The sequence below is a fragment of the Myotis myotis genome, unplaced genomic scaffold (genome assembly GCF_014108235.1).
Source record: "Myotis myotis isolate mMyoMyo1 unplaced genomic scaffold, mMyoMyo1.p scaffold_m19_p_2, whole genome shotgun sequence".
Classification (NCBI taxonomy): domain Eukaryota; kingdom Metazoa; phylum Chordata; class Mammalia; order Chiroptera; family Vespertilionidae; genus Myotis; species Myotis myotis.
Genome location: NW_023416324.1, coordinates 210273153 through 210329523, shown reverse-complemented (window position 1 = coordinate 210329523; position 56371 = coordinate 210273153). Strand labels below are relative to the sequence as shown.

General features: G+C 53.0%; 1 protein-coding gene across 1 annotated transcript; it reads left to right on the top strand.

Annotated features, from left to right (window-relative positions):
- The first annotated feature begins 11142 nt into the window (after positions 1-11142).
- Positions 11143-55897, top strand: SLC37A1 (solute carrier family 37 member 1). The gene is made up of 20 exons (XM_036351437.1): positions 11143-11270; positions 14562-14785; positions 22083-22164; positions 23718-23850; positions 24487-24565; positions 26811-26946; positions 29308-29384; positions 30396-30562; positions 35191-35228; positions 35333-35410; positions 37569-37700; positions 40332-40422; positions 41886-41948; positions 42449-42534; positions 43447-43495; positions 44591-44664; positions 46352-46430; positions 52847-52944; positions 54498-54562; positions 55065-55897. Exons 2-20 carry the CDS (start codon positions 14730-14732, stop codon positions 55078-55080), a joined length of 1599 nt encoding a protein of 532 aa, XP_036207330.1. The 5' UTR covers positions 11143-11270; positions 14562-14729; the 3' UTR covers positions 55081-55897.
- Positions 55898-56371: the final 474 nt, after the last annotated feature.

Here is a 56371-nt window from a genome sequence, read left to right as displayed (position 1 = left end):
TCCAAATAAGGCAAGACGGAATACACAACAGGATGCCGCTCAGCCCCCAGCAGCAGCCACTGGACAAAACCCAAACTCCTCCTTCCAGAAACAGGCTGCTCCCTGCGCAGGTCAGGCACAGCCGCACCTGCTCTCTTCCCTGGAGCCTGGGGAGTCCCGGGGAGAGCAGTTGATTTCTGGTACCCCACACCCCCCGACCCCCTATCCCCTGGGTGTCTCAGAAGTGCTGGGTGATCATCGAAGCAGCTCGTTCCAACGCTGGAGGCCTCAAAAGGCGCTTAACTCAGCTCCCTCCTCCCTAACGGGGAATGCGGGGCACATGCGGAAGGGCATCCTTTGCTACCTCTTAGAAACCTTGTCGGGGAGACACTTCCCATAATCCACCGGCAGGGGTCTCCCAGCCAATATTTCCCATCATTCACCAGGACGGGCTGGGCTTCCCATCATTCACCAGGATGGGCTTCCCATCATTCACTAGGACGGGCTTCCCATCATGCCCCACGAGGGATTTCCCATCATGCCCCACGAGGGATTTCCCATCATGCCCAGCAGGGCACTGGCACAGAGGCAGCCCTTCGTGGAGAAGGGCCGGTCCTGGCAGCAGGGCCTCAGGTGAGTGGAGAGGAAGCTGCCCGCGGTTCCTCCTCGGCGCTCCCTCTCCCGGGGAGAAGTTACCTTCCTGCCCTTCTCACACAGAAATGAGAGAAGCCGCCTCTCTCTACCGAGCTCCCCGCCAAGTCCGAAAGAAGAGTAAAGCAAGCCCGGTCCTGGCGGTCCTGGCGGGCCGTGGCCCTCCCCGCCGAGGCCCTGGTGAGCGGTCCTTCTGCTTCCGCATGGCACTGCCCCGGGGGAGACCCTGTCCTGGAAGCCTTCCCGGGTCCCCTTCCTCTGCCACACCTTCCTGACCCACTCCTGGCGGCCTGGCAGTTGCCATGACAACTGGCTGCCCAGGACAACCCAGAGAAAAGGCCTTAGGAACGGAGGGGAACCAGAAGAATGCAAACAGGGTGTTTTGTTTTTTATTTAAGCGTCTAGCTACCGCCCAGATAAAAAGCAGGGACTTTCAACAAAATGAATTCAGGCCCCTCTTAGCTATGGAAATGTGAGGCTATTAAAATATTTGTGTTGCAAGGTTGACTATTATGTACATGCACATATATAGACGTACACATATAGACATAGGTGTGTATATAGGTAGATATCAAAAAGACAGGAATCGCAACTTCTCTTTTTAAAATGTTCTTATGGCATTTGGTGGGTAGGCGTCAGACCTGGGGTCGTAACCCTAGCTGTTTGCTTCTTTCTGAAGCCAAGTCACCCATCGGTAACATGGAGACAGTAGCGAACTGCCCCCTTGGGGCTGCTGCGAGGTCTAAATAAGATGTTTATAATGAGCTTAGCACAGTGCCCAGCACACAGTAAAGCACTTAGCGGATGCTAGCTGTTATTTTACCAATTATACTGTTGTCACTCAGAGAGTAGGCTAAGCACCTTTTGTCTATCAGTCAGTCTTTGGGGGACTTTTGACTCATTTTCAATCATGATTCTTCCTGACCAGGATCACACTGCTAAAGATGGTTCCGTCAGTACCTGTTAATGTCCACCAGAAGCTAGTCCGTGGTGAACAGATTATGCTTACTGCATAAGCGTTAGCACCAATATACAGGAGGGTGGGGAGAGACTGGAGTTTCTAAAAAAATACATCAACGTTCAGATTCTTAAGTGCTAGTATTTCAAGTGTTTGAGGTTCTGTCTCTTGTAAAAATAGCAACCAACAAGGAGGAAATAAACAGATACATCTACACCTTGCGATATTGAAGATGCTGTCATCAAGAGAGGAACGCAAATTGTTTTCCGCCCAGAAAGCAGGATTATTCAGCAATGCACCGCAACCAGGGGGGCAGCCGGGTTAGTGGAGTCAGCCGGGGTGGAGATGGGCTGTCAGGAAATCCGCAGACTGGAAGTTCATGTTGGGCAGCAGCTCAAGGGTAGTGAGTCATGGCTGCTCCCCTCCCCCACCACGTAGCACAGTGCCCAGCATATAGTAAGTGCTCAATCCACATACGCTTCTCACATTGAATGTTAGATCTGTTTTGCCACACAGCTGTACTTTATCAACACTTGGGAAAGAAGGGGGGAAAAGCCAAGTACATCCGTTTTTAACTCTTTTTATTATCTTTTTTTTATTCTTCTTAAATCAGATTCCATTTTCCAGGGGCTCTCTCAATATAGCAGTTAAATAACTACAGCTGGATGTGCTGTGTCCCTAGGTCATAAGGGCATACTTGGGGGTGGAAGTGGGAGGAGGCTATGAGGAAATGAGAGAAAAAATTACAGACCCGTTTGTGGCAAATTCTGTTAAAAAAAGATTAGCCAAACCGTGATACCTTGTGGCTACATGTTAGTTCCTCATTCTAAAATGGATGCCCCTCTTCCCTACTAGTGGATGTGGAAGGTTGGATCTACTTTTTATATTATAGATGGCCTTGCTCTGGCCAGTGGTGGTGGTGGGAGACCCCATGGTACAAGGGGCTGCACCTTCCAGGGCCTAAGGATGGGTCAGGTTCTCCGGGGAAGGGACAGGAGGAGGCTGCAAGCTGAGGGACATGTACACTCTTCTCTCAGAATAAGGCCCCTGCCCACCCTGCAGCAAGGTCCTGAGGATCAAATAAGATAATGCGGGTAAAAAGGCTCTGGAAAAACCAGGTGCTCCATAACTGTAATGTGTATATTTAACTCGGGTTTTTAAGTCATTGATTATGTAATATTTGATGCATACAGAAGAATACACGTTCACTTCTGTCAGTAATGTAGCAAAGTAATGCGATGGAACACCTGTGCAAACCGCTCCCCAAATTAAGGAATGAATGAACAGAATCACTGTGGACATCTGAGGGCATAGGTCCCTGTCCACATCTCACATCCAGCTCTGGAGTTCAGTTATATACATTGAAGAATTACGGGGCCACTGGGGTGGAGCATTAAAACTAAATACATACTATCTACCCCATTGCCTCCTAGAATGGCCCAGCCCCAACTCTCTCCAGCACAGTGACCCCGCTGCTCCCTCGCCTGCTGTAAGTAACTTTTCTTCTTCGCTAATGTGATGGGCAGAGCAGCGTCTCATGGTGCCTTTACTTTCTCTTCCTTGGTCATTTGTGAGGGTAAGCCCCTTCCCCCAAAAGGTTATTTTTCATCTACATTAACTATTGTCAATTATTCAGATCCGTTTTCTACAGGATGCCCTCATCTGTCTGAGTGGTTGTCCCTTCTTCCTGAAATGTGATTCCCATGTTTCTCTACCTTCAGCTCTACTACCTTACCCAGATGTAACCTCCTTGGGGACACCTTTCCTTGTTGCCTCAAGCCCCTTCAGACCATTGCTGTGCTGCTTCTGCCCCTGCACAGCTGTGATATGTTTCCAGGTCGGTTCCCCCCCTCCCTCCCGTCCCGCCCGCAGGGCCTTGACCCTCCCACCCCCCACCCCCAGTCTAGCACAGAGCCTGACATAGTCCAGGCTCAGATTATTAAAATTACTAAATGCCGTTGGCAAATTGGGAAAGTACTGGTACAGTAAAAGATAAAGAAGAAAGTGGATCAATAGCCTCACCTCCCAGAGATGGCCACTGTGGGCCTTCTGGTGTGAATCCTTCTAAACCAGCGGTTCTCAACCTGTGGGTCGTGACCCCTTTGGGGGTCAAATGAGCCTTTCACAGGGGTCGCCTAAGACCATCGGAAAACACATATATAATTACATACTGTTTTTGTGATTAATCACTATGCTTTAATTATGTAACAGTGAAATTGGGGGTCACCACAACATGAGGAACTGTATTAAAGGGTCGTGGCATTAGGAAGGTTGAGAACCGCTGTTCTAAACATTTTAAATGCATACCTATTTGCATTTATTTGCCATGATCTCAGACCATTATGTGGTGAAGATGTCAAAACTTCTTCAAAAGTGTTTTACAAGACAAAAGTAATATTTCACTTTAAGGATAGTTGACTCAAGGTTCTACGAAAGGATGAATGGACATGTTTAATACAAGTGTGAAGGAGGAAGGGGTGGTACTTGAGCATATTGTGTGCCATTACTTTATTAAGAAAATACCGTTTCAGGTGTCTCTTCTGGGTACCTACTCTGGGACCATCGCCAGAAGCCCTTTGTCAGCCCTTGTCTGTCTGTCTTTCTCTCCTCCCCAGAAGGATCTGGCTCCTAGGCCAAGCCTCTGGGCAGTCATGGACCAAGTACGGTGGTCAGGGCTACTGGATGAATCATTTCCCTCCCCTCTCCCGAGGCGAGAGCCAGGCAGAGTTAAACCAGGCCAGCGGTGTCGGGTGTCCTAGGACTGGCCCGCGCCATCTGCACGCTGAGGCCTGGCACTGAGAAGGGCCGGGCCGGGACCCACTCTGGGCCACGCTAGGCCCCTGGCAACCGCCTCCGGGCAGAGTGGGAGCTCCTGGGCTTAGTGTTGTTTATTTAGGGCACTGGGCACAGGGTCTCCATGCAGGGGCCCTAAACGTGTCCTGTTGAACAAGAATGGAAATGTAAAAATATGCATTTATTAAATAAGCAGAATCAGTTAGGAGAAAGTAATCTCACTTCACTGGTTCATTCCTTGGATTTGTTCCCTTAGTACAGTCAAAAGGTCGTTTGATTCATAAAAATTACAGTATTCAATAAATGCATATTTTTTCCTAAAAGAGTTTTAAAATCATTGCCACCAGAAAATGGGTAGCATGTTCAATAAGGACTGGGGGATTTTTAGGTCCTGTGGCTTGAGGTTCTCTGTATCTTGTTCCGATTACATGGTGAGCTCCCTGAGAATGGGCCTGTCCTTTGTAGCAAGGACAGTGCCTCACAAAGCACTCGGTGGGCCTACAGTGAAGAGAAGCCGGCAGCCCCTGCAGCTGGGCTCTAGTTCCTCCCCAGGGCGCTGGGGCCTTTCGCAGCCACCGTGCCCCTTACCACGCATAGTGTGTCCCGGGGACACGCTCCTCACCTGGACAGTCCTCTTCCCTGGAGAGACTGAGCTCCTGGACAGAAGGTCTTTCTGAAAAGTCTTACTTCTCATCACAACCCCAGCTCCTAGCACGGGCCTCATTCTGCACATAAAATCATTCTCCTAGTGACTCTCAGGTGAAAGTCCAAACTTTCCAGTAGGTGTCAGAGTTGCCTCTTAAGCCCAGGAAAGGAGTGACTCCTCACTGCGGGTGGGGGATGGCAAACGCCCTCCCTTCAAATTGGGCCCATCCACCTGTTTGTCCTCTCTCAGCACTGGGCTCACTGACACCCTCGCACCGCCACACAGATGGGCACCCATAGCAATTAGCCATCTCCTTCCTTCCAGCCGTCCCTAGTCAGTGTTCTCACTTGTTACCCTAAATCCTCGGTTTTCCTCAAACACCAGAGGCCACCTCCTCTCTCCTCGCTTTCAGCCACTGACTTCACCTCCTGCAACAAAGGAAAAATAGATACGAACTCTCAGCTCTTGTCTTCCCACCTACAACGTGAGCTGCCTGCAGAGTGCTTCTCCAGCCTGGGGCTCATTCCTCCTCCCGTGTTTTGGATTCCTTTTCATTCTGCCTTTGAGGGGACTTGTGTCCTTGAGGGTGCGGCCTCCTTTCCTGTACATACCTGCTGGCGTCCTCTCTTCTGACTTCTTGAGGAGCCGGCCTCCTAGGAGAAATGGCAGATTCCAGGTCTGAGGCAGGAATTGTATGAAATGCGCTCAGAACATTTGTCACAGTAGAAAGCAAGGACACTATCATATACCGGGGTCATGTCAGACGGACTCAAGACAATTAGTAGAGGCCCCCACTGGCCAAAGACGGGCAAATGAGCTGCAGTCAGGAGCGTCACTGCAGTGGGTCAAAACGCACCAAATGTGACTCTGTCCCCTGGCGCATACCATAAAATGCCAAAGAAATGTATGGGTAACTTGAAGAATACTAGAAAACCAACTCATTTTGAAAAGTGGCAAAAGAGGGAGCTTGCATTTATCCTGCCTTTCCTATGCAAACTGTACCTCAGGGTCCACTAATTGATGTTAAACAATTGATGAGGAGTCCTCTTTACAGAAGTATGCTAGCAACGAGGGAAAGAAAGACTGAAAATAGCAGTTTCACCACTTCTGTGAATTCTGACTTCTGATGAATTAATGAACCTAGACAAGGAACATCTAAGACCAGAAAGCTGACCAGATGCCATGTGCTTGCATTGAATCTACCCAAGTCTGATTGAGCCTCTAGCTCTCATTGTCAATTTCAGGAAAAACATGTTAGACCGAATCATGAAGACAGCATCAGCACAAGCAGAGTGAGGGAGACTGCATGACGAGTGGCCTGGCCTCTATAACAATGACGGCAACACATTGCTGGGGTAGAGAGAGAGAGAGAGAGAGAGAGAGAGAGAGAGAGAGAGAGGGGTGCTGGGGAAATCTACAGAGGGGAGACCTAGGAGACACAAGCCATACACGTGTGGGTTGTTTGGATCCCCACTGAAAGACAAACAAAACTGCGGGCCAGTTTCAGGACAGTCAGGGAAGTGAGAACATGGGCTGGGTACTGGATGCCATTCTGGAACTGTTCTTGTTGGGGGAGCCCTGATGATGGTATTGTGGTTATGTTTAAAACCATATCTTTTAGAGATCCACATTGAAACTTTACAAATGAAATAGAATGTCTGGAATTTGCTGCAAAATATTCCTGGGGAGAAGGAAGTGGGTCGAAACAGAAAGGAAAGAAGGTTGGCTATGCATTGGTCATTGATGCAGCTGGGTATTGGGTACGTGGGCTTTACTGTAGTGTTCTCCCGACTTCTGTATATGCTCGCAAACATCCCTACATTTAAAAAATATCCTTCCTCCTCCCCCAGTCCCTCTCCAGCCTTGGGCCCTTCTCTCTCCTCCTCTCCTGAAACGCTGTCTGCTCCCTGCTGCCTCTTCTTCCCCACGCCCACTCAATCCCCACAGCAGCTGCCGCCCACCCTACCTTCATGGAAGCATCAGCCACGATCTTCTGGGTGAAGCCAGTAGACCTGGCTTCTTTGCAGCATCCCACTCTCTCTCATTCTGGAAACACTGCCTTCCTTGTGCTTCCTGGACATCACACTCTCCTGGCTTTTCCCACCTTCCATCCATAGTTCTGCCCCCCCACCTCCCTGCCTGGCCCTGAAATATTAGCCCCCCTGGGGATTCAGTCTAGTCTCATGCTGTCGGTTACTGTCAATACCAGGCCTCCCTTGCCAGCCTAGGCTTCTTCCAGAGACTCCAGACCCACAAATCCAACGCTGGTCACCATCTCCACTGAGAAATCCCCCAGGAACCAAATGCTCAATAAGTACAAGTAAACTCCTAGCCCAGTCTCACCCCAAGTCTGTGTATAATCTGTATGTTCCCTCTCTCCATGAAGACTCTACCACCCACTCAGCCGCCCAGGCCAGACATCTGAGTGTCATCCCGGCTCCTCTCTTTCCCTTGCCTCCTTTCTCTCACCTTCTAGACCTTTCTGGACTCCCAACAACCATAACTCAGGCCTGGATTGCCACAGGAGCTCTCCTCCCCTCTCCATATTATTTGCACCATCGCCGCTCCCCAAACCAGCTTGCAGCTTGCATTGTGCTCTTGGCCAACTCCTCCTCTGCTGCAGAGATGTGACCACCTGTGACCATTTAGTCTGGGTGAGGTGACCCCCTCTTGCACCCCGTGGTGTGTCCTCTATTATAATGTGTAGCAGTGTTGGGATTGCTGGTTGCCTGTCTACTGCCTTCATTTGAGGGGAGGGGCATCAGTGGGGCTCTTGGCCTCCATGCCTGGGTTGGTCGGTGGGAAGTAGGAGGAAAGGAGAGTGGGCTGTTTGTTCTTGCTTCTTCCCGGCTGGGCTGTACATTCACAGGGGCCGCATTCCCTCCCCAAGCCCCTCCTCTTGTCTAGCAGTTTCTTCTGCAGCCCCAGCTCTCTCCTTCTTCAGGCTTAGGGTGCTAACAGCTTCCTGATGTTGCCAGCCTGGGGATGCATTTTTCACTCATTTCCCCTTATGTAATAGCCCAGTGTTGGGTTAAATAGTGACCCCCCCCCTCCCCCCCAAAAAATGTCATTTCCTTCCTGGAACCTCAGAATGGGACCTTATGTGGAACTAGGGTAGTTGCAGATGTAACTAGTTCAGTTGAAGCTCTACCGGAGGAGGGTGGCCCCGAAATCCAATATGACTGGTGTCCTTAGGAGAGGAGACACACAGACACACAGACACACAGACACACAGAAGGAAGATGCTATGAGCAGACACACAGGAAGACACCCTGTGACGACAGAGGCGGACTGGAGTGATGCAGCTACAAGCTAAGAAACACCGGGAGAGCCAGCAACACCAGAGGCTAAGAGAAAGGGGCGGGCAGATTGTGGCCTGGAGCCTCTGGAGGGGTCATGGCCCTGCCAGCACTTTCTCTCAGATGTCTGGCTGGCCAGTGTGGGGTACTTGGTTAGGGCAGCCCTAGGGGATGAGTATAAACCCTTCCCTTCACCCTCACATCCGCCTCCCTGTTCTTGCCACCTGGGCTTTTGCTCTATGAACTCTGCAAAGGCAAAGACCCCTTGTTGACCTGAGGTCTCGGCGCTGGCACAGGGCTGGCCTCTTTGGGCACGCAATTAACCCCTGTTGGGTAAGAGTGAACAAACCTCTCATTTAGTGCTCCTCTCGTACTGAAATAAAATCAAAACAAATGCAAAGCAAGCATGAACGTTTGGGTTAAGGCAGGGCCCTGCCAAGGCAGTGTGCTCAGTTGGCACCCCGGAGTCTGGGCACCTGGAACCCTGGCCACCACAGTGTCAACAGCAGCCCGAGGGCAGCCCGCGGCTGGCCTGGCACACTTGGTCATGATTTTGAAATACTGGATCTGAAAAATCCAACTGGATTGGAAATTCAGTCGATTCTCACCAGAAATGTCAATATTATACATCAATGAAAGAAAAGGGAGAGTTGTCGATTCTTTAAATATCAGTTCAACTGTTGTAAAATTTGTGTGATTGTAAATAACGGCTTCAATGTTAGCTACCTGCAAGAAGAAACGTCTCAATAGTGATGTCCCAGCTGCCTGCTCTGTCCTGAGCTTGTGTGCAGCCATGTCAACATAAAGCCTGGATGTTCGTCAGACCAATCACAAGCTTTCATTTCAGAATGGGAACTTCTATGTGGGAGTCTCACACAAACTTACTGAATCCTCTAATGCATGTTTTAAGTATTTCTTATAATCCTATAAAAGATTAATATTTGCTAAATAACTAAGTCTTAATCTTTATAAAATTAGAAGATTAATCTTTCCAATTAGCAAATATGATCTGGACCATCCAGGCAGGTCCCCTCTGGTTTGCCCAGCGTGCCATACAGATATTTTCTATGTGAAAAACATCAGGATGCCCTGTACTGTCCACACTGCATTCATTCGTACAGTTTGCAAACATGGAACAGTGTCCTCCAAGTCAGTGCACAACCTGGGGAATCTCTCTGACCCCCAAGATAGATTTAGAAGGAACTAGTCCCGGCTCACGTGATAAGTGAGGATGAAGAGGGTCCACAGTGCCCGGAAGTGCAGTGAAGATGGCTGGAGAGAACAGAATGCTGACCTGCCTCAGAGTTCGTGCTCACTAGGAAAGGCTGGGGTGGGAAGGGCCAAGACAGAAACACCGACACGTGAGAAAGCACTTGTCTTGGAAACTGCAGAGCCATCCAGAAGGTTTGGGCAGGAGGCTGCAAACATGAGCTCAGGCCTTGCTTTCCAGGTACTAAAGAATGTGCTCTCCTTCCTGCAGGCGACAGGGATCCTGAAGGGTGTCCAGGAATGACAGAATCCGACCTGCTTCAGGACAGCAACTGGAGGCAGCTGGGAAAGCTCTGCCTGAGGGAGAGCTTGGAAGTGGGGAGGCTGATGCCCAGGTTCCGGGAGAGCGGAGGAGCCCTGAGCAGACTGTGGTGTGAGCCAGATGGAAGCAGACTGGGCTGGTTTGGGCATCCCCAGGAATAGAGCGTTAGGCGAAGGAGGAGAAGGAATTGGCCGAGAGAGGAATTCCACAGAAAGAGTCCTTGCCAAAGAGAGAGAGAGAAGTCCAGAGGCCCTGGGCTAGGGTAGGAGGCACCCTGTTGCTGTACCTTGGGGCCATAATGAGGCCGGCAGGTTTCCTTTCTGCATAAACACTTCTCAAAAGCATAAAGAAGGGGTGCATTTGACATGACCCAGCTCAACCAACAGGAAAAGGTATAAGGGTGCTCTGGAAAGGGGGGAGGGGCCTATAAGGCCTGGCAGGGAGGAGGCCTGCCTAAGGGGTGCTGGGCAGGGCAGTGTGCCTCGAGGTCGAGGGCACTGTTCATACAGACCTTTTGGAGCACTTACAGCCTGGCCTTGGTGGGTTCTAGCCTTAAGGATTGTTTTAATTAGGGGCAGTCTTTCAGGAATTTTGTGGCAAGGTGTTTTTCTGCCTCTCTTTGCCCTCCCTGGGAGCTGGGACCTGGCTGTGTTGGACGCAGTGTGTGCTGGGAGTGCTCTGTGGGAACCCCCAGGCTCATCTATGATCCAGACCTGCTCAGGGCTGCCCAAGGTCAATGTTTGGCAAGAAGCGAGAGTGGAATTCGGAAAGGTGTTCCTGGGCTGATACTGGGTTGACGTGGGAACTGTCTGTGAGGCCCCAGCAATGGTGGGTGTCAGTGCAAGTGACTGGGGCCAGGCTGGAGTCCAGAACAGCCGTGTGAGCTGCATGCCACGCGTGTACAGGTGTGATGGAAGATGGTTCAACACAGCCTGGCTGTGGCCCCATGTGCACTTAGTAGAGCGCCAGCTTCATGGTTCTGACCCCTGAGAAGGGGCAGCGGACGGAAAGGCTGGGAGGCCCAGGCGGCCCCCTTTGGCTGGTCCTGGCTTCGCGGCCATTAGGTCAGACCTACCTTACGGACACAGGGCCTTTGGGAAGCTCCCGGTGGCCAGTGGAGAAATGCCAGGTGCAAGGACACAGGAGGCCCCAAGAATCCGGAGCGTGAGGGGTGGGGATGGCCACAACCGGCCCGGGCACCCCCAGGGCTGTTTGGGATCCCGGGCCGCCCCGAGGCCTGGGGAGGACCAGGCAGGGACTGGAGGAAAGGGGAGGGGCCGAGCCGCTGCCACCGCCCGCCGCGCCCGCGGCCGCAGGAAAGCGAAAGGGCCGCAGGGCCTCGCACCGCCCCAGGAAGTCGCGAGCAGGAAGCTCCGGGAGCCGGCCGGCTGCGGAGCGGGCCCGGCGGCGCAGGTGAGGCGCGGGGGCTGCGATCGATCCACGCGGGGACCCTCCTCGCCGCCTGCACCTGCGGGGCCGCGGCCGCGCTGCACCTGCCGCCACGGGCGACAGGCGGGGACGCCGTGGGCAGGGGCGCCCGCTGCCCGCGCTGTGGGGGCGCCGCGCCCGTGGGACCCAGTCCCTGCGCCCGGCTCCCCCTCCGCCCGTCTTTGTGCTGGTCCGTGGCCGGGCCGGGCGATCTCGTTCTCCGAGGCCTTTGGAATAAGGGGTCCCGAGGCGCGGCGGCGCCCCTGCCGGCGTCCCGGGCTGCGCGGAGCCGGCATCCAGGCAAGTGGACGCGAGGGCGCCGGGCTGGGCCAGAGCCGCGCGCTGGTCCCCGGGCAGGAATGGCACGAGCTGTCGCCGGGTGCCTTCCCACCCGCCCCGGCCGTGATAACAGTCAACAGCCGGTGCCCTGGGATAGGGCCGGGGGAGGCCCGCGCATTGTCCGCCGCGCTGTGGGGACGTGGGCGTGCCCGCCGGGTCCACCTGCGCCGGGACCGGCACCGGAACGAGCCGCTCGGAAAGCCGCCTGGAGGCTCCGCGTCAGCACCCGGGCCTTCGGGTTGTTTGTTGAGCGGCTGGTTCCGAGCCCGTGAGTCTCCCAGCCAACACGGGCGACAGCGCCTTCTGTATTTGTAGGGCGCGAGGCGCCAGAAAGTGCCCAGCCGCCGGCCACCGCCGCGCGCCGGTTTCCTTTCTCCCAGCTTCAAGCTGCCTCAGCAGGCGACTGGAGACGCATTTGAATGGAGGACTCTGGAAAGTCTTCTAAAGGCTGAACCCTAAGCCTGTCTTTCCTTTATTCTGCGGGGCTCACTACCCGGAAAGCTCGCCTGACCTTGAACTTAAATTGTGTGAGGTGGTTTGCGTGGGCAACTAGCCCAGATTTACCCCCGTTGCTCGCTCCTTAAACTCCCTTAGATCCAGCTTGCCGGCTGCCCCAAGCCCTGGCTCCTCGCACCTGCTGGGCCTGCACTGGCCTTGGTCCTAGGGGAGGAGAGGGTGCGCTTTTGTATTTAAGCCTCAGGGAAGCGCTAGGGCCATTGTCATTCATAGTTCACCTGGAGCAGAGCCTTTAAAGCACAAACCACAGAAAGTGTTTTCTGGAAAGGAAGTTGTTCCTCTCTCAGAACACGTTTTGGGGGGACATGCAGTTCTCACCCACCTTTGCCTTAAAATAAGATCCACTGGAGAAAGTGTGTCTTTAATGGGCCCTTTCAAACACCCGTGGGCTGGTTTGAGTACCCACAGCCGCGCTGCAGCTCTGGGAAGACCTTCCACCTTACTCTGGCCTTTACTTTGGAGTCTCACTGTTTTCTTCTCCGGAGAGCACAGGGCTCTGCTCTGGCTGCACGGATCACCAAGGGGGAGTCTGCGGGTGCCCCCCCCCCCATGCTAACTTCCCTCGGGCCATTCCTAATGGTTGACTAGTTGGGCTGTTGGGAAGACAAGTAGAAAAACGTGTGTTTTGCACATTTTCATAAAGATGCTCTAATGGGTGTTTCCCAAGCTGCTCTCTGACCACAGAATGAAACCGATATTCTGACACTTTTCCCTGTTGTGGTGGTGAGGTCCAGGGGCGCCCAGTGAGAGCCATTTTTCAAAAAGCCCTCTGATGTGCTTGGGCCCTGTGCCCACAACAGGTCAAGTCAAATGATTCCCAGTTCTGCTGCCCTCTCCTTGAAGGGGCTGGGCCGCAGGAAGTGAGGTGGAGGGGGAGGGGACTGAGGGAAACTGGACTGACCAGATTTGGGCCCACTTGGTCTAGCAGCTGGCCTCATTGTTCCTCTGGGGTGAGCACAGGCTGCCTCTTCCTCGGAATGGCCGTGGGCTCACCTACGGAGGCCTCGAGGTCCCGCCTGCACTCAGTGGAATGATTTGCTGAGGGCACTGCTCGCGCTTTGGAGGAAGAGGACTCATGACACTGAGCTCTTTTTCTTTAATTGTTTAAAGAATTACATAGGTCTCCTTTTCCCCCATCGACCCCTCCCTGGAATGACACTGAGCTCTTAACACCCCACATGTAAACTCACCGTCTTCACGTGCCCTGATTGCACTTACCATGAAGGCTGTAGCACTTGCTCTCACCTGGTTTACAGGAGGAAGAGCCCGCACAATTTTAAAAGAAAGGAAGCTTTTCTTCCCACTGCTTTTCCAGCACCATCTGGATTGTTGCTGCTGTTACAGGTTTGACCAGAATTGAGTTGAGGTTGGTTGGTTGATTTAGTGATGGCCGGAATGAACGCAGGGAATGGGTCTAACTGAAAAGACAGGCACTTATGAATCTAAGTGTAAGTCCTCCAGATCTGAACTGTTTGCTGTTATTTGTCTGTTACCCCAAGGAAATGTTTTGAAGACATTAAATAAATATCAGCTTCTTTAAATCAAGATTAGTGTTTACTCAAAAGTAGCTTTCTTTTTAAAAATTATATAACCTGTGATTTTTCAGTGAGTGTAAGACAGAACGGCCCATGCTCTGTATACCCTGGGAATTGTGTTATTTAACACATTGGTCCAAAGGCTCCTTGTTTCCAAGTGTAAAAGAATGAAAACTGCGACAAGCCATGGCTCTGGGACAGGAGACCTGCCTGGTGTGCTGGGGCCCCTTTTCGGTTTGGGGGGCACCCCTACGCATTCCTTTCTGCCTTCAGCTCTGCCTTCAGAATGGGGTCATTTCCCATGGCCTCTGAGGTGGCCTCAGGAGAAACAGAGAGGCAGCTAAGAGGTGAAGTTCATTCCCTCAGCTTTAGATGCATTTTGATTCAGTTGCAAAGCCACAATTAAATGATTGGTTTGATGGCCTGCCATCCTGTCCAGGCCACATTCCCCTCTGTTATTGTGGCTTAGCTGTGGCCAGGTCCAGCGTGGGTGGAATGGAACACGTCCGGTTCCCTGGCCTGCTCTGTAACCACTGGGCGCATACTGGGTTCACGTGAATGTCAATATTCTGTAGAGTATTGTGATTAAGGTTGAATGGGTTGATCTCTAGATGCCTTCCAGATAGAGATGAACTCAGTGGTTCTTTTTATATCATCAGAACATCATGTGAAATTCAGTTCAGTGATCTCTGAACAAGCCCCGCCCCCTCCCGAGGCAGACGCTGTGCTGCCACCTAGTGGCCCTGGCGGTGGGCATTCCCATCACCCGGGAAGGCCAGCTTTGATCTGTGCTGGCTAACAACTGTATGGGGAGTTTCTCCTGCCCGGGACTCCAGGGTGCCATTGTCAGCACCCCTGACTTTTCAACTCCTCTTTCTCATTGTAGAGACCTAAGCCTCTGCATAAAGGAGGAGGGGGCTCAAGCCGAACAGGACATCTCCGCTTCCTTCCCAGCCTGTGCGAGTGCAGAGACGAGAGAGACTGGGAGCCAGGACTACTAACCTCTTTATGAAGCGTCTGATTTCGTGGCCAAAGCTCTGAGGTCCACGTGTAAATGGCTCGACTCCCTGCCGGCATTCGCTTCATCATCTCATTCTCCCGGGACCAGTGGTAAGTCCTGGCGGCTCTGGCCCCAGCATGGCCCTGAGTGTGGGCGAGGGCCACTGTGCAGCCGGCTCTCCCCGGGTTCATGATAAAATGCACAGGGATGCTGTCCTCCCTGTAACCATGGAGTCACTGAGCGGTGGTGGAAGCTGTGAGGAACGTTGCCATTGTCCTCCGTCTTTGGCTCTGGCGCTGACAGGTAGCATGTGGACTCCTTCATGGTCTTCAGTGGGTTCTGTAATAATCACAGCTCCCACAGAAAAATGACCGCCGACCACTGACAGGGTTATAACATGCCTGTGAGTGAAAGAAGTATATGAACTCTGAGCTCAATGAGTGGCCTAACTGGGGCAGAGCTCCCAGAGAGAAAGTGAAATCTTAACAAGTTAGATGCTGACCAGAAGGCAACTTTCTCTTCCGAGACACCCTGCTTGTGTGCTCTGAGAATCCTTTTCCGGGAAGGGCGGGAGTGGTCATGAATTCCGTGCCCCTTGGAGGAAGCCGATGGTGAGGGCAGAGTCTAGAGCTGGGCTCTCTGGCCTCTAACCCACAGTCTCAGTGGTGTCTCCCCTCCTGATCTTATTTGGGAAGGAAAAGTTTTCCTCTACCCTCTTTGGTTCCGTAATTGGGAGCATGCAAATAAAACTGACAAAAAGATTCACAAGAGAAAAGAAACAATCACATATATATAGGAGTTTATAGAAAAATGTGACTCCAAGAGGTATTAGAATTTGGGGCTAATATGCCACATTAATGGGGGGAGAGGAGGAGGACAGGGGCACTGATGGGAAAGCAGATGACTTTTTGGAAATGTACGTGGACCTTAGGAGAATAGACGGGAGAGATGATAATGTTGGTAGTGTCTGTGGGTGTGATGTGGACACTTCTCACTTTCAGAAATGAGTCGGTCTCCCCTGTGTCCTCCCAGGGAGGGACTTGGGACAGTTGAGTTCTTTCGGGGGCTCTGCTTTTAGACAGATAAGAGATTTCAGGACCGCAAATGCTTTCCCCTCAAAATACTTTTATGCCCTAGTGGCGTATTCTGGACCCCTTCATCTCATCACGACAACCCATCTGTGGCCTCCACACCCTTTGCATCTTCTCAGGCCTCTGCTGGGTGTCAGGTGGGACTTCAGACATGTCATTCTTTCCAGAGCAGTCCCCTCATTGACTCATTTCATGCCTACTGCAAATCTAGCCACAAGTGCTCCAACACTGACCTTTTGTTTGGGGGGAGTTTAGCTTCTTGGTTTTATAACTTTATTTTGATATAATTTTCAAACTCACAGAAGAAAATTAAAAGAATGTTACAAAGAACTCCTGTGTATTACAGATTCTTATTTTTTTTTTTATGGGTGAGCCCTACAAAGATAGAGCAGTGCTTCTCAAACTTTAGTGAGCATGTGAATCACCCAGAGAACTTGTTAAAATGCAGGTTCTGACTCATAGGTCCGGCGGGGGGGGGGGGGGGGGGGGGCCTGAGAGTCTGCATCTCCCAGGCGATGTGCCCTCAGTCCATTGGCCACACTTTGGGTAGCAAGGGTACAGAGTATTTGTCTCAGTTCTCTTCCATCTCTGCCTCCAACTTGCTCTTTGACCTTTAAAAGTTATTTTTAGCTGAGACTTAGCAACCCTAGAGAGACTGGCTTTAACATTCCTACGAAGGACATTTTCTATGTGTTTCTACCCAGCACACCTGCCCCTTTCTAGCTTCACTTTGACATCCCTCCTTTGTGTGCAGTTGGGATAGGCAGGTGAGTCTCAGGACTTTCCATCTTACGGAAACCAGTGAAGGCCCTCAAGGCCGAGGCCTTGTTCCCAGGACCTTCCTCGAACAGCGCACAGTGCAGGTGCAGCAGGAGGCAGGGCGGAATCAGGGGCAGGGGTGTGGAGTGGGACTACAGGTCTCTCTCCTGGGCTTTGAATCTCAAGTACAGCGACCTAGGGCAGCTTTGAGGCCTGGGCTCCACCTGCAAACAAATCCAAAGCACTGGTGTTTTTTGCTTCTACGTGCATGTGCGTGCGTGTGTGTGTGTGTGTGTGTGTGTGTGTGTGTAAAATGCCTTATGAACATTTGAGAGTAAGTTACAGACATTATGTTGTTTTATTTCTAAATACATCAGCAAGTATTTCCTCTAAACAAGACATTCTCATATAGCTACACACACAGATCAAAATCAGGAAATTTAACACCAATTAGGTTCTATCATCTAATCCATAGTCCATATTCAAAATCCTACCAGATGTCCAATAATGTCTTTATAGCTTTCTTCTTGGCCCAGGATGCAGTCCAGGGCTGCACACTGCATTTAGCTGTCCTGTAAGTTTAATCTCCTTTCATCTGGACTGTTTCTTGGCCTTTCTTTGTCTTTTATGACCTTGACATTTCTGAAAGGTACAAGCCTTTTTTTTAATAGACTGTCTTTTGTTTGGTATGTATCTAGTATTTCCTCCTGATTAGATTCAGATTTTGTCAAGAACACCACAGAAGGGAAACAGCTGCTCACTGATGGCGAAGGAGTTAAAAATATGGGCAGGGAGGGACTGAATGAATCGTGTGGTATTGGATAGGAATTAAGAGGAACTGGTGAGAAGGCAGGGGAGAACTAGATATGTATGCCTCTGTGTGTGTACGTGGTGTGTGTGTGTGTGTGTGTGTGTGTGTGTGTGTGTGTGTAAAATGTCCTATCCCTGCCCACCAAAGGCCCTGGGAACAGCAACACACTACAGCACTGAGCACCCCTGGTGCCAGATCTTGGTGTCTATGTGCCGTTTCCCATGGAAGGAGCTGGACATCTTCGGAAACTGGGCTATGTCAGCTCTGGGGCAGGGGAAGTAAGGGGAGCCAGGAATATCTCATGCCAGAAAATAAGGGTGTGCTTAAGAACAAAAGGGCTCTCGCTGCCAAGTCTGAGATGAGTTGATATTTAAAATAAATGATACTAGTAATGGATTATAGCCTTTGAATATCATTGGAATCCAGTGAGTCCACGCGGCTATAATTCAGTAAGTGGGTAAGCGGGAGGAAGGAAAGCCCTTCCCCACAGCAGAAGGGCAGCTCCTAAGGACTCGGGAGTGTCCGTAACCTGGACAGCCAGTCTGTCACCACTGGCAATGCTTCGTTTAGGCGAGCATCACCAAGGGACGCACAGTCTTGGGGGAAAGTTGGAGGAAGAGCTTATTTACTTAATCTCAAAGTGTGTTCCCACAAATTCCTTACTAGTTACTTAGAGAGAAAGGTTATAGCTTCCCTAAGGGGCGGGGGGGGGGAGGGGTGTCTGGCAGGCAGTCCCTTAACCAAGTGATCAGGGCTGACGTCACCGAAGTCATGTGCCTCCCTAGGATGCTGTGAAAAGGACTCGCATCACAGCTGTATGGTTTCATTGTTTCTAAATTAAGGGTGTCTTTGGGCTAATTTCGGTGCCAAGTCAGACTGCTCAGTGACTCTCATCTAAAGCATTTGTGTATTCCTTATTTGCATATGACTGAGATAAATACCACGCAAAGGAGGAAACACATTCCGCATTGAGTCTTACCATGGAGCAGGCTGCTCTTCAGCTGGGAGCATTTCTAAGGAAGCTTGGAAAGTGCACCTGTCCTGTGCCATCATTGTCAAGATGGGCTTTTTTTGCTAGAAACTTGGGATTAACCCAAACACTCTTCCTGCAGTATTGGTAGATGCAGAGAATGCTGGAGTCAGGCATTACTGCACAAAGTAAGTGAGACACTGATGAATGAAAGGATCCGATCATTCATTTTTAATTGTGTTTTCTTAATATTCACAAGCCTAAATGTAACACAGAACACAAAAGCAGAGGACTGTATTAGTGTCCTAGGGCTGCTGTAACAAAGTATCACACACTGGGTGGCTTAAAACAACAGACATGTATTCTCACCGTCCCGGAGGCCAGAAGTGTGAGATCGAGGTGTCAGTAGGGCCACTCCACTGCGGGCTCTGGGAGGAGTCCTTCCTGCCTCTTCCAGCCTCTGGCAGTGGCTGGCAGCCCTCTGCCCTCCTGTGCCATTGTCACAGGGTCTTCCTGTCTGTCCGTCTGTCTCTGTGTCTTCACGTGGCTTTTTAAGCATGTCAGTCACTGGACTTAGGATCTCATTGGATTTGAGGTCATACATGAGTTAAGTATGGCCTCAGCCTAACTAATTACATGTGCAAATAAAGTCGCATTCTGAGACTTTTAGGTGGACATGAATTTAGGGGGGCAGTGTGCAATCAGTACGAGATGGATAAAGAGAAACAAACATCACCCAGAATCCTTGCCTGGTGAATGATAAAGGAAGAAAGACAATGAAGGTAGAACCACAAAGTGGCAAAGGACTGAGGAGGGTTAGGACTTTAGCCCGTAACCCAAGATGATCCCGCAGAAATAAAAAGGGCCTCGGAGGGAACCTGGCAACCTGCTGGCTGAGTCATCAAGGTATTTCACTTCCACCCAAAACCGAACTGAACATTCAGTTCAGCTGGAAACGGATGCTGCTCTCCTCTGTGGCCACGTGTTCATGGAGGGTCCCTGGGCATGTGCTCTGCTCGGCATCCCTCAACGAGGCCCAGTCCTGGAACCACCTTTGTGCTGCCAGGCCCTGTTAGAGAAGGGGCAGGGGCCCAGGGATGGAGATGGAGGCCCAGGGAAGGGGGCAATGGCCCTAGGATTGCCACTACGTTTCGATACCCTAGACATCTTGACTACCTGAGAATGCAGGTGTATTCGGGTCCCAGGACTCTTTAGACATTGTCTGAACATATGGAGGAGCTCTTCAGTTCTGGGTTATTTGTTCTATTTTATAAATATGTGAATATGTTTAATAAAAATAGAATATTTATAAATAGAATACTCTATGTGGGTAGAGAGCATGAACCCACGGCCCATTTAAGTAGAGCTACTTTCTCAAAGTCCTTCATAGCTGGGTGGTTATGAACTTTAGATTCTCCTGGTAGGTCCCATACCTGTCACCAGACTCTTCCTTCATACTCGGATTTAGGGGCTGTGAAGGTAACCCAGTCTGAGGACTTTTTCAAAATACTCCTTGTGGAGATTGGAAAAGGGATCCCTGTACCCAAATGGGGGCAGGTCAGGGTCCCCATAAGGCTGCACTCACCCTTGTAATTTACATCTAGTGTGGACAGAAGTAGCCAGCGAATCTGTCTGTGGGCTGGAAATTTGGGTATTGAGGGCTTACAGAGTTCCGATGGCCTAGAATCTTCCTTTGCTGGCAACTTCAGGCACATAGGAGCCTAGAGTTAGGTGGGATAACAGAGCTTCAGGCAAAGAACTGAGAGAATGTCATTCCTGACTCAAACAGGTGGTTTTCAGAAACATAAGGACAAAGGCCTGGACTTTGGGACAAACCCCCTGTACCTGCATAGTCTTTGTCCGTTGGGATAAAATATGCACTCATTTCTGGTCATTTTACTTTTTCCCTATCTGGTCCTTGGCCTGGGCTTGGAGAGCGAACGATCCTAGGAAAACCCTCAGTGTGTGTTTCCTCGATGAAGAGGGCACGTGCGGGCATGTCGTTTCTCATTCCTGGAGTAGTTGCTGAGTGTTTTCCTCTCCCTAAGGCACAGGTATCCTGGCAGTTAAAGGTTCTAGTCCCTTGGTCCCGCCAACCTTTTTTCCCCACCTGAAATATGACCTTTTTTTTTTTTTTAATCCAGAAATATTTATTTGTCCCCTTCTGGCCAAAGAGGCAGGCATCCCTAGGATTCTGTGTTATTGGAGGAAAGCTGCCCTTGAGGTGTCAATCACAGCTGTAGATGGAGCCTGGGGGAGGGTCCCAGCACCACCACGGCCAGTGGACATGGCTTCTCTGTGGACTGGGGCCCCTCCTGCCTCTTTCCTATCTCCCCGCCTCTGTCCTGGGTAATTAGCACTCCGAGCCATCACTCCACTTGAAAGTCACCGGCCTTTCCAGGCCAGAAAGAGGATGAGTTCTTCAGGGTGAGGGGCTGGGTCTCAGGGCACAGAAGGACCTGCCCTCCTGGGGGGAGCCCCTCTCATTATCTCTTGCTAAATACTTTTTCCTCCTGGTGTATTTTTTCCCCTTAAGGAATGTTTTTCCATACTAGCATGATTCAAATTTTTAGACTGGAGTGAACTTTTATCTTCTTACTAAAGTATCTTTTTTTTTTTAGATGCCCATATATTTCAGCACTCCCCCTCCCCCTCAACCCCCACCCTGCGACTGCTTTTCTCATAAACCAGAAAGAGCAGCAGGGCTTTGGCCAGTATTTTTATGCATTGGCCTTATTCATAGCTTGTCAGCACCACTCGGTTTTTCTCATTGAGGTCAGTGAGATATTTGTGTCTCTGCCTTGCTTGTGTCCTTCGGAAAAGTTGCATAGAAGCTAAAAAGTAAAAAATATGATCGTCAGTGCCCAGGATAGCCGCTTACAAGAAGCTTGCAGTTAATTTTGTTTCAGACTACAGAATCATTCCTTTCTGTCTGCTTTGTAAACATGTGTTCATCTTCTGAGTCCCAGATTTCTCTTTTGATTATGGTGTTGTTTTTGTTGTTGTTGTTGTTGTTATTAATCCTCACCCAAGGATATTTTTCCATTGACCTTTTAGAGAGATTGGAAGAGAGAGGGAAAGACAGAGAAACATCAATGTGAGAAGAACACATTGCCTCCTTCACACCCCCAACCAGGGCCCGGGCCATGGAGGAGCCTGCAACCACCATATGTGCTCTTGACCAGAATCGAACCCAGGACTCTTTTGTCCACAAGCTGATGCTCTATCCACTGAGCCAAACCAGCTAGGGCATTTATAGTGGGGTTTTTTTAATGAATGTTTAAATAGTTTCAATTTGGACCGAACAGAAGTCTCATTTTTAAAATATAATATTATAGTGATACTAAAGGCCCAGTGCATGAAATTCATGCACTCAGGGGGGTCCCTCAGCCCGGCCTGCATCCTCTCGCAGTTTGGTGGCCCTCAGGGGATTTCTGACTGCTGGCTTAGGCCCCCTGCACTCTCCAGCTGTGAGCCCAGCTTCTGGCTGAGCAGCACTCCCCCTGTGGGAGCACACTGACCACCAGGGGGCAGCTCCTGCATTGAGTGTCTGCCCCCTGGTGGTCAGTGCACATCATAGCGACCAGTCGTTCCACTCTTAGGGTCAATTTGCATATTAGCCTTTTATTATATAGGATGATCAATAGGATTCAATACTTGATGATGACTGAATGAATAATATGCAGCATAAGAAAATTTAAGAGTTACAGTGGCCATGTATTCCTCATGCAGCTCATGTTATTGGGCGTCATTTCCTACACTGTTTTGTGTTTCAGGTATCGAACCTTCATTTTCATTTTGACATTTTTGCTGTATGCAAGTTTCCACTTATCTCGAAAACCTATCAGCATTGTTAAGGTAAGAAATCATAAAACACTTAGTCTCTTATCCTGCCTGTAATCTCTGTAAGGAACTAGTCACTTTAAGAGACAACTGACAAGGGGGGGAGGGGGGCAGGGAAGGTAAATGGGGAAAATGAATTATGTAGAAGCAAGTTATTTTGCAGCTTTGCTTTTTAAGTTTCTCTTTTCTGAATTTAAAATGTTTTAGGATTTATACTTTCGAAGGTAGTGTACTCTCAGTAATATTAGTTGACAGTTTCAGAATCCTAAAGTATAGTTCAATATTTATTCTTGTGTGACTTTTCTCTCCAAAACATCCAATCCTAAATTGTTCCCAAATCGCTTCTATGATCATCATGCTTTGACCCTGAGTTGGGCTGTGGTGGTGACTCTTCATTATTCTTAGAACGCGGAGTTCCTGCTTGCGTGATGGGCGGGCAGGAAGCTGTTAAACTAGCATTTAACTAGACTTTAAGTAAAGAAGATTCAAGTAGATAATAGCCTACATAATAGCCAGTTAAACTTGACTTTGAGTAAAGAAGATTTTATAGCCTACATAATAGCCAGTCATAACTTGGGGAAAAGCAAGATAATTTTCTGACCCTGTTGGAATTCCATCATTTTGCCTATAGATTGTCAACAGACTTGGGTGGCATTTGACTCTTTATTGTAGGAGGAACAAGGAAATTGTCCTTTGCCAAAGACAGCTCATTACAGATCGATTGTCTCTCCCTCACTTTCTCATCGTTGGCAGGACACTGACCCAGGACTAATTCTGTTGCCCTCTGCAGCCTTTCCTCCACTCCCTGTCAGTGGTCTGCTGAGGAAAGCTATTTGGCAAATAGCTACTTAGAATTTGTAAAGCAGAACCCTTGGCTAGATTTTTAGGGCAGTGCCCTGGTGATGATGACACAGCCACATGAGCACAGAGTGAATGAGTCCCATGCACCATGCTCACCCAGGAAATCATCACCTGGTCGAGCTCTGGCCCTTTGCCAACTCCCAGAAGGCTCCTTGTGCCCGGCCATGGTAATCAAGGTCGCCATGGAGGCATTTTCCTGTCCTTGAACATCATAAATGGAAATAGAGACCTACCCTTGGAGCTCCTTTGTGTCAGGCTTATTGTTTGGGGGGGTATCCTATTCGTTGCATACTATTCTCTTGTATCACCGCAGCGTTTAGCCCAGCCATATAGATCTAGCGAGATGAACCCATTGGTCCATTCTGGGCAGGTGGCCCAAGGATGATGGGCAGTGGCCCAGGATGACGGGGCAGGCGGTCTGAGGATGACAGGCAGTCAGCGTTCAGCTGCACTGCTGCTCTGAGCAGTCCTCTCTGGTGCCCTGGACATGCTGTGTTTGCTCTGTGTGCTCAGGAGCGGGTCTGCGGGAGAGCCCGGGAAACCATACCTGCCCGCATTCTGTGGTCCCCAGGCCGACTGCCCCACAGTGACATCCTCCCCTAGAGCCAGGACCCCTAAGAAGGCTGGTAAGAGGGGGGCACTGTTCTGACTCTGCACCCCTGCTGAGTGCCCTTTCTCTCTGGCCTCTGTCTCCGTGGGTGTCCCAGGGTGAGCTCCACAAGTACTGCGCTGCCGAGAATGAGGCTGAAGTCAGAGTCAACAGCCAGAGCCAGAAAGCCAGCGCCCTCCCCTCTCCCCAGCTCCCAGACAATGCAACGGACTGCGGCTGGGCCCCGTTTGGTGAGTTCTCTGTTCCTGCAGCTCTGAAGTGGGCTGTCCCCACAGGGAGGGTTCTTCCACCGCGGGCGCTGGGATACGCTGGCGTGGCCCACTCCTCCGGCTCCTCCAGCCTTGCTAATTCAGCACAGTGCTCATGTCCTCGAGGGTAACTGTGTCCAGGGAGCTGACCTACCACAGTCCCACTCCCCCAGCCGCTGCTCTGTCACGGGGCCTGTGTGCAGAAGTGTTACCGCCGAACAAAGATCCTCTCAGTGGGGACATCTGACCACGGTTTGCATGTCGTACTTGTCAGAGTGGGAAGTTAAGGCGCACAGAGCACAGACTGGGGGTGGAAGGGAGAGACTACCGAGGCCTGGTGCGGGGCTGGCCCAGGCGGGTGCTGGAGGAAATGAAGAAATGGATGCTCACCCTGAGGCAGGAGGGTTTATCCACACAAACAGGGACTGCCTAGTGGTTGTTTGGAATGTGGTGGCTGTATTTCTGTTTGCCAAGCAGCCCAGCAGCACGCATCCGCCACATTCTCCATCCTCCTCGGAGAGCAGAGGTTCTGTGTATTGTTGCCCCTGGGGAACGCTCACTGACATTGAGTGACAGCTAAGCACCACTCACCTCCGCCTGTCACTTTTCACCGTGCAGATCAGGACAACTACCAGCAGCTGCTTGGGGCCCTGGACTACTCCTTCCTGTGCGCATACGCCATCGGCATGTACCTGAGGTAGGTCCGCCTGAGCTTGCGGGACCCTGGCCCGTGACACCATTCCATGCAGAACCTTCTCAGGTGCGTGCGCCAATGAAGGCAGGATGCGTGACACTAGGCCCCGCCTGCAGGCCCCTTACCTGCCAGTCTCTTCTCAGAGACCAGGAAAGAGTGAGAGCCGGTGCGCACTGCTGGGCAGGGAGGACTCTCCACGATGCCTTCCTGGCCTTGGGTTTCGGACACACGGCAAGCCCTGCTGGGATGTGGTCGCTTAGGAGCAGGGCGCTGGTGGTGGCTCCTCGTGATGCTCAGCAGAGCGCATCCTCGCCTCTGCTTTCCGGGGCCGCCATCTGTTTACGTGTCCCAAATCCCTGAGTCCACGGTTTGCCAAGTGTGTGCTGCACGTGTCCACCTGGACAACCTGCTCAGCACACACAGGCTCCTCACCTGAGCGCAGGGGCTGTGCGGGCGAGGATGCAGAGACACTGCTGGGATCTGAACCCCGGCTCCACCACCTGTTCATGTGGCCGTGGGCAAGTCCCTGTACAGCTTTGCACACGGGGGAAATAGTCGTTCTCACCCCAGAGGACAGGTGGGGCTGAATGCGTTAATGCATGCAGGGTGCTCGGCACGGTGCCGGCGCGTGGCGCATGCCCAGCGTCTGCCACACGTGATTACTCTCCTGGGTTCTCCTTGCTCCCGTTCTTGAACGGACTAGGAAGGCGGTACATGTTAAATGAGTAACAGGACATGTTGGGGGCGGGTTAAATACTGGAATGATGTCAGTCCAGCCGGGTTGTGGGGGAAATGAGCATAATAGAAAGTAAGGCCTTTAGCCCAAGAGGTTTTTGTTTGGAGACTGAGATCTTTAGAGATTCGAGAATCTCGGGGATTCTGTCCATGTTGAGCCTCTTCCCTGAGACCCACCAGATGCGGCGTCATCAGGACCTGGGCCCCACCCTAGCCCAATGCCCTTGTGGGTGGGTGGTGCCAGCCAGGCAGTTCCCTCTGGTGGAGGGTGGTTTCCTTTCTTATGTTTGCGTATTTGCACGGTGCTGCAGATATGGGCGGCAGCAGACAGGGAAGCTGAAACAAGTGGTGCACAGCAGAACAGGAGGAGTACCTGTAAGCCTCCGGCTTCTCAGGCCGGGGTGGCACCCAGGCTGCCAGCCTGTCCCATCTTGAAGAATAATGTTTCTTTTAAGATTGCTCTCACTGGACACCAACAACCTATAGAATAAAAGACCAACAGCTGGAGTATGTTTCTCTCAGTGACTAGAAAACAGTATTTAAATGTCCTTCTCAGCTGGGAGTGATTTTGTCCCTCAGGAAACGTAGAGCAACATCTGGAGACATATTTTTTAAATATGGTTGTCCCGGCTGGAGAAAGGGTGCTCCTGGCATCCAGTGGGCAGAGACCAGGGTGCTGCTCACATGCTACAGCACGCGGCACAGCCCTCACCACGAAGGTCACCCAGCCCCAGGTGGCAGGAGTGCCGAGGTGAAGAAACCTGGTTTAAATGAAGTGCTTCTATCATTGCTTATTTACCAGCAAAGACCCTTTTCAGGCAGCTGGCCACTGAGCGTGACCACGAGAATCTGGCCAATGTGGAGTCCACGTGGGCTCTCCACTGAGCAGGGGGTGCACCGCTCCCTGGCACGGCCTTTCAGCGCCACCTCGGCGCGCGGATGGTGTGGCACAGCAGATACAATCAGACTTGGTGGGGACCTCACGGCCAGCTCCTGCCTGGCAGGTGTCAGCAGGTGTGCGTGCCTAGAGTCGGGTAAACATGGAATGATGTCCATTCCATCAGCCTCTCCGGGTGACTTAATAGCAGCCCCAGGCCAAGAGGCTTGCTCATGGTCACGGGTGACTCCTTTTTATGATGTTTGCCTACAGTTTGACAGTTGAAATTTTAACTGTTATTTATATAAAAGCAGGATTAACTAGCCGGACAAGTTTGTTGTTGTTTTTTTAATTGGCTGCCATCGTGTGTAAGCCATGGTGTTTGATGTTTATTACTTGACAGTTAGTGACTGTCACTAGAAATAAAAAGTCTTAAAAGATGTTTCCAATTACCAGTTTCTGGTTAATAAACGCCCCATTGGGAGGTCATTGTGATTAAATCTTCTTGGAAACAGTAGTGCTCTGTAGTTCTAAAAGCTCCGAGAACAGCCGGAAAGCATCCGGAAGGAGATCGCTGGGTCATTTGCACTATGGGTGTGTTTGTTTTCTCATATTTGTCTTTTTTTTCCTCCTCAGCGGCATAATAGGGGAGCGCCTGCCAATTAGGTATTACCTAACTTTCGGAATGCTGGCCAGTGGTATCTTTACTGCCCTGTTTGGGTTAGGGTATTTCTACAATATCCACAGTTTTGGATTCTACGTGGTAACTCAGGTAAGGTCTGGGTCTATGGCTTACCACACATGGGGTTTCCATGATGAGCTGGACAGGGTGCTCATGTCGCAGGTCCCTCCTTCCACCAAGAGAGAAGATGGCAGGGGGTGGAATCGGGACAGGGGGTCTGGCAGACCTGTATCCTGTCTGACATCAAGGTCAGTGCTGACATGTAAGGTCTCTCTTCTGTCTTCTCTGAAATTCCAACATCCATGCAGTTTTTCTTAAGTTTCAGGAGTTGCCTCTTTTAAAAAAAATATATACTTTTTTATTGATTTCAGAGAGGACTGGAGATAGAGATAGAGATAGAAACATCAATGATGAAAGAGAATCATTGATCGGCTGCCTCCTGCACGCCCCACACTGGGGATCAAGCCCATAACCCAGGCAGGTGTCCTGACCGGGAATCAAACCATGATTTCCTAGTTCATAGGTCAGCACTCAACCATTGAGCCACACAGGCCGGGCAGGAGTTGCCTCTTAGGGAATCCTATCTGTCCACACCCCAGCCGGGAATCAAAGCAGGAGCCCTCTGCCCTCATCTGGATGAGTTTAGATGTTGTGTCTGTAACTAATCAGACCACTCAGGAGTCAGAGAGGTGTTGGGGTGCAGCGAGGGCAGGAGGAAGGGAGGACGTGGGCGTCATTGGCGATGGGACAGGGTTGGAGGTCGTCAGTGGGAGGAGAGAGCCTAAGGGTGCTCACAGCAGGTGAAGTCGAGATAGGCCCTGTGGCTTTGCCCTTCCAGCTGGGCCCAGCCCTTCCTGAAACACTTGGCTACTGCCCATCCCAACGTTCTTGAGAATAAATATTTACTAGAAATGGAAAATTACTTAAAATAATGAGTTCGACTTCGGAGGCTCTCCAGATAGCCTAGCAGGTGTTATAAAATCATCAAAGCAAGTTAGACATAGTTTACCTTTAAAAAGGTTGCCACAGACCTTGAAAAAGTTGTACTGTTTTAATTACAAAAGCAAGTTACACTTTGTAGTAATATTTAAAATTATAAGGAAGGAGAAAAAAATTTCCCCAGAGTTCCAGCACATTCCTAGAGGGAAGGCTATGCCTGGCTGGCCCTGAGGCTGGACCGGCGTGCAGCCCCAATGGCTTCTGCAGAGCTGGTTGTCCCAGTGGTCATTGTAAGAGGTGCAAGGCTGGACCTGCTTTCATGTCGTCTTGTAAAGTTGCCCCTGACGCTCCTGAGATTAAAGTGAGCTCATTCACTAGTGCACTTGCTAAGTCCCTTCTTTAAAAAAAAAAAAATATATATATATATATATATATAGAGAGAGAGAGAGAGAGAGAGAGAGAGAGAGAGACAGACAGACACAGGAGCTGCCCCCTGGTGGTCAGTACACTCCCACAGCCAACCGCCTTTGGCCAGCAGGCCCCTATCGGTCTGCCACCCGCCATTGTGGTGGTGCAGCAGCAAGGGAAGGAGGAGGGGGAGAGGCAAGGAACTGCATGGTGGTGAGGTGCTGATGATGGCAGCGTTGGTGTCCGGCGTCCATTCCTTTCACACCCAGTTGACTGTCACCTCCTCTCCTGACCCCGCTGGGGCCTTTGGGCCCTGATTAGCCTGGCCCCAATTGGCCCCGATCACCAGCCAGTCCTAGGGACCCCACCTGTGCACAAATTTTGTGCACCGGGCCTCTAGTGTGTGTGTGTGTGTGTGTGTGTGTGTGTGTGTGTATTTGAGAGAGAGAAACATCATGCCCCCTACTTGGGATCAAGCCCGCAACCTGGGGATGTGCCCTGCCCAGAATCGAACCGTGACCTCTTGGTTCATAGGTTGACACTCCTCAACCACTAAGCCATACTGGCCAGGCATTAAGTCCCTTCTTGAAATGTAAGCTCAGGGTATTCTTAGAAGGAGGAGAAATACTTTCTACAGGCTTTAGATCAAAGTTAATCTCCCTTCAGAGTATCATTAACAACAGTACCTTCTTCACAACATAAGAAATGAAAGCATGCAATTTGCAAGCCATATTTATAGGACTATCACATTTCTAGATAAAGAAGACAATTTTTTCTCTTCTGATAAAATTTGGATTAGACAGCAATTGAACCCCTTGGCCCCAGGCTGTTAATAGTAAGTAGTTCATCTTCTAGCAAGAAATTTCCTTTTCTTTCTCTTCCCCACTTATTCAAAAATTTTCACCATAGGCATGTATTAGATCTGTAATTATAAGTATAGATTAAAATCTTTGGCTCTTGGGGCTCACATCAAATAGGGTCTGACCCCCTTCTTTTGTGGGAGCCCCAGCTGTGCTCCCAAACGTGCAGTGAAGGGCAGCGTCCGTGAGCCCCCTTAAAGCAGTGCTCCCCGCGAGCTGAGCCTCCCTTCACCCTCTGTCACAGGTCATCAACGGGCTGGTGCAGACCACCGGCTGGCCCAGCGTCGTCACCTGCCTCAGCAACTGGTTTGGAAAAGGAAGGTGAGACTTTGTAAAGTGTGTGATTGTCTAACCACCTGCTGTACGCCTGGAACTAAAGCAAAATAACATTGAATGGCAACCGTCACAGAAAAATAAAAGGTTTTAAAAAGGAAGGTGAGAAAAGGCCACCCTGTTTCCAGCAGCATTATTTTGTAAAAGATTTTTTTAAAAAGGACTTTATTTTCAGTTTTTCTTTAGATTTATTGTGTGTGGGGGGGGGGCACTTTAACTAGTCTATGAAATAAAATCATTAAAACTTCTGGGACCAGAGGTTCTGAAATGCAGGTGGCCTTTGTTCCAGGAGATGCCCACCCTGCTCTGGGCGGGGCGGGTCTGTCATTCTGCAAAGCTGACCAGCAGCGTGGCCTTTTCTGGCCTCCTGGGAGACGTGCTGAGGACACCCTGCTTCAGGCCACATTAAAAATAAGACCCAAGGCACATGGAAGTGTGACAAGTCCTGACTAGGCACCCAGCGCCTGGGAGCAGAGGTGCGCTCGGCCTCTGGTGGCCCGACTGCAGTCCAGATGCCACAGTGATGCTGTGTGGCCCACAGCTCCGGCCAGGGCTAGGCTTAGGGAGTGTGGGCAGGTACTGAAAATGGGGAACGGAACGGAAGCCAGCTCCCGGAGCCTCATTCAGCTACTCCATCCGCTGGGCCAGTCAGCGGAAACTCGTGTTGATGGGCTAGCTCATCACATGACTGGACTTAGTCTGCAGAGGCACACATTCAAATTTGGGGTCTTCCAGGAACTTCAGGAAAAGGCCTCATTCCTCTTTTTAATCATCAGTAAAGAAGCTCTGAGCGAGATGTGTAAACACACCTAAGTCTCCGAGGTGAGGTGAGGTGAAGCCCAGTTCTCTGCAAGCATCCCAGCCCTGCGTCCTGCAGAAGTTCCTGCCCCACCTCTAGTCCTCGACCAGCTCTCATGCGTGGCACCAATGCCATGTCCCACACAGCGGGCCCACGTGAGCTTCTGGACATCATTTGCTGCCTTGTGTCTTGTGTTGCAGGCGAGGTCTGATTATGGGGGTCTGGAACTCCCACACCTCAGTGGGCAACATCCTGGGGTCCTTGATTGCTGGCTACTGGGTGTCCACGTGCTGGGGCCTGTCCTTCATCGTGCCCGGGGCCATTGTGGCAGCCATGGGGATCGTGTGCTTCCTCTTCCTCATTGAGCGTAAGTACCCGTGGCCCGAGAGAGGACCACCCCCGGAGGGCTGCGGCATGCGTTGCTAAGAGAACAGGCTGTTGCTTCGTCCTGTGCAGGTGTGTGGTTGCCCTGGCTCCCCCCACACCAGGTAGACTTCCTTCTTCAGGTGCAGGCTTCCCCGTTAGCTGTTTCTCTGCTGGTCATGCTGGATTTCCTGCTGTTTCCTGGTTTCTGGAGTAACAGAAATTCCTCCCACCTGTCCCCCTGCCCTGCGGCATCCGGCATGCGGGTTTCCTGTGTCCGGGAGTCTCGCGGCTCCCTCGGGCCTGCCACGTCGCTCACCTCCAGGGGCGCGGTGCCGGCCCGCACCTGCTCACCCAGGCTGTGTGCTTTCCGATAAGGTGTATCTTGGACAGTGTTGTAAAACCATGGCACAGCTTAGGACCATATATCTTACCTGGGGGAAGAGTGTTCCATTCTAGACTCAGTTCCAAACTTGTTTTCATTGAATTTCAAATTAATTTTTAAAATAGAGGCCCAGGAGGACAAAGGTTCTTAGGTGTGCCAGCGATGGAGAAGCTGGTGCTGCCGGATGCCAGGGCGCTCAGACTCGCACACCTTTAGCTGGACCCGAGTGGCGCCGAGTTCTGGGAAAGGTCCTCTGTGCCACCTGTCTTCCTCCAGACTGGGTCCTGCCGCCTGCTCTCCAGGGCGTCCTTCACGCATTAGTCACCTGAGAGCCAGGCACTTCCTCTTCGCCAGCCCCGGGTTCCCTGGATGCAGTGCACTGTCTGCCCGAGGTCTGGAGTCCACAGTGACCTTTATCCTCTTCCTCAACCGATAAGAGGCTGGTGCTGGGGGAAGGCGGAGGGTGGCAGAGGGCGGGAGCTTGCTTGCTGGCCTGGCCTGGGATCTGAGTGCCAATCCCCACGCAGGTCCATCAGCAGGGCCGGGCCGGGCAGGATTTCCAAGAATAAGGAAGCGTTGGCTTGATCTTTTGTAATCAAATGAGTGAGAGCTCCTTCCCACTGAGCCACCACTCCTGTGGCTCCTGCGGGGTGTCAGGTTGGGGAGGGAGGGGCGAAGCTGAGATTCTGAACAGAGGGCTTTCCTGGAACTGCCTTCCCATCATTCCCATCACCTCTTGTCAGCTTCCTCTGATTCCAGGGGTCCCCCTGCTGGCTTCCCGCCCCGTACTGTGGTGACCGTAGGGCTCTGTTTCTCTCCTCCTGGGTCCACTCTTGGGGCAGAAATGCCACCAGAGACCATGCCTGTAAGGCTGTCCTACAAGATCTTGGGGGACAGGTGGGGGACAGGTGAGCACCTCCGGACCTACACTGTGCCTTCTGCCTCCCTGGCTCTCCTGGCCGCAAGCCAGCACTGACGGTGGTGGGAGGTGCCGTGGAACCGGGACCTGGCCGCTGAGCCCGGCCTCCCTCCTGTCTCTGCTCTCTCGCTCCTCCGCTTGGTGGTTTTTCTTACCGACAGTCTTAGCCTCCCGCCTTATTAGTAACTGTATCCAAGGTTCCACAAGCTCCCCAGTGAGGCCCCTATCCCTGTTCTTGGTGCCACCAAATCCTTCCCTGCCCCTCCTTCCCTGCTCACCCCACCCCTGGCCTCCTCTCCCGCATGCTCCATACTTTGGGGGGCAGTGTCCTCAGTGCACTGTGGTCTCCCACCAGAGCCCTGGTCCTCCAGTACCTGATCTCCCCAGTACCTCATCTCAGTACCTCATCTCAGTACCTCATTTCACTACCTCATTTCACTCAGTACCTCATCTCTCTCAGTACCTCATCTCACTCAGTACCTCATCTCAGTACCTCATCTCACTCAGTACCTCATCTCCCTCAGTACCTCATCTCAGTACCTCATCTCACTCAGTACCTCATCTCACTCAGTACCTCATCTCAGTACCTCATCTCACTCAGTACCTCATCTCACTCAGTACCTCATCTCAGTACCTCATCTCACTCAGTACCTCATCTCAGTACCTCATCTCAGTACCTCTCATCCCTCTCAGTACCTCATCTCTTTCAGTACCTCATCTCTCTCAGTACCTCATCTCACTCAGTGCTTATCTCAGTACCTCATCTCAGTACCTCATCTCTCTTAGTACCTCATCTCAGTACCTCATCTCTCTTAGTACCTCATCTCAGTACCTCATCTCACTCAGTGCCTTATCTCAGTACCTCATCTCTCTTAGTACCTCATCTCTCTTAGTACCTCATCTCAGTACCTCATCTCAGTACCTCTTCTCTCAGCACCTCCTCTCAGTACCTCATCCCTCTCAGTACCTCATCTCTTTCAGTACCTCATCTCTCTCAGTACCTCATCTCACTCAGTGCCTTATCTCAGTACCTCATCTCAGTACCTCATCTCTCTTAGTACCTCATCTCAGTACCTCATCTCTCTTAATACCTCATCTCAGTACCTCATCTCACTCAGTGCCTATCTCAGTACCTCATCTCTCTTAGTACCTCATCTCTCTTAGTACCTCATCTCAGTACCTCATCTCTCTTAGTACCTCATCTCAGTACCTCATCTCTCTTAGTACCTCATCTCAGTACCTCATCTCAGTACCTCATCTCTCTTAGTACCTCATCTCTTTCAGTAGTACCTCATCTCTCTCAGTGCCTTATCTCAGTACCTCATCTCAGTACCTGATCTCTCTCAGTACCTGATCTCAGTACCTGTTCCTGCAGTCACTCTGCACTGCTGGCACTTCCTTCGGATGGCTCATCGCTGCCGGAGGTTGGCTCTCCTTGTCCCACTGCCCTGGCTACTCCTCTCTCCTCCCCCAGCCTCTGCTAAGGCCGGTCCCCCATCCCTGGTTCACAGCCACAGGGCACCTTCCAGACTTGGTGTTTGTCTGCCTTCCCGCTGCAGGTCTCCCTTTCAGCCCTCCTCGGTGTCTCCCACGGTCACAGCTCTGCCTCTGAGGTCACACCTGCCCCTTGATTTAAAATCTGAGGTTGGCTGTGATTTGTGTTGGAATGAAGACATCTCTCAGATTCTTCCTAATAACGAGTGAGCGCACTCCCTGCAGCTGTTCTTCCCATGTCATCAATAGGACATTTCAGGAGGGAGAGGGAGTGGCTACCGCATGCAGCGTGCTTCCTGTGTTCCAGGCCCGGGCCAGGCGTGTGGCTACCCAGGAAAAGGGCCTGAGGCTCAGGTGCTAACAGACCTGCCCAAGGTCACTCAGCAAATGGGGATGTTGGGTGGGACCAGGTGCCAGCTCACCGTTCAGGCTTTCTTAAACTCTGGCCATGGATCCCTTAGGTCCTGGGATGGGTTCAGTTAAAAATAGTTTTTTTTACTTAGATGATAATCTTTTTTAAATTTTATTTTTTAATTGAGTTTATTGGGGTGACACTGCTTAATAAAATCATATAGGTTTCTTGGTTCATTTCTGTTCTCTCCTCTCCCTACTCCCTGAGTGTGGGGCTGAGCAGCAAAAGCTTTGGGTGCCCCCTCCTTGTGACCTGCTCCTTCTTCCTGCCCAGGGCTAGGCCCCAAAGACAGGATGCCCACCTGTGGGCCCCTCGTGTCTGCCTGTGAAACGGCTCTAGGACGTGTCCCAGCCAAGGGTCATGTGTGCTAATGTCCCCCAGGCGAAGGCCTGGGAGAAGCCCTCTTGTAGGCACCGGCCAAGCCTCGGGAGCAGGGAGGCCTCCTGGCTGGCGGGGCACAGGGTGGGGCACAGGGTGGCTGCGGAAAACCCCGGGTGAGCTGCTGACATCACTTTAGTGGCGACCACACATGTCAGGTGGGACCAGCAGTGCCGTCCCTGCCAACGTGCGTGGGGTGAGCGTGGAGGAGCCTCCAGTCCCTCAGAAAGTGCTCGGGAGGCCCGGGTCACCCTCTGTGTCACATGGGGAGGAGCTCAGCTGTGGGAACTTTAAAGCCCATTAGCTCAGTTTGCTTCGAGGCAGTTAAACTGTTTCACCAAGTGATTCAAAGACCAGCCTCGGCGTGGGGAGGGAGCAAGCTGTTTAAGGGCAGCCTCCGGACTCTGGAGCAGTGAGCGTGCTTCCCCCGCGCCCCACAGCTGTGCTGGCCGCTGGTGCCCAAATGCACCAGAGTCATTTCCAGGCACAGGATGGAAAGCCGAGCTTCCAGCTTTGTTACTCTTTCCCGTGTCCTTCCTCCTGGCATTTAGATAAAAGGCACTTTATTCTATTTCAAGATGGATGTTTGGTCCCCAGTAATTTTCATTTCCAATTCATTCTATACGTTCAGCAACTCCTCACCCATGTCCCCTGTAACCTTCTGTTCTGAAATGCTTTTCCTGTCCTTACATTTCCTCCCGGAAGTCCTCCTTCCAACACGCTTCGCGTGGCTGTCACTGCGGTGTGCGTGCGCTCGGTGTGTCTGGGGTCACATGTGACCTGTTCTCCGTATCGCACAGCAGGCTTCATGCTCCTGCCGCTCGCATTTGTTGGGGGCGGAGGGCGGGCAGGGGGTGTGGGTTCTCTGTGGGGTGGCCGCCCTGCGCCCTCACCCCACCAGGCATGCTGCCTCGGGCATTTTTTTTCTGAAATTGCTGCTAATTTGAGTAGAAGTATCAGATGGGTCTTGTTTTGGTTTAGTTTTTGTGTTGGAGGACACGCCTGGCCCCGGGTTCACACGTGACTGCATGTTTGGTTTTTCAGATCCGAAGGACATCGCCTGCTCGTCCACCCTGGTGGCGGTAAGGACTCGCTCTCTGCTCCTTGTATCCCTGCTACAGTGAAGTGAGGTGTAATTTCTGGCTGTGGATTCAGTCCTCGCTCTAACTAATTCTTTTCCTCCCAGCATCCGAAAAGCTATGAAAATGGCGTGCACAGGTTTCGGCTGCAGAAGCAAGCCCTACCCGACGAGAAGAAGCTGCTGGTGAGTCATCCCCGAGCCGCTGAGCAGGCGGTCAGAGTCGCTGCCTCAGGGACCCGTCCCAGACATCCAGGGTCCTCACAAAACTGGATCTCGCGTTTCATCAGTAAATCTCAAATTTGTCCTTGTTAGGCTTCTTTGGGTAGCAGGCTAAGCTTACTTTACATTTTTAAAATCAAATTTGACAGTCATTCATTCGTTCTGCAAGTATTTGCAGCATTCCGTGCAGCGGGCACTGCTCCAGGTCAGGCTGTGCCGCGAGCATCGGTGACACGTCTTGTTCCTGTGGGACTCCCATTGTAGGGGGGCGGGGGGACAGCACCAGCTAAATGCCAGGAAGACGGAGAGCAGGGAGAGGAGCAAGCTCTCCGGTATCTCTTCTCATAAGGGCACTAATCCCCTCAAGGGGGCTCCCCTCCTGACCAAAGGCCCACCTCCAAATACCATCACATTAGAGATTGGGGTTCAACACATGAATTTGGGAGGAACACAGATATTTGGTCCACCCCATCAGGTCTTAATCGATGTCCAAATGGCTCGATTCCTCTTGGATTTTTTTTCAAACTATGACCTCCTGGTTCATAGAGCGATGCTCAACCTCTGGGTCACGCCTGCCGAGCCCTCTCCGACTGATTGAAGACATGCCTTTGCCCTTGATGCAACACCTCAGGCCCCGTGTTCTGATGCAGCTACTCGCCAGTAAAGCTGGCCACGTCTTCTGATTAAATGTCACTCTTCCCTTTCCTGGTCCTTCTATGAAAGTCTGTTTACTAGCTGTCACCAAACAGACAGTTACCTAGTTAGAGGCTGCACCACAGGCAACCTCAGTGCAGACGCCATCAGGCGGTTGTTGGCCCTTTCAGAGGGGCCTCTGAGCACTCACCAGGCTTTGGTCCTCGCCCTGTGTTGCAGGAAGAGCTCACACACTGTAGGTGGCTCTGGTGGGCAGGCAGGGTGTCCCCCAGGTTCAGCAGGAAAACCTGGCGCCCTCTTTCCCGGAGTGACCCAGCTCAGACCCACAGGACCTGAGTGGAGTGTTACTCAGCCCCCATCATGACTGCCTTTCAGACAGCACTGCCTACTTTGTGTTTGTAAACTCCGTGGAGTTCTGCAGTTCTCAGCCGGGGCAGCACCTTGGGCCTGCTGGGGCCTGCTCCTAGGACCCCTGTAATTGCCCGGGAGCAGCCTGCGCCCAGACTGGCGCAGAGCCCCAGGAGACTCAGGGCTCAGCCAGGGTTGAGAACTGTGACTTAGTCTCTTGACCTGGACAGCTAGCATAATTCATGAGAGAAAAGTTTACTTCCAAACTCAAGTGGCAGCTCTTCATGTTCATGTATTTGTATGGAATTGGCCGTAAGAAGACAGTGTGTTTTCACATTGGGGGCTTGTCATCGTCATGCTGAAGCATCACATGTGTGGTAAACATGACCATGTTTACCCAAAGGTCAGTCCCCTGTGCCATGTCTGCCAGGAAGCCACTTCCCGGCCCTCGGGATGGCGTCCTGCTGCCCATGCGAGATGCTGGGCTGAGCCCACATTGTGGCCATGGCTGGCACCTGCCCCTCCCTTCCCTGGCTGCTGGCTGCTGGCCAGGGCCTTCCTTCGTTCCACGCCACCCCATGGTGGTCAGTGCACATCATAGCAAGCAATCGAACTCCTAGTCTCCCGGTCGAACTCCTGAGGGGACACTTTGCATATTAGCCTTTTATATATAGAGATATTTAAGCATATATAAATATTCATAATATATGTATATATTCCTTGAGATCATGATAAAATATAATTTTGAGTATTTTTGAGCATATTTCCATGTCATTAAAATCTAAAACTTTTTTTATAACTGCAAGATATATTATTACTATGGATGGACTTAACCAGTTTTCCTCAATGGTGGTTGACATTCATTTATTGTAGTTTTTCATCGTCCAGATTATTTTTCACAAACAGATTCCTAGAATGGCTGGGTCAAAGGGTTTTGCATGTTTAGTTAATGCTTTCTAAAAACACAGGCAAGCTAATGATTCTAAGCGATGACTGCGGTGAGAATGTTCTCCAAGATGCCCTGAGACTCTCAGGAAGCCCTTAGCCATCAGGAACCCTGGCCTCCCTTTGCCAGAGGCATTGACAACCTCTTCTTTCTCTTTCCAATGGGCCCCACCAGGACCCAGAGACGCAGTGCTTGCTGCTGTCGGATGGGAAGTATGCTGTCCATCAGAACCACGTGATCACCCTCCCAGCCGAGGGCGGGGGCAGCATGGCCGCCATCAGCTTCACCGGGGCCTTGAAAATCCCCGTGAGTACCAGCCTGGGGAGACTTCCAAAGGGGGGCGTCTGTGCATGTGGTGGATGAAACTGGCCTTAGAAAAGGCAACTGTGATCAACAGTGCACAGGTCAGAACCTCAGCGGGGCCAGTTCACAGGCAGCCCAGCCCTGAGCAGGGCCGCAGTGTCTGTCTGCCTCACACTATGTTTTAAAAAGTTTTGAAATGAGTTGTCTCCATTTAGAAATTCAGAAATTTCATAGACAAACAGGCCTCTCCTCATCCCTTGAAAAACCTGAGTCCCTGGCCCTGCTGGGCCTCCACGCCCTGTGTTCACGCCTCCCTCCCAGCCGCCTGCTGGCCCCTGAGGACCTGAGGTGGCCCCGGGGAGGCACCAGCCCTGCGTTCTCCTCTGCGGGGTGCGCCCACTCGACTTCCTCACCCATGAAAGTGCTTTAGGAGCCCGGACCTGGTCTCATTGAGCCGTGCTCTACCAGGAAGGAGGGCGAGGGTGCAGACGGAAAGCTGATGGGCCACAGAACCTGGGTTTGTTCTTTGTTTAAAGATGAGGCGAGCTGTGTGCAGGGAGGTGGCTGGTCCAGGCTCTGGGCAGACAGGCATGCGCACTGCCTGCTGGTGGGCCCTGTATGTGGCCAGATGTGAAGGAGATTCGGGGAGAAGGTGGTCAAGACAGGGCTGGGGGCCCTGGCTGGTTTGGCTCAGTGGGCAGAGCACCAGCCTGGGGACTGAAGGGTCCCTGATTCGATTCCAGTCAAGGGCATGTGCCTGGTTTGCAGGTTCAGTCCCCAGTAGGGGGCGTGCAGGAGGCAGCCAGTCCATGATTCTCTCTCATCATTGATGTTTCTCTCTCTCCCTCTCCCTTCCTCTCTGAAATCAATAAAAATATTCTAAAAAAAAGGGGGGGGGGCTGGGGGCGGTGTGCAGTGGTGAGATCTCTTGTTGCTTCAGAGTTTTCTGGTGTTAAATGCATGGGCTCCTCAGCAGAGAACAGGGGACTGTCAGAGGACATGGAGAAGCCGTTTTCTTCTGACACGGTGACCAGAGAGGCGGTGAGGGCACCACAGGAGCAGAAGCAGCAGGAAAAGGGAGAGCAACCCTGCCCCGTGGGCCACGACGGCCAGGCCGTGGGGACCGCTCTGGAAACTCCTGAGCTGCAGCCCGTGGGCACTCGTACTCAATGGAGTCGGCATAGCTCTCACACGGCCAAGACCAATTCACTGATGCTCGCCCTCCGTGAGCGGGGCAGAGGGACGCAGCCCCAGAGGCCCCTTAGTGCGTGTGTGGGGCTGGAGGGGGAAGGGCGCACCCAGAGCGTAGAATCACGCAGTCACAGCCATAAAGGGACTTGGGGGACCCGCTGTGGAACAGATGGGCCCGGAGCCCGGACCTGCTTTCAGTCAAGGGCGCTGCAGCCCAGCCTGGCCGCCCGCCATTGAAAGAGAGAGAGCTCTGGGCTGGCCTGCAGGAAACACTGTTTTAAATAGAAAGTTATTTTTAAAATTGTCTTGTTAACACCAGTAACCTTTCTGTTGTACCTTATTGTGTAGCTGCCTCGAATACTTTTACTGAAAGTGGGGTATACACTAGTTAAGAAATGCAAGTGGGGTTGTGCAGAGAGCAGGCTGAGAGCCCCGGCCAGGCTCACCCCGGCCCTGCCTCCGAGGAGCTGGGTGTCCAGCAAGTGTCAGCCACTCGGAGCCCCCACTCCCTCATCCGTCAATCGGCTCAATGCCTGGTGCCATGCTTACTGCTGTTCAAGGGTTGAAGGAGGTCACTTAATTAGAGCTCTGAGCACAATGCCAGCTACATGGTGAGGATGCAGTGAATCACACACACCCTCCCGCTGGGGTACCCCCTGTGCAAACATCAGCTCCTGAACACGGAGCTCCTGGAGGAGCTCAGGACGTAGAGGAGTCCTCTGGTCACTGCATAGATGGCGTGTGCTTGCCTCGCTGTGGTGGGGCCTGGGCATGCAGCGTTGGGACGTGTGACCCTGTTCTCACTAACATTTCCCAGGCGGTACCTGGAACTGGCTCACAGGCACCCGCTCTTTCTAAAAGGAGAGCTCCAGGGACCACAGACAGGCATTGTCGGGTAGCCATCAAACTCCAGCCCTCGTTTCCTCATGAAGATCTGCACTGCTCTTCCAGGGTTCCCCAGCACCCACAGTTTGGGGGCAGGCAGGGTGCAGCAGCCCCCATCCCTTAGAGAATGGGCACATGTTCTGTGTTCCTCGTCACTGTATAACGTGCGGTGGTTTTGAGTTTTGGTTTCAGGGGAGAAAGAAATAGCCATGAAATACTCAGTAACCAGGTGACTCTCCGCTTCATCCTGAACTTCAGTAGCTAAGTGCTCAGAGCGAAGTGGTGTGAGGGTCACAGTGCGTATTGTCACTGACTGAGCTGATGTAAAGACGGGTTTCTTCTTAAAGGGCAGCCGTGAGCTGTAGGAGCCTGCGGGAGTTGTCCAGGACCCGCATCCCAGGCATCCTGTGCAGCCACACTGCCCCTCTCCCCGCCACCGGAGGTGTCAGCCCAGACCAGAGCTGTGGTCTGTGGGCGTCGGGGAACTTGGGGCGCGGTAGCATATTGAAGTGAACACAGTGAGTGCACCTTTGGGATAAGCGGCTCGCTCTCTTTCAGGGTGTGGTCGAGTTCTCCCTGTGTCTGCTCTTTGCAAAGCTGGTCAGCTACACGTTCCTCTTCTGGCTCCCTCTCTACATCACAAGTGTCGGTGAGTGCCTGCGGCTGGAAGCACAGGCGTTAGGCTCTGGCGGAGGCTGGGATCCGAACTCCCTTCAGCTGCTGGTCCCTTGGACTTGGAAAGCAGAGGCTCATGATGCGTGAGGATGTGAGAGACACATTTCTGAACCCAGCAACATGAGTAGTGGACACGTATAGACAAAAAGGCAGCTGGGCTGGGCACGTTCTGTGCCATGGTCTTAACCTCGATGGGGTTAAAGGGCTGACATGTCCGTCCCAGCCGTGGCTGCTGGTTCCACGGGGTCTCCCTGTTCCAGGGCAGCCTGCGTTTAAATCGAGTTCCATCAGACGCTGGGCCACAGCAGGTGGCGAGCAGGAGGGAGGCCCTGGGGAGCTGAGATAATGAGTGTTTGATGGTCTGACCTGGAAATTGCTTCCTGGGGACGAGCTCCATTTGAGGGAAGAGCAGGCAGTTTGTCTTATTTCTCAAGTCCAGCAGGGCTGACGCTGCAGGGCAGTGATGGCGAACCTATGACGTGCATGTCAGAGGTGATACGCGAACTCATCTTTTTGGTTGATTTTTCTTTGCTAAATGGCATTTAAATATATAAAATAAATATCAAAAATATACGTCTTTGTTTTACTATGGTTACAAATATCAAAAAATTTCTATATGTGACACAGCACCGGAGTTAAGTTAGGGTTTTTCAAAATGCTGACATGCCGAGCTCAAAAGGTTCGCCCTCACTGCTGTAGGTGGTGACAGAACATACCAGCTCAGTAGCAGTGTGCACGCCCGTGTGTGACCATGACAGGAAAGGCAAGAGGGGTCCAGACGTTCCTAAGAGAAAAGGTCCCGCATCCAGGGGCTGCAGCCTCGGCTGAAAGGGGATGGGGATGGTCAGGGTGGGATGGTCAGGACAGGATGGTCGGGGTGGGATGGTCAGGGAAGGATGGTCAAGTAGGACCCAGAACTTCTGGGTGTCCCCCTGAGAGGTGGGGAGATGCCGGCTCTGCTGAATGGACAGGGAGGAGAAATGTGGAATGTGGGTTTGCAGGGTGCAGACTGCATGTTCCCAGGGTCATGAGGATAAGTGGACATGGCCTGAGCCCGAGCAGGAGGGCTGACTGTCACAGGAGGGAGGCTGAGGGGACAGTGAGGGGACAGGCATGTTAGCAGGGGCGGGTTTGTGGGGGACAGGGAAGGCAGTAAGGAGCTCAGGGATCCTTCCCTGTCTAGCGGCCCCACTTCTGTCCTGTGCTGCGTGGAACCCTGGCGACACTGAACCAAAGTGGGAGCCAGTGAGACTCAGCAGGACCAGTGCTCACTGGGGGGCTGGTGTTTAGTTCTCACCTTTCTGTGTGTCCACCAATGCTGGGCTGCTTGCTTTCCTCCATCGGAGTTAGCTGGCTGCTCCTCGGTGTGCATCATGCTTAGGAAACAAGGGTGTGGTGTGAGGACCTTCCTCACAGCGACGCCCTTCGGTCTAACAGATCACCTGGACGCCAAGGAGGCGGGCGAGCTGTCCACCTTGTTTGACGTGGGCGGGATCTTCGGTGAGTCCATCACCCCCGGCTTCGTGCGTACAAACAGTGGCACATGAGCACTCAGGGCCCGGGACCTCTTAGAGCTGGCTTACCCCTGAGAGGACGATGTGCCCCCTGGGTACCACCTGCGTGGGCGCATCCCCTCCCGCGTCCTGGCTCTGCCTCTGCACCTGAGCTCTATCAGAGACGGGTGCCCAGCAGGCGGCAAGCGGGTGGTATTAGTAACCTGACGGGGGAGGAGGGGGACTTTCAGGGCCTAAACCAACCCCTTGGCTCCCTCGTTGTCTCACTGGGAGGTGCCTCTGGGGCACTCGTGTCTGACCACAAGCACATCGGCCTGTTCGAGGTCAGGCATCACTGAGGCGGCTTCCTGCTAACGGGGACATGAACGGGGACTTGGGAGAGGATGTCACTGCCTTCTCGCCGCTGTGACTATATGTATATCCTGCTTCCTCTCCATGGGGCCTTGCCCAGGGAGGCAGCCCTCAGCACCCCCCTCTGCCTGGCAGGTGGGATCCTGGCAGGCGTCATCTCGGATCGGCTGGGGAAGAGGGCCTCCACCTGCGGGCTGATGCTGCTGCTCGCGGCCCCCACGGTGAGCTGCCTCCCTCTGCCCTCCACCAGCCGGCTCTCCCGCCCGGCCCAGGCTCCTCCCTCCATGGCACAGACCTCCCTGCAAACCCCGAGGGCCTGCAGAGCCCCAGCCTCCCCGCTTCCTCCCCCCAGACTCCCACTGACCCTTCAGGATCCCCGCGCCATCCCCACCTCCCGTCAGCGCTGACCCCGCCCATCATGTTCACAGCGGGTCCCAGTGTTTTTGGTATTCAGTGGAGCCGACCTTGGCAGGGGACTTTCAGCTCTGCAGCTGGGTTCCTTTTCTGCAAAGTGAGGAGACCGCAGCAGCACCTCACATTGTCAGTGTGAGGGCTAAAGGAACACTGTATCGTGACTGTCTTTACAACATGTTACATGTAACATTATTATTCCCAGCTTGCATCGTCATTATCTGGTCTGCCACTCGGCTGGGCTGTGACTGTCCCCAGACCCAGGCCTAGTTTTCTGCCATCTTCAGTGGTGGGCACCGCCCAGTACAGACACTCAAGAACCTTCACTAAGGAACTGACTGCGTGTGGCCCCCAGGCCTCGGGCCCCCGTTTCCCCAGTGCAGCTGTGGGGTCAGTGGTTAGACTCCAGGAGAACTGTCCCAACCCAGTCCTTCTGGCCAGGAGCTCAGAGAAGGAAGCACCGCAGGGTCCCCCAGCTCAGGGCCCCCAGCTCAGCGAGCGCAATCGGGACCCGTGTGTTGGGGACAAGGCCAGTGTGCCGGGCCTCCACAGACGCCTGCCTTCAGCCCGCCCGGCCAGGGAGCAGGGCCTCTGTTCTGTTAGGGCTGCCCCTGTCTGGCTCCTGAGAGCCACCTGCCTGGCTTCTCGGAAGCACAGACTTCAGGGCACTCTCTCGGCCATTTGTCGTAACTCACTGTTACCCTGTTTCCGCCCGTTCACAGCTCTACATCTTCTCCACCATCAGCAAAATGGGCCTGGAAGCCACCATCGGTGAGTCCACAGGCCCTGCTTTTCCTTCACACACGTCTTTTGACCCCACAGCTTGGTGAAATGAAATGAAAAGAAAAATTAACAAAGGAGCATTTAGCTGGTGTAACGAGCACTTGGCGAGGCTGAAATAGTCCCCATGACCCTCTTTGGGTGGGATGTTGGGAGAGGCCCACAGGACTCCTGCTCCCAGGCACCAGGCCTGCCCATGTGCAGGTAGAGAGCCAGTGTGGGAGGGGGCAGGCCACCTGCCTCTGGCAGTGACGGGCCTTAGGTGCCCAGTGGCCAGGAGCCACTCACAGAGGCCAGATGTCACCTGCACCCCCGGCAGGAGCGAGGCAATTCAGGTCCCAGCCTTCCTCCCAGCAGGCTCCTGTCACTGCCACTCTGGGGGCAGTTGCGTAACCCTGAAGGACTGTTTTTAACTCCCACTGCCAACTCATGGCTCTGACACCTAGAAATACTGTTTCCATCCTAACAAGCCAGCAGTGGGATGGGCAGGGATGAAGACTGTGTGATCCCATGGAAAGTTACGGGGAGGCAGGTTGCTAATGGGGGGATATCACGGAGGTTGCTGCTACCTGGTCCAAACGCGTCTGCACGGAGGAATGTGAACTAGAGGGCGGTTTAGGAAGTAACTGCGTTTCAGAAATGGGCACCGTGGTACCTCGGGGACCAGCATGTGGGTGCAGGGAAGGCCTGCCTGCAGATAAGGCTGTGGCTGGTGGTGGCCAACAGACCACAGGGGCATTTGCTATCCCGGGGCCGTGTGGTCATGTGTGTACTCGGTGCCCCGGGTTCTCGCCCCCTCGGTGTGTCAGCAGCTGCTGTCCATTGAGGTGGGAGAACGGAGTTCTGGGTCCGAGCACAGCCTGACTCTTGGGAAAGTGGCTGGACTGGTGCTCTCAGGGCAACTCTGAAGGAGGTGTTTATGACGATGGCCCTGGCAGCCCCCCGCCCTGGATTTGGGCCACCTTCCCAGCATCCCACTGGGGCAGGACCCCTTTCTGATGCCAGGCTGCCCACCTAGGGTTTGCTGAGACTCTCCCGGGGTCCAGTTCTGCTCCCTAAATCCCCTGTGGTTTCTGGTTCCCACAGCCATGCTGCTGCTCTGCGGGGCCCTGGTCAGCGGGCCGTACGCGCTGATCACCACCGCCGTCTCCGCAGACCTGGTGAGTGGGCGCGTCTCAGCGCGGAGCCGGGGGGCAGGAGGGCAGTGCTGGCCCAGGTGGCCCCGCTTCCATCCCTGGCAACAGTGGTCTCCATCAGCACTGCGCTGTGTTTAGAAAAGAACTTTGAAAAAATTTTTCTTTCACTGATGTCAGAGAGGAAAGGAGAAGGAAAGAGAGAGAGAAACATCAATGATGAGAGAGAATCATTGATTAGCTGCCTCCTGCACGCCCACCCCCCTCAACCCCCCCCCCCCCCCCCCAGGGATTGAGCCCGCACAACCTGGGCATGTGCCCTGACTGGGAATCGAACTGTGACCTCCTGGTTCATAGGTCGACACTCAACCCCCGAGCCACTGTGCCAGGCTAGAAGCACTTTTTTTAAATGACCAGTATCTATCCATTTAAGAGTTTTCTGAGCAAATGAGGGGAGATTGTAGCCCCCATTCTATAGACGAGGGGGCTGAGGTGAGGCCAGTGGTTTGGTTCACCCCTCTGTGCTGGCCTCACAGGCTGTGGGGCTGTACACCCAGAGCCTGCCCTGGGGCCGTGGCAGTGAGGCCCGCTCCTCCCGGGTTCGGCCCACCCTGGGTGCCCACCCTGTCCCCAACCCTCCACTGGTGTGGGGCCTGCAGATGAGCCAGACGGGGTCCCAGCCCTGGGAGGACATGTTCCAGACAGGAAGCCACTGTGGTAAAGAGGCAGTTCCTGTGCAGGACGGTAGATGTCAATGCCACGGTGGCAGGAACCACCCTCGGCCTTGGGACCCCCAGGGACCACTGCCCGTCTTCCTGGAGAAGGGCCTGCTGCCCAGGCGACAGGTGACTCCTGATCCCGGAGACCCCAGTCCAACCCGAGGAGGCAGGCCATTCCCACCTACAACGTGGAGGACAGACATGTCACACGGTATCATGTGCCGGCACCTGAAGGGAGCAAAGCACTAAAATAAAAACCTTTAAAAGTAGTTCCCTGTGTAGATAAATGGGGAGAAGATACATGTGCCGAACTCTGCCCTCCAAGAGGAAGCGAGCCTCCCGCTCCTCGGCTGTGGGTTGTCTGCCACCTCCTTCCACAGGGGGCAGGTGGGACAGGAAGGTAATGTGACTCAGGGATACCTGACAGACCCGACCTCTGCCAGGGGTCAAGGTCAATGACAACAGTGATAAGCATGTCGACACGTGTGCCCTTGATATGAAGGGCCAAAAACGGCACTTATCCTCTAGTTTTTCTCCCCCAAACCCACTCCCCATCTAATCATGAGGAAAACATCCGACAGATCCCAACAGAGGGGCCTCCTACTCCTCACAGCTGTCGGGGTCACCAGGAACAAGGGAGCCTGGGAACCCGTCACAGCCAACACAATGTCATGTGGGCTCCTGGACGGGAACCTGGGACAGAAAGAGATTAAACGTCCGATAAAAAACCAATGCTATCCAGATAACGTATAGATTTTAGTGAACGACGTACTGGGTGGTGAATTATAACAGACGTAGCATAAGGAATGAACACAGGGGAAGTGGGGGCAGGACTTACAGCCACTCGAAACCTTGTCAGTCTTTCCAAGACGGGCTCTAGGGCAGCTGCCCACGCTCAGAACTGCTCTGAGCTCTTGTGTGGGCTGCCCTGCGGCAGGCCGGCCCTCCCCCTGGGGCCCCTGGGGCGGGCTCCACACCGACTTCCCTCTCTTCAGGGGACTCACAAGAGTCTGAAAGGAAGCTCCCACGCCCTCGCCACCGTGACCGCCATCATCGACGGAACCGGGTCCGTAGGTACGTGGGTATCTTTAGCCCTAAATTTAATTGTCACAGGGGAACCGCACGGTCACGTCCTAATTAACAGATGCCACGATTCCAATTGCCTTGGTGATGTTGGGATCAGCCGGCCTTCTTAAAATCCGAGCAGAGCAGAAGCGCGTGCAAGCCCAGGGGACCAGGGGGTGGGTACAGTCTGTCCTCTTTGGCCGGATGGTTCCGGAGGCGACATGGGCATGAGGCCGGTTGGAACTCTTTGTCAGTGTGAAAGCACCCAGGGTTTCATAAAGCCGCCTGTTGGCAAACTCCCGCCTGGCCGCGGCCCACTGGCCCAGTGATGTGTCACTGTTATCTCCAGGACAGAATCTATGGAAATGGAAATGGCAGGAAAAATAACAGGTCCCAAAGCGTGCCGGATTCCAGTGTGAGCAGCCTTGCTGAGGTTCTGGGAGATCGTTCAGTAGCATGTTCTGAAGGACAGAAAGGTGGTCAAGTACGAAACTCATCCTCAGAGAGGGGCAGGTGGGCACCGGAAACCACCAGCCTGTTCTTACCAGCCAGTCCGAAGGCTGGCAGCAGCAGGCCGTGTCCTTGCCCTTCTGGAGCTTTCATGTGCACTGTGACCGCTCCCTGCGGAGGCCCCGGAGCCACCTGTGTGGGCCCTTGGCCGCCCGTTGTCTAGGAGTTCGGGCTCAAGCTTCTGTGCTCCCCAGGGTCATAGCAGCCCCGTGTTTGTCCTCATCGTTGGTGCCTTCATTTGCTGGATGAGGCTAGTGCCCACCTCTCTGATGTTTGTTTTAAAGTGAGACCATCCCCTTTGGGGCATCTCTTGGGCCTACAGACATGTCCAGGAAAGGGAGGTGGGTGCTCTGCCCACTGGTGTCTGCGGGCAGCTAGACTCCCCGCGTGGAGCAGGCCCGCTCTGCCGGCTCACGTGGCCCACGAGAAACTTCCACAGCTGGGAGTCACGCTCATGGGAAGCCGGGCTATGGTGGACTGGGACTGTGCAGCCTGCGCTCCGCCTCCTGTCCCGGAGGCCTTGGTGTGAGTCAGACGACTCCCACTGTGAGCCGCTGTTAGAGGCCATCACAGCTGCTGGCAGCACTGGTTGCTGCCAGAAAGCAAGGACGGGGCTCAAAAAGAGGGAAGAATGAATGAGGAGAAAAACACATCTTTCTTGATGTTCTCAAAACAAGAGGGAAGCAGAGGTACCTGCCTCAGAGGGAGTCGCTGCGTCTGTAAAGGGGCCGCGCTGAGCTGTGTGGGAGAAACCCAGGTGCAGCTCGGAACCCCTCGACCTCACAGAGGACGAAAGAGGGCACCCGAACCACGTGTGACCCCTCCACTGACCGCAGCCCACACGCAGAGGCCTGGCAGGGACCCGGACCTCCAGGCTCTGCCGCTCCAGTGCACCGCCCCGAGGGTGCGGTCGCCATGGAAACGGCACACGCTTGTCCACTGCGGTGTCTCCCTCATTATTTCTCTCCGGAAGTGCTGCCCAACGTGGCAGAAGCAGAGAAAGGCTCGAGGGGAAATGCCCGCCAGCCAGGCCACGGTGTCTGAGTTCTGCTGTCACGTGGAGAGTTTATCGACACGGAGTTTGAGGTGGAAGCGTCCCGTGTCCCACGGAGGAGTCCACGGTGGTGCTTCGCCCCGGCCTTCGTGTCTGGCCGTGGTTTCCCCGTGGGCTCACATCTGTATCTCTGAGGCCTCTCTTCGCCCGCTGTGCCCTGGGCACCGGGGGCCCTCATCGCTGGCACAGGGGGCTCTGTTTGTTTTTGTTACATTTTTTTCTGCTATTTTCTGTGGGGTTTTTTCTGGAAAACTTACTCTGCAGATGTTGAACTTTCTGGATTGATCTTCCATTTCCTTTTCTTCCTTTCTTTCCTTCCCACCTGTACCGTGTTTTTCTTCTTTCTCAGAGGCGTCTTGACAGTCCGACCGCCAGTGACCTTTTCCCTCTGGCTCGCATAGTGTTAACATTCGTTAGGTTCGCCTGCCCTTCGGTGCGGCCTCCTCTTATCTCCTGGCTGCTGTTAGACCCAGTCATGTGAAATCGCCGACACCGACCCGGTTTTCAGACCCAGAAGTGGAAGTTTCGGATGGTCCAGCCTAGTTGCCCGTTAGCTCTGAGGGGATTACACTCCTGGAGTTTCTTCTCCCCAGTCGCGGCCTTTCCTGCTTATTTGCTTTCGCTGAGGTTCCTCAGGTACCGCCGATCCTGGCCCGGCCCTTCATGCTCGTTCTCCAGGACGAGCCGCTGAGCACCTGTTCGAAACCCTGCTGCAGGGGAGGCGTGTCGCTGCTGGTGCTCAGGGTCCTGGGTCCGCCTGGAATCCGGAGGAGATGCCCCAGTGCCCAGGGGGAGGAGGGGGCATTGGCTACCAGCATTCTGCTGTGTGCGGGAGGGCAGGCGGCGGCTTGGTGAGGATGGTGCCGCCCCCCGCACCCCACCACCACCCCCCCGCCGCCCCCCGCATTCCCCTGTGCTTGGCTGCTGACTCATCCGTGCCCTACACTGGCCTTGGTGTCCCGGAGCCCAGAGCCTCTGGTGCAGATTCTCCAAAGGTTAAGCTGTGCTCGCCTGCAGGAGTGGGGTGTTGGGGGAGGGGGGTGTTCACTGGAGTATTTGTGGAGGAGAAACCTGGGATGGGGGGCGGAGGGACATAGGGAACAGCGCTGTAGACAAGACCACAGCCAACTCCCCTTTCCTCCCCCACCGCCCCCCTCCCACCCTCTGGTCCGCCCGCCCACCCTTGCCTCCTGGGCCTGGTTGGGCCTGGCCCTGAACAGGGTTCCCTGGCATCTTCCTCTAGCACAGCGGTTCTCAACCTGTGGGTCGCGACCCCTATGGGGGGTCAAACGACCCTTTCACAGGGGTCGCCTAAGACCATCGGAAAACACATATATAATTACATATTGTTTTTGTGATGAATCACTATGCTTTAATTATGTTCAATTTGTAACAATGAAATTGGGGGTCACCACAACATGAGGAGCTGTATTAAAGGGTCGCGGCATTAGGAAGGCTGAGAACCACTGCTCTAGAACATGGAAGTAGCGCCTGCCACGTCAGCTGTCATGTCCTTTAAAACCCATCCTCCAAGGACCGACGCCCTCTCACCTCCCTTCTCTTCGTGGGTTTATGAGTTTTAAATTCAATTGTGGTTCATTTTGTGGTGTTTGGGAGGTTAGAGAACAACCTACGTGTTTACCTGGAAGTCCTTCTGAGACACAGAAAACCACAGTCACATCTCAGGTTACAAAAGTAGTAAGTGCCCTTTGCAAGCACTTGCGGGAGTATCGGTACGTAAAGGAGTAAAGTGGGGACCTCCATCTCTGAGACCAAACCTCAGAGTTCATGCCTCTCCCCCGTCAGACAGTTCGCCATCCACACACGTCTCACAATCATTCCGTCCCCTGCAGGAGAATAATGGCCAAACCCACCCGCAGACATTCTTGCACATCTTGAGGAATATTTGTTTTCTTTTGTTTTTATAATTTTTTTAAAAATTGTGGTCATAATTTTAGACTTAAGAAAAGTTGCAGACAAGTACAAAGAATTCACACAATATCTGCCTTATCATCTCCCCCATTCTCTCACCCCACACGCTTATAACATGCACCTACCCACACACATGTACACTTATGGACACATAAGCATATTTTTTCTGAACCTCTTAAGAGTAAACTGCATTCATGCTGCCCCTTCACCAGCAGCTATGTAGTCAGTATGTATTCCCCGAAATAGGGAACTCCCTGACGTGACCTCAGAACAGTGATCAGAATCAGGAAACTAGCATTGATACTGTCTTATTATCTACGCACCTTACATTTCTCCAAATGGTATTTTTATAGCATTAGACTCAGATTTCTTTATTATAAAATGTTTCAATAGGATTATTGGATCAAAAGAACATTTTAATGACAATACATATTTTATTTTCTTTTTTTTAATATATTTTTTTATTGATTAAGATATTACATATGTGTCCTTGTCCCCACGTTACCCTCTACCCCCCACCCCCCCCCACCCCTGCTCATGCCCTCACCCCCCCGTTGTCCATGTCCATTGATTGGGCCTATATGCTTGCATATAAGTCCTTTGGTTGATCTTTCCCCCTTACCCCCACCCTCCCCTACCTTCCCTCCAAGTCCCGACAGTCCAATCAATGCCTCTCCGTCTCTGGATCAGTCCTTGTTCATCAGCTTATGTTGTTCATTATATTCCACAAATGAGTGAGATCCTGTGGTATTTATCTGCTCTCAAGTTCCATCCATGCTGTGGCAAATGGTAAGAGTTCCTTTTTCTTCTTCCTCTTCTTAAAGAATACCTTTCAGCATTTCATATAATGCTGGTTTGGTGGTGATGAACTCCTTTAGCTTTTTCTTATCCGTGAAGCTCTTTATCTGACCTTCTATTCTGAATGATAGCTTTGCTGGATAAAGTAATCTTGGTTGCAGGTTCTTGCTATTCATCACTTTGAATATTTCTTGCCAGTCTCTTCTGGCCTGCATGGTTTCTGTTGAGAAATCAGCTGACAGTCATATGGGTACTCCCTTGTAGGTAACTGACTGTCTTTCTCTTGCTGCTTTTAAGATTCTCTCTTTATCTTTTGCTCTTGGCATTTTAATTATGATGTGTCTTGGTGTGGTCCTCCTTGGATTCCTTTTGTTTGGGGTTCTCTGTGCTTCCTGGACTTGTAAGTCCATTTCTTTCACCAGGTAGGGGAAGTTTTCTGTCATTATTTCTTCAAAAAGGTTTTCAATATCTTGCCCTCTCTCTCCTTCTGGTACCCCTATAATTCTGATGTTGGTACGCTTGAAGTTGTCCCAGAGGTTCCTTACACTATCTTCATATTTTTGGAATCTCTTTTCTTTTTTCTTTTTCGGTTGGGTATTTTTTGTTTCTTTGTATTTCAAATCTTTGACTTGATTCTTGGGATCCTCTTTTCTGCTGCTGGATCTCTGTAAATTATTCTTTATTTCAGTCAGTGTATGCTTAATTTCTAGTTGGTCCTTTTTCATGTCCTCCATGGTCTCCCTATACTTATTGAGGGATTCATTAAATTTATCGGCGGTTTCCATAAAATTCTTGAAAAACCTTATAACCGTGGCCTTAAACTCTATTTCCAATCGTTTGCTTTCCTCCATTTCTGCCATTTGTGACCTGTTTCTTTGTCTCCGCATTTTGGCAGCTTCCCTGTGTTGATAGAGTGGCCCTGTGCGCCAGGTGTCCTGTAGGGCCCAGTAGCTCAGCCTCCCCAGTTACCTGGGGTGGACACTCTTGGTGCACTCTTGGTGCCTTGGTTGTTGTAGAATCACTGGGAGGAATTGACCTCCAGGCCAATTGGCTGTGAGAATCAGCTGTGTCTAAAGTGGGAGAACTTCTGTGCTGAAGACACCCTTCTGGGGCAAGACTTGCTTCAGTGGGGCTTTGGTGCTCACTGAGTCTGCTCCCTGAGTGCATCCCTTATGGATCTGAGGAGTTGCAGTCTGGATGGACCCCCTCTGACCACTGGGTACAGTGGCTCCTGGATCTAAGGAGGTGCTAATGCAGCCTCTGCCTGAGGCCACACAGCAGGAGCCACGAAGAGGCTCAGCTGTGAAGCAATGCAAGCCGCTGCGGGGCCTTGGGCCTTCTCTTGGAAGTTCCAGGTCTGCCTGGTTCGGCTGCAGTTAGGTACATTCACATGCAAAAGCCTCTGCCGCAGCCTGGGTGGGGCGGGGTCTCAGGGAGTCAGAGGGCGGAGAAAGCAGCCATGGCCGATTCTCCGCCCGGAGTCGCACGTCTCAGTGTTCCGGTAACGGCTGCAAGCACCTCTGAGGGAAAGCCGCCCTCAAGTTCGCTCGCTGCCGGACAGACCAGCCTCTCCCCGTATGAGTCCTGGGTCCCCAGAGACTTCCCGGAACCGGAGTTCAGAGCAGTCAGGAGCTTGTGACTCAAAAAGTCAGCCGCGTCCTCAGGTGCTACCCCCTTTCCTCGCGCGCGCGCGCGCGCCGCCGTACCTCTGCACTTCACCTCCACAGCGCCTCTGGCTCTCAGCGTGCTTTTCTTTCCTTCTAGTTGTGGACTTTACACTCAGCCAGCCTTCCTGTTGTTCTGGATGATGTTTGCTCAGTCCTTTGCGGTAATTTTCAATTGTTGTGTGAGGCGACAATTTCCCGGTGTTTACCTATGCCGCCATCTTAGTTGCTCCGACAATACATATTTTAGATTTGCGTCTAGAAAAAGGTTTTCCCATCGTGCCCTGGGCAGGACTGAATATAATTCAGCTTCTCACCCCTCACCACTCTGACAGGTGAGGCAGCGACGCTGCTGTTTTCATGCTTTTGCTTAGTTATTAGTGAGGGTCTGAGCCCCGCTCTGGTACTGCAGACAGTCCCGCCCCAGACCATCCTCACGCAGAGCGTGCCCACTTGCCTCATTTCAGGAGCGGCCCTGGGCCCTCTGCTGGCCGGGCTCATCTCCCCGTCGGGATGGAACAACGTGTTCTACATGCTGATGTTTGCAGATGCCTGTGCCTTACTGGTAAGTCTGTGGCTCCTTGTCAAGCAGCCTTTCGTGAGTCTCCGTGTGACACCTTCCCCGAGGGCTCCGGCAGCTCTCAGGGACGCTGGGCCTGGGGCGTGTCCTCACTTCTCTAAATGTCGCTGCCCGAGACCCTTCCTCTCCCTGGTTTAAACAAAGGGCAGCAGCAGAAGCGGCCCGTCTGCTGCAGGTGCTGCAGGCCCATGCAGAGAGGCAAAGTGCAGGCCCCCCTGAGGCTCCCGGCCCGGTCACCTGCAGGCCAGGGGGACTGCCCATGGCGTGTGGTCAGACGGGCGACCGGGCTCTCACATCCACCAGCCACCCCTCTGCGGGGCATACAACAGCCAGGCTGGCGGGGCCTCCCTGCTGGGAGGGGTGCGCACAGGCCGGAACTTTCCTCGTGCTTCAGAGGTGGAGCTCTGTCCTTCAGAATTGTCGCCACTATTGAGGGCTTGTCCGACACAAACAGCAAGTATTTTCCTTCTGTTTCCCTTCCTCTCAGTGACCTGCTTGTTATAATCACAGGCTGCTTCCTGCCCACACTTCTCCCCTTGGAACTTGGTAGAATTGATGTCAGAAAATGCCCCTTCTCTCTAGTCTGTACATTCCAGGGACTTCTAAGCTCCCACTTGAACCTGAAGCCTCCAAGGAGACGAACGTTCCTCCCTCGGGGTTCTGGCTGAGGTTCTGGCTGAGGCTCGGTCCTGGGTCCTGTGTGGCTGCGTGGGTTTCACGCCGTCCCTCCAAACCCTCCCCCAGCGCCCGCTGTCTTCTCCCACTGGCACACGTCCCAGAACCAGACAGCCCTCAGGGACCCGTTCAGAGCCCCAGGGCACTGCCCACTGTGGGCCGCGAGCTCTTCTGGGGCTGGCGTCATACTTGGGGGAAGACTGGAGACCCACAAAGAAAACCAGTTAAATTCAGGCGGTGCTTGGTCCTCAGGCTGGACTTGGGAGCTGGTTCTGAGCCCTCTCAGCATGAGAAAGATCATGAAGGCGAAGAGCTCGCCAAGGCGAAGGCTGGGCTGTCCTCGGTTTACCCGGCAGCATCAGCAGCGCCTGGGGGCTGCGGGGCGGGCAGCGAGCGCCAAGTCCCACCGCCAGGCTGTGCCCAGGACGACCGCCTCAGCCGCCAGAGCGCGTGCTGAAGGCTCGCCTGGCTCTGAGCCCCCTGCGCGGCTCTCCAGTCCCCCTGTGTCACGTGGTTGTGGGTCACCTTGTCTTTCTGTCTTTTCCCACTGGGACATTTTATGACTGGACTCACTTCATTTTAAACATGACTTGCACCTGGAGTCCCTCTGGCTGAACTCTCTCCTGCAGCCTCATTTCCAGCAGCGCGTCCTCCACAGGGATTCGTAAGCAGCAGCCGTGGCTGGGGCTTCCGCTGCCTGTGCGCAGGCCTCGGGGCCTTTATGTTCTGACGAAGTGTCCGGGGCAGACGCTGGCATGTGCTGGGAAGAAGGCCGGCTCCAGTGGGGGCAGGGCAGCGCTCGGGGTCTCGGCTCTCGGGGTCTCCGTGGCAGTGACCGTGGTCTTGTCTTTGTTTGGGTGCAGTTCCTGATCCGCCTCATACACAAGGAGCTGAGCTGCCCAGGGTCAGCGGCAGGGGATCAAGTTCCGTAAGTCCCCCCGCCCCTCCTCCCTGTGATTACAGCGCTGCTGCTTCAGACGTCACTGTGGCTTATCTGCCGCCCACACCTGGCTGCTCTCACAGAAGAAAGACAACTCCTCGCTTCCCTTCATCCCACATCTCACTAGCTCTCCTTTTCCTTTGCCCATAAATGGCTGGTGTGGATCGATCCTGGTCACCTCCCCTCAAGATCTGAGTGAAAGACGGGGGGGACGGGAGACGGCCTCCTTTGTTCTCAGGGAGCTGGGCTCTTGTTCTCAGGTGGCAGCCAGAGCTCAGCCGGCCCCTGCCCCCTTCCTGTCTCCGCTCTCCCTTTGGTCCCCAAGGCTGTGGGGTGGGGCAGGGCTGGGCAGGAATCCCCCCCAACCCCCCGCAGAGGGGAGGGAAGCTGGCACTCCCTCCAAGGGGCTTGTGCAGGGCCAGGGGCATCTGTCCTCCGACCCCCATCCCATGTCTGTGTGACCAGCTGCTATTTCACCCTTTCCTTTCAGGTTTAAGGAACACTGACCACTCAGTCCTGCAGAGAGACGCCAGGCCCATCCATAAACTGTCTTTCAAGGAAAAGTTCAAATAAAGGATCCTGTGTTGAAAAGAATGACTTACTCCTGCCTTTTGCACATGCACCTGGAGAAGACACAAAAGCCACCTTGAGAACTCCCCGGCGCTGTTTCAGACGGGCCTGGCTCTCGGGGACCGCAGTGAGGAGGTGCCATGGCCATGTGGAGCCTGAGGGCACCTGGCACGGGCTGCGGGCTGCGGGACACTCAGGTGCCCTGTCTCTCAGGTATTTCGGCGTAGAATGCTCTAAGGACACTCCTGGAAGACAGTCGGCTCCAGCAGCACAAGGGAGGAGGCAGCCAGCAAGCAGCCCCTTCCCAGTGACGGAGCCTCGCAACTGAGTCAGACCCACGGAGCAGGACTGCTGGCACTTCCTCTCTGTGCCCACCTGACAGCCACTGTGAGACAGAGCAGCGAGGAAGGGGCACCAGGAATGCCAGCCCCAGGGCCCCCGGGATTCCCGTCATCCCAGCTCTGGGCCCTGACACTGCTGGGCCCCTGTGGGGTCTGGGAAGACAGGGCAGGGGCCTGAGGGCTGAGGGGGGAGGCACTGGCAGTGGCTGGTCCCAGTGCAGAGTGTGTTCGCTCCCCACAGGCCGACACCTGGGACGGCGGTTTATTTATTTAGAGTGTGCGCTGTGCTGTGGAGCCTGGCTCACAGGCATTTGTTATTTATTAAGACAGGCTGATTGTTCCGTGGCCACTGTTCTCTCGGTTGTTGCCTAGCAAAACCCTTATCTACCCTTTGAAATAAAATGTTTTTTTAAAAAACTCAATCAGAATGGTGATTGTTCCTGCTCACTTCCCAATAGAACTGCGTGTTCCTGGTTTTCTGTTCCAGCAGAGAAGGGCCACCCTGCTGGGGAGCAGGCCGAGCTTCCTTCAAATACAGGATGTTTTGTAAGTCATGCAATTGAAGGCATATGCCACGATTTGTCCTTGACTGTGAAATGTCACACAGGGGAGGAGCGGGCTGCCCTTGAAGTCGCACACGGGAGTGCAGGCTTTCAGACCTTCCTACACAGGCATCTTCCAAGTCTGCGTGACGCACATGTCCCTCAGGAGGATGCGTGGATAGCACTCCCCGCTGCCCCTTCACAGCGTGAAGGGCGGTGCTCGGAGCAGGTCAAGGTCACCACCAAGGTCAAGGTCACTATCGTCATTCCCACAAGGGTCAGAGAAGAGCCAGGCCTGATGAAGGTCTTCTGAATGGCCCTGTCCTCACAGGCCGGCTAGCTTT

Coding starts and splice junctions, on each gene's coding strand:
- SLC37A1 (XM_036351437.1), top strand. CDS start 14,730: ATGGCTCGACTCCCTGCCGGCATTCGCTTCATCATCTCATTCTCCCGG. Junction 29,385..30,395: donor AACTGGTTTGGAAAAGGAAG/GTGAGACTTTGT, acceptor CTTGTGTTGCAG/GCGAGGTCTGATTATGGGGG. Junction 41,949..42,448: donor TGACGTGGGCGGGATCTTCG/GTGAGTCCATCA, acceptor TCTGCCTGGCAG/GTGGGATCCTGGCAGGCGTC.